We start from the raw sequence: 69,081 nt of genomic DNA on the forward strand, positions 1-69,081 counted from the left end.
ATCACAAAACAACACCAATCCTTGGAGGTAATTCCTCCACACAAAGTTAGGAAAGACACTTACCTCATAACACGCTAACTCAATCCACTAGTAGGCCTTTCCCTCGATTATCCAACTCCTAATGGCTCGAATCTAGCGAAAACAACTTCATACCATAAATATAAACTATAGGAAGCTAATTAGAATAATAAAGTTACGATATTTGCAATGAAATAAAAAGTCAACCCAGGCCCATGCCTCGGAACCTGACCAAAATTACAAAATCCGAACACCCAATCGATAACGAGTCCAGCCATAAAAGAATTACTCAAATTCGACCTCAAATCGCCTTTCAAAACCCCCAAAATTTAGTCTAGGAAATTTTCACCATCCCCCCCCCCCAAATTTCCAACTCAATCCACTAATTTGATGATGAAAACAACAATAGATTCATGAAATATAGTACAATTCGAGTTAGAATCACTTATCCCAACGATTTTCTTGAAAACCCGTAGAATATTTGCCTCACACCGAGCTCTGTAGGTCCAAATTATAAAAAATGAGATGAAACCACGTTTTGAACTTTAAATTTTGCTGCCTACGTGCTCTTCTTCGCGAATGCGGAAAGTGCCTCGTATTCGCGAAGCACAAAATATGTTGCTGCCAAAATTCGTCTTACGCGAACGCGAGAACCCCCTCGTGAACGCGATGACCAAACGATCCCAAGCTTCGCGAACGCGAAGCCTTATTTGCGAATGCGTAGACAAAACGCGTGAGGTCCCCTAGCCTGCCTTTCTTATTCTCGAATGCGATCTAACCCACACGTTCATGATGAACAAACTCCGCACACTTCGCGATCGCAGCCTCAACCACGCTATCGGATAGAACAAAAATCCACCAGTGCCAAACAAATCTTCGCGATCACAATAACCCACTTGCGATAGCGTATAAGAAAATCAGTAACAGCAGATCAGCAGTTCTTCAAGGTTCCGAAATGCGCCGAACATGGTACAAATTATACCTGAGGCCCTGGGACTTCAACCAAACATACCAATAAGTCCTAAAACATCATACAGACATGTTCAAAGTGTCAAAGCACATCAAACAATACTAGAACCACGAATCATGCATCGATTCAAGACAAATGAACTTATGAAAATCTGAATTTCAAAACTCATGCCGATTCATATCAAAACAACTCTGATTGACTTCAAATTTTGCACACAAGTCATAAATTACATGACGGACCCCAATATCTATGAAGTCAACTCCCGATAAAATTTTCCAATCTTCCAAACCATCAGTTTTCTTACTTTCGCCAATTCACGCCGAAGCGACCTACGGACCTCCAAATCGACATCCGAACATGCTCCTAAGTTCAAAATCACCATATGGAGCTATTAGAACTGTCAAAACTCCATTTCTGAGTCGTCTACAAAAAAGTCAAACTACGGTCAACTCTTTCAACTTAAACCTCAACTTAGGGACTATGTGTCCCATTTCACTCTGAAACTCACCCGAAACAAAAACCAAACACCCCAGCAAGTCACATAATCACAATATAACATAGAAGAGGCAATAAATAGGGGATCGGGGCTAAAATACTCAAAACGATCGGTCTGGTCGTTACAATATCAGTCAAGGCATCAACTTTATCACAAAATCACTTAGACAGGGATTTATCAAGATACAATGTGATTTAAATCTCTAAACATCAAGTAGAGATATTAAATACCAATTAGCATGAGGAAAATACAACTCTCATGTATATCAAATATCTATGCCAAAATCAATGTCCCAGTTTAATCATCAAGTATACACAATCTCAGCACGCTCATGGTTCCTGGTATAAGTATCCCTCAATCATGCTCTCAACACTCTCGCGATGGCAAGTACAATACCCCTGAATCCTCACAAACACACACTTAACACTGTACGCGTTCCTTACTAAGCACATATTGTGTGCCTGCACTCACATTGCCTAGAGTAACATGGGTAATCACATGACTCTGCAATGACGGTACCAATCAAAGAGCCGTTGCAGTGTGCAACCCGATCCGCCAATAAATATAATAATATTTCAGCATGTAACTGGATTCACTTATATTCCTGTGGCGGTGTGCCACCCAATCCACACATGCACCAGTAGCGGCATGCTACCCGATCTTAACATAATACAGTTAAAGCGCACAACCCGATCCACAAATATTACCGTGACAGCATGCCACTCGATCCACACAACATCAAAATATCCAATAGCTTCTCATAATATCCGTGGTACAAAAATTTTCATCTTTTCGCAATAGTTAACTCTCAAATTATAGATATATGTATGAGGCAAAATAATTAAAGGCACTGAATCATAATAATAGAGATGTGGATAAAAGCACATAGGGCTGAAAGATGGCTATGGATAATCATGTAATCCATTTCATCTCAACAATTCAATAAGTAATTTCATCATTCAAAAGTCTTATCATAATATTTAGAATGAATGAGATAAGTCATTTAACCATCAAATCATGAATCAATAAGATAATTATATGGCTACGGCTTGAAAAGAAGCTCGATATGGAAAACAAATCATATATTCCCAATTCAACTAGTCATAAACCTAAGCATGCTTCTAGCAATAACTACAAGTCATTATGTAGTCATAGAATCAACGAATCAAGAATAACAAGTTCACACATAGTCCAAACATGGCATAATCATAAGCCAAAAATTTAACGGATATGGTCATAACCTGTAAGGCCCCGTAAACGTTTACCTAAGATCCGGGTTTTTGTGGTGCCAAAGTTGGCTTATGCATTGGAAATACAAGGCATTTTCTGCGGTCCATTCTGTGATAGCAGAACTGATCTGCGGACCACATATCTACCGCAGACCGAGGCAAAATTTGAACAAAATTATTGGACCATTATGCGGTTCATTATGCGGCCGCATGATCATTTTGCGGGCCGCATAACCTCTCATAGATCTAATACAGAACATTTTCGGACGGACGTTCTATGATGTATTATGCGACCGCAGACCGGTCGCAGAGTGAGGCAAGGGTGCCCAGTTCTGGAGGGGCATTATATGGTCCATTTTGTGGACCGCAGAAGTGTTATGTGGTCATATATGCGACCGCAAACCTGCATCGGGGCTTCATTTTTTCTAATTTTTGAACCCGGCCCCATTCTTATAAAACTGCCTTGGGGATCATTTTGAAAGGGAAAAACATATATTTCTAGAGAGAGGAAGTGACATAGAGTGAGAGGGGGAGTTACTAAGCTCATCATCCATCAATTCTTGGTCAAAGTTGAAGAATTTGCAAGAAGAATTCACTAGGTCTTCATCCTAGAGGTAAGGTTCTACTCCATAGCTCTCAATTTTGTGATTTTAATTGAAAATAGGTAATAAGTCAAGCAATTCTTGGGGGTGGGAGTTGTTTATTTTACATGCATGTACCATCAAGGGTAGTGGGAAGATTGTTGAGCTCTTTTGGGTGAACTTTGGGTAGTGGGGTGAAAGAATCCACCATAGGACGACCTTGAAACCTTAATGCTCACCTAGTGTTTGATAAAATGCTCAAGTGAGCTGGAACTATGAACTCCTTCCTAATTTGTGTTCAATTTTACTATATCTCTAAATAAATTGAAGTGGCTAAGAATTTCGAAATATTGTAGTAATTTAAAAAGCTCGAGGCAAGGTATTTAGGCTAAACGTTTCTCTTAGAATTGAATTCCTACGATGTTCTTGTAAGTCCCGAGTTGTCCATTATGAATTGACTTTTATGAATAAGTTTGGTGTCGAAAGATGTATTTATATGAATGTGTTCAAAATGTATTCCGGAATATTCTTATCATGTTATGTTATTCTTCGGGAGCGTGTTCAAAGTATGAGTATGTATTAAAATGTTGTGACTTCAAGTCAAGCCCAAATGAAAGTGATCATATCAAATTGTGTAAGAAATCACATGTGCCTAAGACCCTAAATTGCTCAAATGTGTGCTTAAAGTCTTGAATAGAAATGTTTGTTGTTGACAATCCGTGTTAATGTTTGAAAGTGGAATACTGAGCATGAATTATGACGTACGGCCAATGTGCCAAGAATGATATTGTGTTATGGCCAATGATGCCAATAAAATGAATGACATGTAAAAGAATATGAATTGAGTGGTAAATACTTATAATAATAAATGCCTTAGGAGTATCGTTTAGCCACCGAGCAAGGGTAGATCGGAACAACCTAACCCCAAAATTACACATGCCGGTGTAGGAGTGATTGAGGGGTAAATCCCCATGTTAATGTGATGAGATTGTTTCCCCTTATATGGGATGAGATTGGTATGTTGAGATATTTCCCCTTAAATGGGATGAGATTATTGCTAGCAAGATGTTAAGTGATGTCGACCCACACGACATTGTGGTGAGACGGCTTAGCCGATCGGGCTGAGATCGGATGCCATGCCGCGCACATGGTGGTACTGTGAGTGTATGTCTCGGGTGAGATAGCTTAGCCGGTCGGGCTGAGATCAGAATCCGTGCTAAGATATAGTGGCGTATCGGTGCTAAAGATCTCTCAACTTAAATTACTGAAACTTACTTGAAATTTACCTTTCCCCTAACTTGACACATTGATATTGTTTGAGTCTCTTATTGATTTCGTGTTTTATTCTCCGTTTACTATTGCTCGTTTATTGAGAGGGTGTTTAGTTTTACATACTAGTACTATTCCATATGTACTAATGTCCATTTTTGCCGGGGATGCTGCATCTTTAATGGATGCAGGTGGTATTGATCAGTGATGGCAGCATACCCTCTCCTCAGCTGACTTGGTGAGCCCCACTTTATTTCGGGGTCCTGTATCTCTTATCCTTTGTACGTAGCATTTTGAGGTATAGCCGGGGCCTTGTTTCCGGCCCTATCATAGCACTCTTTTATTCCTGTTAGAGGCTCTGTAGCCACAGTGTGGGTTGTATCTATTCTTGGGAAGGTTAAACTAAAATGATGCAATTATATCATCTGTTCCACTATAATAATGATTGTACAAGGTACTATTTTGGAGACTTGTTAGTGACGTATCTAATAGAAATGAACTGGAGACTTGTTAGTGACGTATCTAATAGAAATGAACTAGTGTTTTCACATGACCTCTTACTGTGTAATTAATGAAATGTATTCTTCTTTTTATTCATGGGTGAGTTGGTAAGGCGGCACTGTGTAGGCTTGCTCGACCAGGGGTAACTCTGTTGAGCGCCGGTCGTGCTCCTCGAGGTCGGGCATGACATAACCTAGCAAAAAATATATGCTCATCACCCTACATATATGTGGCTCCTAAATCAAGTAACAAGTAGCAAATAGATCACCTATGGAGAGAATTTCTTCTTACAAGGATATACAAGAGACTTACCACCACCTAGAAAGCTTTAATCAACAACAAACCATGTTTCCTTTCAAATCCAACTCCAAGAAAACTCGAATCTAGTCAAATACAGTTCAATATCATCAAACAAAACCATAGGAATCAATTCCAAGCAATAAAGCTTCAATCTTTAATCAAATCCCCAAAAGTCAACCCCCGGCCCACGCAGCCGGATTCCGAAATTGAAAATAATATTTTTACCCATAACTTATATAGTCTTTATCCATAAAATCATCCAATTTCTTCCATGAATTGACCCTCAAATCAAGGATTTACCATTTCCCTATCTTGGGGATCAGAACCCCAATTTCTACAACCCAGACATGGATAAAAAATAATAATCAGAAATAATTATGGGCAAACATAAAGGTAAAGGTTATATAACTACTCCCTTTCTAAAACGAGAAAAACGCCGGAAAAATTACCTCAAACCGAGCTCTAGAACTCAAAATACTAAAATGTTCAATCTGCCAATTAAAAACAATGTCCATGTGATTTTTATTTATCATCTTCGTGGGACACCTTCGCAAAGAGCAATTTTTCCCGTTGACTGTTCAACCTAGAATTCCTTCTTCACGTTCGCGAAGAACAAAAGTTCACACCAGAAACAAATAATCTTTCCCAATACTGAAATGGGAATAACTCTCTCATACAACCTCAAAATTTAAAGATTCGTGTTGCTATGGTTCCAAAATCATGATAAGGATCTAATGGTTCAATCAAAGCACAATTTAGAGTCCATTTAATTGATATGGTACCCTTTATATCCAAAGAAACAATGTCAAAACATGAAATAAGAGTGTGATACAACCCAAACCCATCTGAAACTCATCGAAATCTAACAAAAACTTGCGGACAAGTCCAAAATAATCATACAGACATGTTCAAACTTTTAAATCATGAATCCAAGATCGTTAAGTCCACTATTTTACCGTGGTCAACTCAAATCTTAAACTTAACTAGTATGCAACTTAAGTGTCCGAATCACTCTTAAACACCTCGGAATAGAACCAAATTTCACACATAAGTACAATATGACAACACAAACGTTCCCTAAGGCTCGGAATACCAAACACGTTCTAATACCACCAAAGTCCACTATAAGTAAAACTTAGCCAATTCTAACACCTTCAAAATATCAACTTTCAGTAATTATCTTCATAATCACCTAGGAACCTTAGCAACCAAATAAGGGCATACGCCCAGTCCAAAATCACCATTAGGATCTATTGAAACCATCAAAACTCTGATCCAAGGTCATTTACTCAGAAGTCAAACCTTAGTCATCTCTTCCAACTTAAAGCTTCCAAATTGAGAATCACTCTTCCAAATCAATCCCGAACCTCTCTAACATCGAAACCAACCATACACACAAGTCACAGTGCATCATATGAAGCTTCTCAAAGTCTCAAACCGTCGAACGACAATGCTGAAGCTCAAAATAATCAGCCGGGTTGTTGCATTCTCCCCCTGTTAAACATATGTTCATCCTCAAACGTGCCAAGAGTCTTTCTAATGCCGTCAAATAACTGTATAAGATGCTCATACCCATGCAACCTCCATCCATGTAAGTCCATTCACATAATCTCGACTGTATATTCTTCCTTCGACCTTAGCCCACAAGCCTTGGAACCAAACTCCAACATCCGAAATTCCTTATAAGGTCCGATTTTGTTATGTATTCACTATATCAATACCTACAAGCTGCATCAAGTCATAAATGTACTCCCAAGATGTAGCAACACGATGTGCCGCATAACTCTTATGACCATAACAATATCTTCTGCCTGCAATAACTGCTCATTAATGAACTCGATATCGATAACACACCTCATATTACATAGAACCATGTGCCAAGCCTTTGCAACATTGATAATGATGAATGAAACATGTATAAACTCATATCACCCGTCAGAATCACAAGTCATAGAATTATCTCGACCGACAAGAACCATTACCAAATTTTGAGTTAACTAATGGTATCCTTGTTCCAAACATACCTTATCCAAATATGATTGCATTAATTCTAGGTCCAATAACCTCATCTCACCCAGTACAAGCCGCTCGACCGGTAGGCCACATCAAATACCATCTAGAATCCCATATGATGTGATCTGTGTGCCAAACAAGCAATAGCTTTAATATGACCAATAATGGAAAGGGAACCCGAGTACGAGAACTATCCAGCACATGTAACAAATATAACAACAAAAGCATAATGCCATGAACTCATCCCACAAAGGGAAAACAAAACACACAAAATAAACACAAGGAATGGTATCCCACATAACTCCGTTACGGCGCATAACCCAATCCAAACATTTCATTCTGCATGGGGATGCCCATCGAGCCACAATGCTCGTACTCTTTAAGCACATGTGTATCAACAACAAGCACATAAAGTGCATGAACAAAACCATGGGGAGACAGATAGCCTAATGCGCAATAGTAAAAATCCAGACATGACTAAGGTGCAATGCGAAAATCAATATCTCAAGAGTCATCTCACTCATATAACACCACAAGGCCTAAATAGGACAACAACACATGCGGTACCCTCTTCGCATTCATGAACAATAAAAGTTCACATCAGAAACCAGCAATCTTTCTCGATACTAAAATGGGCATAACTCTCTCATACGACCTCAGAATTAGACGATTCTTGATGCTATGATTCAAAATTCATGATACGGGTATAGTGGTGAAATCAAAACACAATTTATAGATTATTTGCTCAATATGGTACCCGTTATGCCTAAAGAAACAATGCCAAAACATAGTATAAGAGCGCAACACAACCCAAATTCATTTGTAACTCATAGGAATCTATCCAAAACTTGAGAAAAAGTCCAAAATAATCATACAAACCTGTTAAAACTTTTAAATAATGAATATAAGCTCTTTAAGTCCATTATATTACCGTGGTCAACTAAAGTTCTTAAACTTAACTAGTATACAACTCAAGTGTTTGAATCACTCTTTAACACATCGAAATTCGAACCAAATTTCATATGTAGGTCCAATAAGACAACACGAACCTGCCCAAGACTCGGATATCCAAACGAGATCCAATACCACCAAAGTCCACTCTAAGTCAAACTTAGCCAATTCCAATACATTCAAAATGCTAACTTTCGACAATTATCCTCAAAATGACCTAGGAACCTCATAAATCAAATTTGGACATACACCTAAGTCCAAAATAACCATCCGGATCTATCGAAACCATCACAACTACAATCTGAGATCATTTACTCAAAAGTCAAACCTTAGTCAACTCTACCTACTTAATTCTTTCAAATTAGAATCGCTCTTCCAAATCAATACTGAACCTCTCAAACATCAAAATCAACCATACAAATAAATCATAATGCATCATATGAAGTTACTAAAATTCTCAAACCTCCAAATGGCAATGATAAAGCTCAAAATGGATGGTCGGTTCGTTACAATACTGAAGTCCGAAATTAATTTTTGGGATACCCCAAACAGAGATGCATTCATAAACTTCAAAGGAAAATTTATCGCTTATGATTGAATAGTCAATCTGGATGACATGGATAACCTCAATTACAAGGCAAAGGATTTTTTTGAATTCCAATGCTGGAAAAATTTCCTCTCTTTAGCCCCTCCAAAAGTTTATGAAGATCTTGTTCGCATGTTTTATGCAAATCTTCGTTTCCAAAGTCTGACGAAATTAAATCCCCAGTCCTTGGTTAGTGTTTCATTCTTGAGTGTGAAACTTTTGATTTCATCTTTTAATGTAAGTGCTCTGGTTACTCTGTTCTAATAAAAATTTCTTGGTCTGGTAACTTTGAAGTTTTTTTTGACCAAGTAAAGAAGTGTATAGATGAGTATCCTTATGACTCCCTCCCAAAGCAATTAGGACCCAGTGATGTAAACTTTGAAACCAGATTCCTTGCTCATGCAGTTTCTACCACCATTCTCCCTAGGACAGGATCCTTCTCTACACTGTCTCAAAGAGACACTTTTCTAGTCTATTATCTTCTTACCAATCATAGAGTAAAATTATCCTCCTGGGTAATCCATTTCATGATTGAGAGTGCCGATGACTCTACAACTATTCCTTATGGTATGGTAATCACCCATCTTCCTGAAGCACATAAAATCTCTCTCATAAACTTTCCCTTCCTCACCATCACAAGTGTTAGAATTCTAGAGCCTTCACAAGTATGGGTTATGTTGTTGTGGATGGTTCCTAGGTGAAGAAATAGGAATACAAACCAAAGGTTATCCCATCCAGTTCCAAGGTTAATGTCTATCCCTCTAAGTCAAGTGCATCTGACCTAGACCTCTTCGAGAAGCAGTCTAGAATTCATGAGAAATTTTCTATCATCTTGGAATTTCTCACCTCCACTCAGACTACTATTGGCGAAATTCAATAAATTTCAAAGAAGACATGCTCTGGCATGTCAAAGGATCGTGTCAATCTTCAGAAGATTGCAGAAGATGCAATGAGAGATTTTAGGGAGGTTCATGATCGAATCAATGGAATTTATTTTCACCATGAATGCGACCTTTGACTATCTCCAGGACTCTATATACAATATTCTTACCTATTCTCTTTGTCGCTAGTGTATTTGATTAGATGTTTAAGATAATTTTTGTGGACTGGTAATTCAGTCAACTAGTTGTAATCTCTAGGAATTATTTTTTCTATTGGAACTAGTTATCTAGGACAATTATCTTTGTTGTTGCTAATTCATTATTTTATCTGTACTTCTTTTTAATTGATGCCAAAAGGGGGAGAAAAGAAAAGGTAATATGCAAGAATAGCTGTCTAATTCTGGTGGAGCTGACTAATTCAGTGAGTGGGCTGATGGCTCAGTGAGTGACAAGATAGCTATGTGATGAGAACTATGTGACAAAGGTCTATACTTAGATGGTTTGGATATGAAGAGCAGGATTTTCTTGGAACACGAAGGGCTATGGATTCTTGATTATTGTCTCGGTGTGTTGTATAGTCTTAAGATGTAGCTGTGTTGGTGGACCTTTCAGTTGTTCATTTGTAGAATGAAATGGATTCTTATATCTGGTTGACGAGTGTATACTCGGAAAGACTAATTGATTGCATAATGGTTATAACCAAGATAATATGAAGATATCGAGTTGGAGTTAAGCAGGTGGGTTATCTCCTACGAGAAGGTTTGAGGTTGTATGAATCTTATGAGGCTTCTATGAAGATTTTTCCTTCTATCCAGTGGAATGTATGTACTAGGATGAGAGTTCGGGTTGCTCGAGGAAGTTTGCACAACCGCCACCTGGATGAGTAACACCGACAGATAATTTGGAGTGTGTTTTGACTAGCTCTGTAAGGAATTCAGCTGAATAATAGTACGGGACCATGGAAGTCAAGAGGAAAGAGTGTTGTGGGTTATTGGATGATGTGTTTTGTGGCTTTGAGCCAAGTGTGGAAGTCTACCATCGATGATCGGGTCATATGGGCATGTGTTACTATAGTTCTAGGACTTCGATACACTTGTGGATTGATATGGTTTAAGAAGGGTGTCATAGAGGATGATTTGGGCAAGGAATTTGCTAGATGCATTGATGTAATATACTTTATCTATATATGAAGGTTGTGGAATGACTCATGTTTGATATTCATTGTGGATATGGTGTGCAAGGAGAAAGGATTCACTTGGTTGCCTAAGGAAGACGTTTCTTTTTAGAGTATTTATGTGCTAATGTAGCACAAGTTGTTCGACATGTATTGGTTGTGCAACACAGATTAGAGAAGAGTGGGTGACTCTCGAGAAAGGTTGTATTAGGTTTAAGTTTCGGGATGTGGTACTTAAAAACTTGCCGAATTTCGTAGTATGCTAAAGATTTGAGATTTTCCTTGGAGAGTGCCGATACTTGTGGTATTTCTATAACATTATTGATTCTACATTGCAACATTAGAGAGATGAAAAAAAATAACTTCGGATTCATAGAAGGTCTCTTCAGAGCAGGCATTTTAGTTTGAGGTTCTATTGGGTGCATGAGAGTGAATAAAGTGGCGTATGGGTCTTAGGACGACCTGTTTTAGTGTTACGATCACTTGGTATGAGTTTTCATTGAGGTCCATAGTGTACTAACAAAGAGAAGTATTATCTTGAAGGCAAGTCGAGGAACCTAAAAATGTTGGGTCAGCTTAGTAGTGGTTTGGATCAGCATAGTAATAGAAATTATCGGTTACTTTGTTATGATAGATCTTTATAGGCATTTTATGGTAATAGTTTTGGGTTTGGAAATCTACGTGACTTGGTTGATTTATAGGGATTCAGTTTTGATGGCTTAGTTATATGCAAATGGATTCGGAAGTGTTTATGATGGTCTTGACCACAACTTGAGGTTGATATCTTCTATGGGTATGGAAAGTTTGTTATGCATGTGATGTTCTCCTTAATTGATTTAGGTGGAAGGGTTTCAACCGATGGAGTGCTTATTCTACTTGTGATTCGAAATAGATAATGGGATTCTTATATTATCATATCATAGCATGATAGAGGTAGTGAGTTGTGAGGCATTGGGATTGAAAGGACAAGGTTACAATTTATTTTTGAAAGGAAGGTCATGAGGTCTAGACAACATGAGATGTTTCATATGTTTAAGAGAATGCTAGTACTTTGTTGTATCGCCTAAGAAGGGTGTGTGCTGTGGAAGACGCATTGTGTATTAAGTTGTGAATGCTTGACTAGTACTATCGAGACCACGTGGTTTGTAACCGTTGATGTTCATATTTTTCTACTTGACACAAAAGGTTTATGGGAGTCTTTCTCATAAGGTGGTTATGTATGCATGACGTATTAGCCATTTAAGTGGGAGAGTTGGATATTAAGTATGGAGACTCCTGTATTCATGAGATTTAGAGACTGTGTTTTCTTAGAGTCAATCTCTTGGTTGCGGTCTACGAAAGTGTATTGAGGGTTAGACAGTTGATTATATGTGTCATGGTTATGGTCAGTGTTGATTTTTGGAAGGCTATCTTCCTACTTCATGATGGTTTGAATCGATTTGGAGGCCAATTCGTAGACCTAATGCGAATGTGTAATCTATACTAGAATGGAGTTGCTTACTCAGCGCAGCTTTTGCTATGGTGTGTCACTAGGTGGAACTGATCTTATTCACACAGTGATCTATGTCATGCGTTACTCTCTTATGCTATGATGGGTTGTGAGACTACTTAATTATTCACACACATGTTTTGGTCATGTTTAGGCCTTGTGAAAATATATGAGCTAGATGGCTCTTGAGGTATTGATTTGCTTATTGCACCTCAATCATGCTTACTATTTCCGTGGCGTATTATGCTATTCGTATGTCCATTGTTATGTTTATTCACTGTACATACTTGTTGAGATACACATGTGTTTAGTGAATATGAGAATATTTGCTCGATGAGTATTTCCATGTGGATTGGTATGATATTGGATCGGGTTGCACACCGCAACAGAGTTATGTTGGGATATGATTCCTTGTGCGTATTCCATGTGTTTTGTTTCTCCCTTGTGAGATAGATTCATAGCATTGTGCTTTTGTGGTTGTATCTATTGGACTTGCTGGATAGTTTTGTTATTTGGTTCTCTTTCCATTATTGGTCACATTTGAGTTGTTGCTTGTGTGGTGCACAGATTGTGCTCTATGTGATTCTAGGTGGCATTTGGTGTGGCCTGTCGGTTGAGTAGATTGTATTTGGTGAGATAAGATTATTGGATCAAGGATTAGTATAATCAGATTTGGATAAGGTATGCTTGGAAGAAGAATGTCATTAGTCAGGTCAGAATATGGCAATGGTTCTTCCCAATAAATAAAACTCCATGGCTTGTTGATCTGATAGGTGGTTATGAGTATCTTCATGTTTTTTTATCATTAGCAGTGTTGCAAAGGTTTGGAATAAGGTTTTATTTGATATGAAGTATATTATCGGTACCGAGTTTGGTAATAAGCAGCTATTGCAGTCTGAAGATATTGCTTTGAGTGTATGAGCTATGTGGTACATCGCGTGGTTACATCCTGGAAGTATATTTATGGCTTGATGCAGCTTATGGAGATTGATACAGTGTATATATATGAGAATCGAACCTTAGAGGGATTCGGATATTGAGATTTGGTTTGAAGGCTTATGGGTTAATGTTGAAGCTAGAGTCTTCAGGCAGGTTTGTGCAAATGGGCTTATATGGATTGACGTGATGTGAGGTCAACCATGAGTATGTTTATGATAAGTTTATACAGTGATTTGGCAGCTTTGGAACAACTCTTGGCACGTTCGAGGATAAAAGTATATTCAAGTGTGGGAGAATATAACGACCCGACCACTCATTTTGAGCTATAGCATTTTTATTCAGTGCTTTGAGACCTTGTGTGGCTTCATATGATGTATTACGACTTGTATGTATGGTTGGTTTTGATGTTCAAGAGGAGATTGATTTGTAAGAGTGATCCTCAATTTGGAAGCTTTAAGTTGGAAGAGTTGACTAATTTTTGACTTTTGAGAAAACGACCTCAGAATTTGGATTTGATGGTTTCAATAGGTTCATATGGTGATTTTGGACTAGGGCGTATGTTCGGATTTGAATGTTCATAGAAGATTTTGGCTCTATTCGTCGAAAGTTGGCAATTTGAAGAATTGGAGAGTTCATAAGTTTGACTCGAGGTTAACTTTGATGTTATAGGATTTCTTTTGGTGTTTCGGAACCTTAGATATGTTCATTTAGTTTATTGAAACTTGTGAGAAAAGTTTGGTTGTGATCCGAAATGTCTAAATGTGATTCGGACGCGTTCGACGAAGTTGGTATGTTTGAAGTAAAGAGAATAATTTGATCTTTGATTCTTGGTTTTGATGTAGCCTTTGCATAAGTTTGAATTAGATATATGGACTTGTTGGTATGATTGTCGGTGTCCCGAGGGGCTCGAGTGAGTTTTAGGATGGTTTCGAACCATTTCTAGGTAGTTGCTGATTTTTTGCTATAGGAGTATATATTGCAATTGTAACACCCCGGAAAATTTCGAAGTTCTTAAGTGTAAAGCCCGGTAAAATATGCAAGAAAAATAATGTTTCCTGGTTGAACAATGCACCGGAAAGTAAAGGAAAATTTTTGGCGGAAAAGAACTTTTTTGCAGTCCATTATGCGACCGCAGAACCACTCTGCGGACCACATAATGGCTGGAGAGTGACGTAATTGATTGGGTCTAAGAATTTCGGAACGTTTTAGAGTTTAAGGAAGCTCAAGCGAGATATGTTAGCTAAACTCTTCTCTTAGAATTGAATCCCATGATATTCATGTAAATTATGTAAGTCCCGAGTGATTCATTATAAAACTGGCTATTCCGAGTAAGATTGGGTTGAAAGATATATGTTCAACAAGCATCCCAAATGATTTATTCATGTTATGTTACCAATTGAGGATGTGTTAAAATATGGGTTGCGCATTAATAATGTTTCGACTTTAAGTCAAGTTCAAATGAAGGCTATTATGCCAAATTTTGTGAAATATCTCTATGTGCCTTAGATTCTAAATTGCTCATGTGTGTACTACACACCTTGATTTGAATTGTATTTGTTGTTGACGATGATAATGATATTTGAAATTGATAAGTTGAGCATGAAATACTGAATATGGCCAACGTGCCAAGAATGATCTTATAATAATTGCCATTAGTGCCAATGAAATGAAAAGATGTGAAAGTGATACGAAATACAATGATTGATATAAAAAGGTTGATGTCTCAAATAAGACAGCCTAGCCGGTCGGGTCGTGATCGGATACCATGCCGCACACATGGTGGTGATTGTGCTGGAAATTGTAATTGAAATGGTAATTGTGGTTGATGTCCCTAAAGGATAGCCTAGCCGATCGGGTCGTGATCGGACTCCCTGTTAAAGACAGTGGATTGATATTGAGAGAAATTGTGGTTGATGTCTCTAATGAGATGGCCTAGCCGATCGGGTCGTGATCGAACTCCGTGCAAAGAGTACGGTGGTACTGGTTTTGTGAATAATGATTTGTGAATAATGGTATTGTGGACAATGGTATATCGATACTAAAAATCTCCCAATGTGAGATATGGAAATTAATTTGAACACTGTCTTGATCCTAAATTGAGGTTTGATGTTAATTAAGGCTTTCATTGATATTATGATAATCTTGCTTGTATTATTTGTCATTCTATTGAGAGGCGGTTTAGTTATACATACTAGTGCTATTCGACGGTACTAACGTCCCTTTTTCCGGGGGCGCTGCATCTTTAAATGGATGCAGGTGGTTCCACAGCAGGAGATATTGATTAGTGATAGCAGTATACCTTCTTCCCAGCTGACTTGGTGTGCCCCGCTTCATTCCGGGGTCATGTATCTTTTGTACTTTCTGTATTCGGTTTGAGGTATAGACGGGGCCTTGTTGCTGGCGTTATCATTGTACTCTTCTTTATCTATAGAGGCTCTGTAGACATAGTGTGGGATGTGTATTGGTGCTGGGGAAAGACAAACTATGTTATGTTATTGTTGTATTATTTGTCCATTTGAGACTTTAAAAATGATAAAACTATTAGAAATGAATTGGTATTATAGACATGATCATATTTTCGTCTAATTAATGATAATATGTATTATCTCTATTCGTGGATGAGTTTGGGTATAATGAAATCTAACAGGCTTGCTCGGTCGGGTTCACTCGGTTGAGCGCCGGTCGCGCTCCTCAATTTTGGGGCGTGACAAACTTGGTATCAGAGCCTAAGGTTTTAAAGTGTCCTAGGATGTCTCGGAGCCGTGTCTAGTAGAATCCTTATTATCGGTGTGTTGTCGACCATATCTATAATTAGGATGCTACATGGGCATTTAGGAATAATACCCTTCTTTCATGTTCTTGATCGTGCGATAAAGCTTGTTGTAAGATTGTTCCTCCTTTAACTCCTGGATTGCTCTAATTTTCAGTACATGGCGCCTAAGAAGAAGGCAAGAACTGGCCAAAGAGCCAATATCACCCCAGGAGTGACAGTTGATCGTATAATTGATGATGCGGGTGAGCACCCGACGAGTGAGAATATTCCTCCAGTTACTACACTGCCTGACTCTACTACAACTGATCAGACCGCACCTGTCGCTACACCTACTGAAGGTGCAACAGTTCCTCCAACTAATATACCAGTTCCACCTCCAGTTCTAGCTTCCGATTCTGGTGTTTCTGATATTGATCTTAGGGGATCCATACAGATGTTGGCTCAAATAGTGGCTTCCCAGACCCAGAGGTCAAATGTTGCACCCACTTCTTCCAGTTAGCCAGGGGATTCTACTAGTTCGAGGGTGAACAGGTTTCTCCAGTTGGATCCTCCAGTGTTCACGGGTACTAACCCAGAGGAAGATCTCCAGGATTTCATTGATGAGATGCACAAGACTCTCAGAGTTATGTGTGCTACTGAAATAGAGGCAGTGGAATTGGCCTCCTACCACCTGAAAGAGGTGGCATATTCTTGGTTTGAACTATGGGAGGAGTCCCATGAAGAAGGGAGTTCTCCGGCGAGGTGGGGTGAGTTTACCGATGCCTTCATTGATCATTTCTTACCTGCCGAGACTAAGGCAGCCCGTGTTGCTAAGTTTGAGAACTTAAGGCAAGGTAGCCTGAGTGTGTGGGATTACCATATGAGATTCGCGTACCTATCTAAATATGCTATTTACATATTACCTACTATGGAGGCTAGAGTGCGCCGCTTTGTGCAGGGCCTTAGTCCCTTGGTAATTAATGAGGATGCTACAACTACCTTGAATTCTGAAATGAACTATGGAAAGATGGTGGCATTCGCTGAAGCCACAGAGACCCGCAAATTAAGGAACAGAATGGAGAGAGAGGGTAATAAGGCCCGGTCTACGGGCAACTTTGGTGGTTCTTCAGGTGGTGGCAAGTCAACATTCAGAGGAGGGTCGTCAGGGCCATCATAGTCCTTTGCTCAGTCTTCGGCTAGTGCACTGCCATCAGGGCCTAGTCAGCAGCAGCAGTGGAGCCGCTTCAGGCCCAGTCAGGGCAACAGGGGCTCATATCAGCAGGGTCGTCATGGTGGTAGATTCCAGCAGTAGAGGAGGCCCCCATGTCCTCATTGTGGAAAGATGCACCAAGGAATATTCTACATGGACCTACCCATATGCTACGGATACGGATTGAGGGGTCACATTCAGAGGGATTATCGTTCGTCTCGCTAGGGTGCGGGCAGGGGCATGGCACAACCAGCCAATTCTGCAGCTACTACATCCGCAGCACCTCCTCCAGCTCGAGGCACTCCAACACCCGTAGGGCGTGGTGCAGCTAGGGGTGGAGCACAGAGTTCGGAAGGATCCAGCCGTTTCATTGCTATGAGGGGTCGCCAGAATTCAGAGGCTTCTCCAGATATTGTCACAGGTATATTAACCGTCTAATCTCATGATGTATATGCTCTTATTGATCCCGATTCCACTTTGTCATATGTCACACCTTATGTTGCTATGGAATTTGGGATAGAACCAGAACAGCTTTATGAGCTGTTCTCTGTATCTACTCCGGTTGGTGAGTCTATTTTAGCCACGCGGGTTTATAGGGATTGTGTTATTACGTTGCATGGTCGGGACACCGTGGCAGATATTATTGAATTGAGAATGGTCGATTTTGATGTGATAATGGGGATGGATTGTCTTTATTCATGTTTTTCCAAGCTTGATTGCCGAACTAGAACAGTTAGGTTCAAATTTCCAAATGAGCCAGTTATTGAGTAGAAGGGTGATGATGTAGTGCCAAAGGGTAGATTTATTTCTTACCTTAAGGCCACAAAAATGATCAACAAGGGATGTATTTACCATTTGGTTTGGGTTACGGACACCGATGCTGAAGCACCTACACTTGAGTCTGTGCCTGTAGTAAATGAATTTCTGGGAGTCTTTCCGAATGAACTCCCTGAAATCCCACCAGATAGGGAGATTGATTTTGGGATTGATGTGATGCCAGACACACATCCTATATCTATTCCACCCTACAGAATGGCACCGACAGAATTGAAGGAACTAAAGGAACAATTGAGAGATTTGTTAGAAAATGGTTTCATCCGGCCGAGTGTGTCGCCTTGGGGCACACCGGTCCTTTTTGTAAGAAAGAAAGATGGGTCACTGAGAATGTGTATTGACTATCGGCATCTTAATAAGGTAACAGTCAAAAATAAGCACCCACTGCCAAGGATAGATGACTTGTTTGACCAATTGCAAGGTGGTAGGTACTTCTCCAAAATTTATTTACGATCCGGGTATCACCAATTGAAGATCAGGGAGCGGGATATTCCAAAAATAGCTTTTAGGACCCGGTATGGGCATTTTGAGTTTCTGGTGATGTCTTTTGGGCTAACAAATGCCCCAGCATCCTTCATGGATCTTATGAATCGAGTTTTTAAGCCATTTCTCGACTCCTTTGTGATAGTATTCATTGACGATATTCTTGTATATTCACAAAGTCAGGAGGACCATGTTGATCATCTCAGGGTAGTTCTGCAAATCCTGCAGTAGCACCATTTATATGCAAAGTTTTCAAAGTGTGAATTTTGGCTTGAATCGGTTATATTCTTGGGTCATGTAGTCTCTAGTGAGGGAATTAAGGTTGATCCTCAGAAAATGTCAGCTGTGAAAAATTGGCCGAGGCCTACAACTCCAACAGAGATTCGCAGTTTCTTAGGCTTAGCTGGGTATTACCGAAAGTTTGTGGATGGGTTTTCTACTCTTGCCTCTCCATTGACTAAATTGACGCAGAAGGCAATTAAGTTCCAATGGTCAGATGCTTGTGAAAAGAGTTTCCAAGAATTGAAAGCAAGACTGACTACAACACCCGTGTTGACTCTACCAGAGGGTATAGATGGATTTGTAGTATATTGTGATGCTTCAAGAATCGGTCTTGGGTGTGTATTAATGCAACATGGAAAGGTGATAGCTTATGCTTCTAGGCAATTAAAGAATCATTAAAAGAACTATCCAACACATGATTTAGAACTTGCGGCGGTGGTATTTGCATTGAACATTTGGCGTCATTATTTATATGTGGTCCATGTGGATATATTCACGGACCATAAATATATTTTCAAACAGAATGAATTGAATCTGAGGCAGAGAAGATGGCTTGAATTACTCAAGGATTATGACATTAATATTTTATACCATCCAGGGAAGGCTAATGTTGTGGCGGATGCTCTTAGCCAAAAATCTATGGGTAGATTAGCACACTTGGAGGCATATCAAAGGCCATTGACCAAAGAAATTCACCGATTGGCTAATTTGGGAGTTCGTCTTACGGACTCTAGTGAAGGAGGGGTAATTGTGCAAAATAGGGTTGAATCATCACTTGTAGTGGAAGTCAAAGAAAAACAATAGAACGACTCATTGTTGGTACAATTGAAAGAGGGGATTCATAAATATAAGACCATGGCATTTTCTCTTGGCATGGATGATGGTACACTAAGGTACCAAGGGCGACTATGTGTTCCAAATATTGATGGTCTCCGTGAAAGAATTTTGACTGAAGCTCACATTTCTAGATATTTCGTACACCCAGGTTCTACAAAAATGTATCATGATCTTAATGAAGTCTATTGGTGGAATAATATGAAGAGGAATGTGGCGGACTTTGTGGCAAGATGTCCGAATTGTCGGCAAGTGAAGGTCGAACACCAAAAGCCCGGTGGGTTGGCACAGAACATAGAAATTCCAATGTAGAAATAGGAAATGATTAATATGGACTTTGTGGTAGGATTACCACGCACTCCGCTCAAGTTTGACTCAATTTGGGCAATTGTGAATCGACTCACGAAGTCAACACACTTTTTGCCGGTTAAGTCTACCAACACAGCAGAGCAGTATGCTCAGTTGTATATCAAAGAAATAGTCAGGTTGCATGGCACCCCAGTTTCCATCATTTCTGATTGGGGAGAACAATTCATTGCTAATTGTTTGAAGAAATGTTAGCAAGTTTTGGGTACTCAGGTGAATCTTAGTATAGCCTTTCACCCGCAGACTGACGGGCAGGCAGAGCGGACTATTCAGACGCTTGAGGATATGTTGTGCGCTTATGTTCTAGACTTCAAAGGTAATTGAGATGATCATTTACCACTCATAGAATTTGCATATAACAATAGCTATCATGCTAGATTTCAAATGGCATTGTTCGAGGCTTTATATGGTAGGCGATGTAGATCTCTCATTTGGTGGTTTGAAATTGGGGAAGCAGATTTGATAGGGCTATACCTTGTGCATCAGGCTATGGAAAAAGTTAAAATCATTAAGGAGCTGTTGAATACTGCTCAGAGTCATCAAAAATCCTATTCGGATGTTCGTCGTAGGGATTTGGAGTTCAAAGAAGATGATTGGGTATTCTTGAAACTTTCCCCCATTAAAGGGGTAATGCGATTTGGTAAGAAAGGGAAATTGAGTCTGAGGTATGTCAGACCATACAAAATCATTCAGAGGATCGGTGAGGTAGCGTACAAGGTTAAGTTACCACCTGAGATGTCATTAGTACACCCGGTGTTTCATGTGTCTATGTTGAAGAAAGTAGTTGGAGATCCGACACTCATTGTTCTGGTTGAGACCATCGAGGTAAATGAGAAATTGACTTACGAAGAGATTTCGATTTCTATTATTGATCGGCAAGTCCGAAAATTGAGAAATAAAGAAATTGCCTCCGTGAAAGTGTTGTGGCGAAACCAACAGGTTGAAGAGGCTACTTGGGAGGTCGAGGAAGAAATGAAGAGAAAATATCCTTATTTGTTTGAATGACCATGTATTTAAAGTTGTGATCAAAAAAAAATTATAAGACTTACTTTTTATTAATTTTGTATCACGTGAACAATTGGCATTAAGGGTGTTCCTTTCTGGATATATATATTGCTTATGAGACCACATTTGGTGTTGTTTTGTATTATGTTACATCATTGGAATAAGTATATGTTGTTAGGATATGTTTCTGGGGCTCTCTGACAGGTGGATAGGCCTAGTTACAAGGGAAACTCTAGCGAAAGTTTTGAAAAATTTGGGAGTTAGTCAAATATGGGGCTGCTCGAATATGGTATAAACAAACTGAGTTGCATAAGATGCTAATGACGGATATTTACCCTCATTCGAGGACGAATAATCCTAAGCGGGGGAGAATGTAATACCCCGAAAAATTTTGAAGTACTTAAGTGTAAAGTCCGGTAAAATATGCAAGAAAAATAATGTTTCATGGTGCCGGACTAGTTTTAGAGTTTAAGGAAGCTCAAGCGAGGTATGTTGGCTAAACTCTTCTCTTAGAATTGAATCCCACGATATTCATGTAAATTATGTAAGTCCCGAGTGATTCGTTATGAAACTGGCTATTCCGAGTAACATTGGGTTGAAAGATATATGTTCAACAAGCATCCCAAAGGCTTTATTCATGTTATGTTACCAATTGAGGATGTGTTAAAATATGGGCTGAAAATTATAATTGAAATGGTAATTGTGGTTGATGTCCCTAAAGGATAGCCTAGCCGATCGGGTCGTGATCGGACTCCGTGTTAAAGACGGTGGCAGTGATATGGAGAGAAATTGTGGTTGATGTCTCTAATGAGATGGCCTAGCCGATCGGGTCATGATCGGACTCCGGACTAAGAGTGCGGTGGTACTGGTTTTGTGAATAATGATTTGTGAATAATGGTATTGTGGAGAATGGTATATCGATACTAAAAATCTCCCAATGTGAGATATGAAAATTAATTTGAACACTGTCTTGATCCTAAATTGAGGTTTGATGTTAATTAAGGCTTTCATTGATATTATGATAATCTTGCTTGTATTATTTGTCATTCTATTGAGAGGCTGTTTAGTTATACATACTAGTGCTATTCGACGGTACTAACGTCCCTTTTTTTCCGGGGGCACTGCATCTTTAAATGGATGCAGGTGATCCACAGCAGGAGATATTGATCAGTGATAGTAGTACACCTTCTTCCCAGCTGACTTGGTGAGCCCCACTTCATTCTGGGGTCATGTATCTTTTGTACTTTCTGTATTCGGTTTGAGGTATAGACGAGGCCTTGTTGCTGGCGTTATCATTGTACTCTTCTTTATCTATAGAGGCTCCTTAGACATAGTGTGGGTTGTGTATTGGTGCTGGGGAAAGACAAACTATGTTATGTTGTGGTTGTATTATTTGTCCATTTGAGACTTTAAAAATGATGAAACTATTGGAAATAAATTGGTATTGTAGACATGATCACATTTTCGTCTAATTAATGATAATATGTATTATCTCTATTCGTGGATGAGTTTGGGTAGAATAAAATCTAATAGGCTTGCTCGGTCGGGTTCACTCGGTTGAGCGCCGGTCGTGCTCCTCGGTTTTGGGGCATGACAGCAATCACGGAGCTTTGGGCCACATTTGTGAATAGTAAAGTGCATGTTTGGTCTTGTGAATCGCGATCGCGGAGGTTATGATCGCGATCACACAGAAGAAATTTCTACTGTCACTAAGCTAACTTCAAGAGCTTATATAATGCAAGCTATAAGGAATTTCGAGATGATCCAAAAATGAAAGTTGTAGCCCTTTATATTTGGTATTCATAAAATCAAACAGTTTGTCATTTGGAACTTGGTACAAGAGGTTATGGCTATTATACTAGAGGCTATCTGGAAAGAGTTGAGCATGTTTGTTCAAGTGTGTTCGCAGAGCTTCTAAGCCGCGATCACGAAGGGTAAAATCATGATGGGTATTTTGTGAACTTCCTTCGCGAGGTTGGTGACCGCAATCATGAAGAAGGAGCCCTGACGTGGGTATTTAATGCTTAATTTTGAGATTTTGAGCTCATTTTCACAAATTTTGATGCTTGGAGAGCAGACCAAGGCAAGTTTGGAGATGGATTTCACCCAAATCATGAGGGTAAGTGTTTCGAACTTGATTTTGATTATATATCATGAATTCCTATGGATTTCGACACTAAAATATAGAATTTAAAAGTGAAATTTGGGGGTTTTGACTACACTTTAAGAGAGTGTATTTTAAGGATTTGACCACCAATTTGAAAACTAATTATATATTTGGACTCGACAGGCTATGGTTCATCAAGATTTGATATTAGGTTCAATTTTCGGATACGCGAGCCCAGTGTGGCTTTTTGGAAATTCATCAAAGATCTAAATTTTATTGATTGGGATTGCTTCCTAATGCATTGTTTGACTTTCTTGGATAATGTGTAGCTTGTGTTGCGTGGTTGGAGGGCTAGAACAAGGTCTTGAAGCGATTTGAGGTTGAAGACTATCCCGAATGAGGTAAGTGTCTTGCCTAGCTTTTGTTTGAGAAAATTATTCCTAATAAATGAGATTATTTGCTAAATGCGGACGCGATGTATATGCGAAATGACTAGAGTATATGCATGTGACATGGTTATCCATGCTCGGGGTAGTATTTATCCTATATCATATCTTTTTTTGGATACGGTGTTTTATGTTAACATGCTTTATGTATTTGTATGACTATGTGAATTTCTTGAATCATGCAAGAGATCATGTGTAGGTTTTGATTTCCTGTTTGAACATGATACTCATTATTATATGGCATACCCACCTAATTTGAGTTGTAGTCGTACACTTCGCACATGCATACACTTTAGCATGCTATTTTTCTCCGTCAATGAGTATGTGATTTGATATCCATTGTTCATATATATGTGTTCTTGCGTATGCTTTTTATAAGATGGGCTGGATTAACAAACAAGTGAGTGGTCTGTGTGGCTTGAGTTATTATGGCACGTGAGTTGTCCGTGCGATTGTTATGAATATAGCATGTGAGTTATCCATGAAATTGTTGTGATTTTGGCACATGAGTTGTTCGTGCAGCGTGTGGATAAGTATCCACCCCCCTAGGGTCGTCCTCTCATGTTTCTTCTTGATGACGTACACATGTATTATGGAAAACTGATCAGTTGTTGGATTTTGCATGTTTTCTCTATATGCAAACTCATTCGATGTATACATGATTTTATGTATACATGATTTTTACCGCATAGTTTCTCTATATGCTAGCTCCGGAATATGTATATATATATATATATATATATATATATATATATATATATATATATATATATATATATATGCCTTTTAATGCATATCTTCGCAATATGCTACTTTGTTTGATGAAATGATTCACGGTACATGTCTTCTCTATATGTCAACCTGTGTAACATGAATTGTTTATTCATACGTATCTTCTCTATATGCAATTGTTGACGGGTTATTTGATATCGGATGCATATCTTCTCTATATGCTGAATGGTTAGTTTGTTCACAATGCTTGTGCATATCTTCTCTATGTGTACATATGGCCTTACATGTACCTCTTGCATAGATTTTGGTACTATTTTTGTGTATATGTATATGTTATTAAGCCGCACAAGTTAAGTAAAGTGAGTATCTTTTGACTCAAATACCTCGTCACTACTTCACTAAGGTTAGTAAAGATACTTACTGAGTACATATAGTATGTTGTACTCATACTACACTTCCGCACCTTGCGTGCAGATATTGAAGCTGAGATCTTATAGATAACAAAGTTTAGCATTGAAGATGCACCAGCATTCCAAATACAAGTGTGACAGCCCGGCCAGTTAGTTTGTGTATGTTAGCCCCATTCTCCCATTTATCGCTTCTTCTATATTCACTTGTGGTTATGTGACTTGCCGGGGTGGTTGGGTTGGTTTTGGAGAGGTTTCAGAGTGAATTGTGATACTTAGTCCCAAGGTTGGAAGCTTAAGTCGGAAGAGTTAACCGGAGTTTGACCTTTGTGTAGACGACTCCGGAATGGGGTTTTGACATTTTGATAGCTTCGTATGGTAATTTTGGACTTAGGAGTATGTTAAGATATTGATTTGAAGGTCCGTATCTTGTTTTAGCTTGAATTGGCGAAAGTTGGTATGTTGAAAGGTTTGACCAAGAGTTAACTTTGTTGATATCGAGTTCGAATTTTGATTCCGGGAGTTGAAATAGGTCCATTGTGTCATTTATGACTTGAGTGCAAAATTTGAGGTCAATCGGAGTTGGTTTGATATGTTTCGGCATTAGTTTTAAAAGTTGGGAGTTCATTAGTTTCAATAGGCTTGAATTGGGGTGCGTTTCGTGAATTTGATATTGTTTGATGTGATTTGAGGCTTCGACTAAGTTTGTATTGTATTTAAGGATGTGTTGGTATGTTTAGATGGGGTCCCGGGGGCCTCTGGGTGATTCAAATTTAAATTGATTTGGGAATTTGACTTTTGGAATTGTTGTTGGCTACAGCTTTGGTGTAACCGCACCTGCGAGGTTTTGGCCGCATGTGCGGAGCCGCAGAAGCACCCATAAAGGTTCATATGCAAGAAATGGGAAGGCATCATGGGAGCGCAGGTGCGGAGGATAATCCGCAGAAGCGGATTTTTACTGAAGGATGAGGGATCGCAGAAGCGGGAGGACCCCGCAAGTGCGGTAGCGCGAAAGCGATGGAGAGACCGCAGAAGCAGTCCCGCAGGTGCGAGGATGGGACCGCAGGTGCACTAGGTCGGGAACTTAAGTAGACTTCACAGAAGAGATGACTTCTCCGCAAAAGCGGAAGTGCAGGTGCGGCTGCTGAGTCCGCAAATGCAAGATGCTTGGGCAAAAGGATTAGCGAAGGGTTTCATGATTTCTCTCATTTTGGACTTTGGGGGCTCGACTAGAGGTGATTTTTGATAGGGGTTTGGCTATAATTCAAGAGGTAAGTTAGTTTTATATTGAATACCCATTGATTTTCACATCTAGATTATGTGTGTTTGAGGTGAAATTTGGGGATTTTTGGACTATGTATTGGAGAGTACGATTTGGGGATTTGAGGGTCGATTTGTGGTTGACATTGGACGATATGGTATGGTTGGACTCGTAATTGAATAGGTGTTCGGATTTTATGAGTTTTGTCGGGTTTCGAGATGCGAGCCCGGGTTTGAGTTTTTGATTTTGGTTAAAGGTCTTAGCTTTATCACATGGAATTAATTCCTATAGCTCGTATAGATTATATTAAGTTGTTTGTGACAAGATTCGAGTCGTTCGGAGGCCGATTCATGAGGCAAGGTTAGTTGGAGCATTGAGTTGCACACTTTGAGGTAAGTAACACTTCTAAACTTGGAACTGAGGGTATAAATCCTTGGAAAACGTATTATATGGTTTGTGTTAGGGTGACGCACATGCTAGGTGGCGGGCGTGTAGGCGTGCACTATGGTAATCATGATCCGGTTAATTCTTTTATACTGTGTTGATATCAAGTCTTGTTTTATCCGTGTAATTCCTACGTGTTAGGGTAATTGATATATGATTCATGTTAGAAATCATGTTTAGGTTATATGCTTATTTGATTGAGACACACTAAGGCTATATTTGTTGTTTTAAGTTATATGCTTTAAATGCAATTATGTACTCAGTCATGATCCTTCGTTTGCATGTCATATATCACTCTCTGTTATCATTTACTGTTACATCACATGTTATTATTGTTGGTCTAAGTAGTACGAGATTGTGAGCCCTCGAGACTTGAGAGATTGATAATTGAGGTAGGCATGAGAGCCGGGTTGTAAGTGTTATTGTGGATCGGGCTGCACAGTGTAATAGGTCTTTTAGGCTTTATATTAGCGCTTGGGCAGGATCTGCCCCTCCGTAGTCTGACACACCAGCAGTGAGCGCAGGCACAGTGATATCTACACGTACTTTTGTGAGGGGCATTGATGCCAGGCACTCGTACAGTGCTGAGTAATTATGTGTGTGATGAGTTGGCATCGAGATAGACAGATTGAGTACTCTGAGAGTGTGAGTACTTATGAATATTATTGTGATACCTTACATTGACATGCATATTTGAAATGTAGGCATAGAGATGTACCATTCCTCATGCTACCTATACTTGACATGTTATTATTAATATTGGTCTTAAATTGTGAACTTGAAAGCATGTCTAAATCTCTGTACCATGAACGAGCTAAATATGGAAGTTTTTCTGAGTTATTTACTGCCATTGTCCACTACTAGAAACACAGTCTTTTCCCGCGGACATATCGGTGGGAAATCCGTGTGAAATTTATATATTTCCAAGACATTCCCAGGGGAGACGCTCAGTGGGAAAAGGGCTGGTGGGAAAATAGTTTCCCAGGACCGTCGTGGGTAATTCCCAGAGAATTTTCCAGGAAGCGTTTCACGTGAACTTGGTGGGGTCACATAGTGAAATTTCCCAAAACAATACTGGGAAAAGTAAGAAAATATAATAATTTAATTTTCTTAAATTTTTCACTATCTCTGTGGGAAGTATTAAAATTAATTTAGCAATTTTTTAAATTTACCCATGATAGTAGTGGAAAATATGCATAACCTGGAAATAAGTATATGAACATTCCCACGAGAATCAATGGGAAATATTAAAATTCTGGGAAAAAGGAACAAAAATTTCCACATCGTCGGTGGGGAATCCGTGGGAAATCTGAAAAATATTTTCATGGCCAATTCTATTTTTAGAGCTACACCACCTGCCAAACTGAATGTACAACCAACAATACAAGACTAAATACAATTAAGCATTTAAATACCAAAACTCAACACTCCAATTCATTTCAAAAATAACATCTGATTCAATCCATTTCATAAACAATATCCAACTAAACAGAGTAGAACAAAACTCAAAAAATCCAACATTCAACATTCAACATCCAAAGTATCATCCAAGACAAATTAATACAAGAAACTACTCCTTAATTATCATCAGATGGTGCCGGAGAATGGGGCAGAGGAAATACACCAGATGCTAAGAGAGTTTATCTGAGACTTGAGGCTTTCAACATCACTAGTGACAAGTCTTAATGCGTCGTCCTTTCGCCTCATTTCTTCCTCCCTTAGCAATGTGAGGAAGAATAAGAACAACACAATCCAGAAGTATGACGACTGAGACTAAACTCTGATCCAAGGTCTAGACTCTCCCCTTATGCACGCCACCAACTGCCTTAATCCACATGTCCATGAGCTCATCTTGGGTTGGTTGGATTGGCCTACCTTGATCATCAATCGACTGACTTTGAATGAACTCCTCCAAGATTTGTTTGAAATTATTCTGTAAAATTATTTCAATTATTATAAAAGTAAATTTTATTAAAGAAAATTATGCAAGTAATTATCTTTATTTCTCAAACTTTAAAGTAAACATGAGAATAAGTGTTATGCTATATTTAAATAAGTAAGAAATATTTAATGCACATAACAACTTTCGCCTTTTGTTTTCCCATGTATTTTTCTTTTTCTTCATCATACACTCATTCCATCAAAGTACAATAATACAGTCATTCCATCAGATCCAAAATCTTATACACCGGACTGTAAATGCAGTTCCATTAATAAACTGAAGCAAATTGAAGTGATAGGTTGAAATTGATCTCACTTAAACATACGGAGGTGCCAAGGCAATAAGTGGCCTTTATATAAGGCTAGCACTATGGCTTTGCCTAATTAAGCACACAAAATTGACACTTCAAGGAGCTTCACGAAAACAGTTCAGCACAGATTTCCCTATTGTAGAAGAAAGGCCCAGTAGGTCCCCTTATACAAGAGCCAAGCAACTGCTTTGCCTAATTAGAATACAAGGAGCTTTACCAGCAACATTTTAAAGCATAAATTTTCTCTTTGAACACCAAGAAACATTCTATGCTTTGTGTAGTTGCCATCCTCCAAATGTCACTGGAAACTTTTCTTAGAAGCACCTTAGATATACTGTTAACTTTACTTATTAATAGCATGTCATAATACCCACACAAAAACTTGGGCAATCATTCTAGCTTCTTAGTGGATTGAGTAAAGTTTATATATGGAGGTTTAGGATCTCTTTCCGCAGATTATGATAAGCAAACACCTGATCTTTGGAATTCTTTGATGTACTAACTTACAAATTTGACTAATTACAGAAATCCTATTATGAGGTATCCCTTGGAGAAAAAACTTATATGGCAAAAATATGTGAAGTATTTAAAACACATCTAGTTATGGGTTTGGATTCAATAACTAGCAAACAAGCAAGAGATTTGTTTTTAAGAAAAGCAGAGAAGGAAAATGTCAGGTGGAGTGTGATATTTTTATGTCACTTCTTTTATATTTTAAAATTTCTGTTGTACATATAAAGTTTGTTCATTGTCATTGCCAAAAATATTGCAGTGTTCAGGATAAGTCACAAAAGCTACAGGAACAACATGATACAATGACATCACTAGTTCAGATATTTGCTTACTAAAGGTTTACATTATTACAGCACTAGTACTGGAGTCAGAGAACTGAAATGGTGGAAACTTTTCAAGGAGTTAAATTTATTTGTTCATACATCAAAGTAATTGTAGCACAATTCAAGTGTTTGTATTTTGCATACCATCTAATCAAATTGGCATGTTTTTGTGATTTTGTAGGAGCACTTCGTGGTGGAGAAAGAGTAGCAAGCGGTGCAATATTCTTGTTTGTGATGTTTGTGAAGAGCAAGTTTGTGTTCTCTTTTCTCAAATGCCCTTCCTTTCCTCAAAATATTGGAATGTGTCACCTGATGCTTCTACTATGTTTGATTACTGCCTTTAACAAATTTGCTCGGTGTGGCTAAGGTGTACCTACTGGGGCCAGATTTTCTGTAAGAAGCATACATCTGATGGAACTCCTCAGTGCTGTAGCTGTTCTAGATTTAAGGTTTTTAATCACCCTTCTATATTATTAAACAGAAGATGTTCCTCATTGAATCTATATTCATTCAAATGAAGTAAGGTCAATATGAGCAGAGCTCTGTTAAGCCTCATGAGGGCACTAAACTAACTAGGCAATCGTGTTTTCATATATGTTATCTTCTGACTTAACATTTCAGATTTTAATATCAAATAATGCATATATATAGGAGTGTGACGATCCACAGACAGGGAATCAGTTGATAATTAGTACTAGTAATTAGTTTACTATAGCCCTTAGCATGTTTGAAAAACTGGATGAATACTAACCTCTCGATTAGTTTGAGAATGATCAAGAAAAAATGCTAAGTAATCTTTTTAATAAATCAATCACTAGCAATTACATGATGATTCCTGAGTAGCTAACATACACAATAACCTTTCTAGCTGCAACACTGGCTTTACTTTCAATAATATTAGATGTTAAGCTAAATATATCAACAACTACTCAGGTTATAACATGTTAACTGAGAACTTACTCACATATTTGTAGATAGGAGATATGAATTATATCACTCTGAATGATGGTCGAAAACTTTGCCCTGACTGTCGTAACACAACAGTGCTGGATCCTGAAGACCGTAAGCCCCTTCTAGATCGGTTGATGTCTTCTGTTATAATGATTAATGTTCAGTAAAGTATATATCGAGGTTTGAAACAGTATAAAATCAAGAGAACAACATTAATTTTTTTAAACCTACGGTTTGAAACAGTATAAAATCCCTAAAATTCGAAGTTTTTTGGGAAAAATCAAAAAGGAAAAAAGGAGTGAGGGAGAGAGAGAGAGAGAGAGAGGGGTCGACTTACCTGGGAATGGAGTGAAAACTCGTCTGTGCGTGGAGAGACAGAGGGGAAAAACACTAAAATGTTATGTGAATGAATAGACTAAGAGAAAACTTATAAAATTTTAATAATAATAAGTTTCCCACTACTACCGTGGGAATGTTCTGTGGGAAATATTTTTCATAATTATAAAAAAAAATTAAAAATTCAAAAAAATTCGTACACACTGAGCCTCAGGGAATATTTAAAAACTTTTAAAATACTATGTTTTTAGTAGTGGTGATTATCTTACCTGTGTTGCCATTATATTGGTTCTGAGTGTATCCTTTTGAGCTCCTCACTGCTTTCAGCCCAAGGTTAGTCCTGTTACTTATTATGTACATTGGGTCGATTGTACTCATACTACACTTTGTAATTCGTGTACAGATCCAGATACATTTGGATACGGTGATTGCTAGATCGTTGCCACTACACTCTTGGAGACTTCAAGATAGTTGTTATGACGTCCGCAGACCTTGACTTTCTTCCTTTTATTTTCTTCAGTACTGTTCTATTATTCAAACAGTTGTACTAGAGTTTTGGTTATGTTGATACTTAGTAGTGCTCAAGTACTCGTTGACGCCAGGTTTTGGGGTGGTTGTAGTAGTATTTCAGTTACTTTTATCAAATATTTATGAGATTTTCCGTTGTTGAGTTTATTAAATCATGTGTTTTTCAAATGCTTAGATGTTATATGATTGTCGGCTTGCCTAGTAAGTTTGTTAGGCGCCATCACGACAGGTTGGGATTTTGGGTCGTGACAAGTTGGTATCATAGCACTAGGTTACTTTGGTCTCGCGAATCATGAGCAAATTTAGTAGAGTCTCGAATCGGTATGGAGACGTCTGTACTTATCTTCGAGAGGCTACCGAACGGTTAGAAAACTTCACTTTCTTGTATTCTTGTCGTGCGAATTTATTAATTCCGGAATCTGAACTTCTATTCTTCTATACTATAACATCGTTAAACCCAAAAATATAATCTTGAAAGGAAAGAAAAACATGACGAACAATTTCTTACTCTCCTCAAAGATTGTAATAAAAGAAACAAAATTGCTGACATAATATCAAAAACTAAAAGACTGTCGAAGTATATATATATATATATATATATATATATATATATATATATATATATATATATTCTGTTTTTCTTCCCTTCTACACTTTAGACGTAGCATCATCATGACTTTCCTTTGTTTGTTTACTATCCTTTGCCTCATCACTATCCTTTGGCTCAGTATTTTTGGAGAATTTTTTGCTTTTGATCATCTCCATTATACACAATAGCAGGCCTAGCACAACGAAAGCTACAACAGCCCAAAGGGCTTAATTTGGGACATGCCAACCATCAAAGTTCATTTTTTTCTGATTTCCACCTCCATAAACAGTATTATTTGCAGGAATAATATTCTCCAACCCAGTTGTTTGAAAAGACATTTTGAATTCTAACTGGCTAGAGAGGAGAATGTAAGAAGAGAAAATTTATATATATTGTGAAGTGGTACATAGAGGAGGGTAGAAGATATCTATTTATAATTTTATAGGTAACGTGTATTGAATTCTTGGAAAGAAACAAAAGAGGAAAAAGAGGAAAGATGAAGTAGGAAAAACTAAGTAATTTTCCTTATTAATACAAAAATCCACCTCTTTGGGGTTCGTGAAAAAAATAAAAAAAAAAAGAGAGCGAGAGAGTAAACTTTCCTTATTCATATACTTGCCTTAAGATTTATGGAAATAGGGCAAAGAAACTTTCAAATCAAGAAACAATCCCGTACCAGTACTTACTGGAAAAAGAGAACCAAAAAAAAGGGAAGGAATTATACATAAAGTAAGAAAGAAAAAATGATAATGTACAAATGATAATTTTATTGGAAGTTGGTCAATATTAGGATGACCTTCTAAAGAATACTTTAAGTGCTCCTCCATTAGTTCAGTGAATTAAATTTGTCGCAAAAAAATAATAATTTATTCAATTACTTTTTAAAGCAAATTTAGTCCAGCTCGCTAACAAAAGAAAGAATTTAAAAAGTAGCCTCAAAACAGGCTATACGATGCAATAACCCATGGTCCATGCCATTTCCGGTGGGACCCGCTCAAGCACTAGCTGTGCCCATTATGATCCCAGACCTTCAAGAGGCCTTAGCCCAGATTTTGACTGTGTGCACGAGCCTAGCTCAGGCAGTCTCAGTTACAGCTGCACCAACCACTTCTCAGATCGGGGGAGGTGCTCAAACTCCCGCCACCCGCACTCCAGAGCAGGTAGCTCAGGGACTCTAGACATTGAGGGTTCTACCAGCCCAGCCGGTTGTAGCTGCTTGGGCCCAAGTTAGCCCACCTATGAGTGATGAGGAGAAAAAGAGACTAGATCGGTTTGGGAGGCCTAAGCCTCCAGATTTTAGTGGGGCCGAGTTAGAGGATGCTCAGTATTTTATAGATAGGTGCCAGCGGATCCTTAGCACAACGGGTATTTTGGAGACCAATGGAGTTTCATTTAGTAATTTTAAGCTGCCAGGGGAAGCCTACAGATGGTTGGAGGCCTGTGAGTGGGACATGCCAGACGATGCGGCACCACTTACATGGCATGAGTTCTCGGTTCTGTTCTTAGAGAAGTTTGTTCCATAGACTCGCAAGGAGGAGTTGCGTAGGCAGCTTGAGCAGCTATGCTAGGAAGGTATGACAGTGACTCAGTATGATATAAGGTTTGCAGAGTTGGCTCGTCACACGATATTGTTGGTTCCCACTAAGAGGGAGAAGATTAGGAGGTTCATTAAGGCTTCAACTATGGATTACACTTCATTATGGCTCGGGAGGTAACGCCGGGTGCGAGGTTCGACTAGGCTGTCGATATTGGTAGATGCTTAGAGCTGGTTTGCAGTCAAGAGCATGAGGAGAGGGAGTCCAAGAGGCCTCGTAGTTCAGGTGTTTTCAGCAGTCCCTCATTTGGAGGACAGTCCCATCACAGCAGGGGTCGTCCTTATAAGTCCGCTAAGATGGCTCGTCTGGTTCATCATGGTGCATCAGCTAGTCATGGTTCATAAAGTGCTCGTCCGGGTCAGCCATCTTTCAGTGCTCTCCTAGCTCAGAGTTTATCCCTTGCTCCATCAGTTCAGGGGTCGTTAGTACCTGGTTCTTCTAGTGGTTATTCTGGTTCTCGGGGTCTGGCTCAGTCCCCGCTGCCATTTGTAGATCAAGGTTGCTATGAGTGTGGAGAGTTGGGGCATGTGAGGAGGTATTTCCCCTGCCTTATGGGAGGTCCAATTCAGTAGCGAGGTTAGCTATGACTTCTGCAGCAGTTACTTCACCACCCGCTCAGCCAGCTCGGGGTAGGACTCAGGCATCTCGAGGTCTCCCTAGAGTGGGAGGTCGATCAGGTGGTGGTCAAGCTCGATGCTATGCTTTTCCCGCCAGGCCAGAGGCAGTTGCTTCAGACGCAGTGATCATATGTATTGTTTCAGTGCGCCACAGGGATGCTTCCATATTATTTGACCCTGGTTCCACTTATTCAAATGTATCACCATACTTTGCTAGCTATTTGGATATGCCTCGTGAATCTATAGTTATTCCTGTTCATGTATCTACACTGGCGGGTGATTCTATTATTGTGGACCGTGTGTATCAGTCATGTTATGGTGACTCTTGGGAGATTAGAGATGAGAGTTGATCTTTTACTGTTTAGTATGGTTGATTTTGACGAGATTTTGGGCATGGATTGGTTGTCACCATGTCACACTATTACGGATTGGCATGCTAAGACGGTGACGTTGGCGATGTCGGGATTGCCTAGGATTGAGTGGAGAGGTTCCCTGGATTATGTTCCCAGTAGAGTGATTTCATATTTGAAGGCTCAATGGATGGTTGAGAAGGGATGTTTGGCATATTTGGCCTTTGTGAGGGAAGTTGGTGCTGATACTCCTATCATTGATTCCGTTCAGATAGTACGGGACTTTCCAGATGTGTTTCCTGCAGACCTGCTGGGTATGCCACCCGACAGGGACATTGATTTTGGTATTGACTTGGTGCCGGGCACTTAGCCCATGTCTATTCCTCTGTGTCATATGTCACTAGCAGAGTTGAAGGAATTGAAAGAACAACTTCAGCAGCTACTTGATAAGGGATTCATTAGGCCTAGTGTGTCGACTTCGGGTGCGCCGGTTCTATTTGTGAAGAAGAAGGATGGTACTATGCGGATGTGCATTGATTATAGGTATTTGAACAAAGTTATAATTAAGAACAAGTACCCACTACCGCGCATTAATGACTTATTTGACCAGCTTCAGGGTGCTAGAGTGTTCTCTAAGATTGATTTGAGGTCTGGGCATTATCAACTGAAGATTCAGGATTCGGATATTCTGAAGATGGCATCAGGACCCGCTATGGTCAGTACGAGTTTCTTGTGATATCTTTTGGGTTGACCAATTCCCCAATAGCATTTATGCATATGATAAATAGTGTATTCCAGTCATATTTTGATTCTTTTGTCATAGTATTCATTGATGATATACTAGTGTACTTATACAGCCAAGAGGGTCATGATCAGCATCTGAGAATTGTACTCCAGACATTGAGGGAGAAGAAGCTTTATGCTTAATTTTCTAAGTGTGAGTTTTGACTTGATTCTGTGGTGTTCTTGGGGCACGTGATGTCTAGTGATGGGATCAAGGTAGATCCGAAGAAGATTGAAGAAGTTCAGAGTTGGCCTAGACCGTCTTCAGCTGCTGAGATCCGGAGTTTTCTTGGCTTGGCCGGATATTATCGTCATTTTGTGGAGGGTTTCTCGTCCATTGCTGCACCTTTGACTAGATTGACCTAGAAGGGTGTCCCCATTCAGGTGGTCTGATGAGTATGAGGAGAGCTTTCAGAAACTCAAGACTTCCTTGACCACAGCTCCAATTCTAGTTTTGCCTCCAGCATCGAGTTCATATACGGTCTATTGTGATGATTCTCGGATTGGTATTGGGTGTGTCTTGATGCATGATGATATGGTGATTGCTTATGCTTCACGCTAGTTGAATACCCATGAGAAGAACTACCCAATTCATGATTTAGAGTTGGCAGCCAATGTTCATGCATTGAAGATCCGGAGGCATTATCTCTACGGCATGTCTTGTGAGGTATTTACAGAACATCGGATCCTACAACACTTGTTTAAGCTGAAGAATCTAAATTTGAGGTAGAAGAGATGGTAAGAGTTGTTAAAAGACTACGATATCACCATTTTGTATCATCGGGGGAAAGCCAACGTGGTGGCCGATGCCTTGAATAGAAAGGCTGTGAGTATGGGTAGCCTTCCATATATTCCAGTTGGTGAGAGACCGCTAGCATCATATGTTCAAGCCCTGGCCAATCAGTTCGTGAGGTTAGATATTTTGGAGCCTAGTCGGGTTCTAGCTTTCGTGGTTTCTCGGTCTTCTTTGTATAATCGCATCATAGAGCGTCAGTATGATGACCCCCATTTGCTTGCCTTTAAGAACATGATGTAGCACGGTGATGCCAAGGAGGTTTCTATTGGAGATTATGGGGGGTTGAGGATGCAGGGTCGGATTTGTGTGCCCAATGTTGATGGGCTATGTGAGTTGATTCTTGAGGAGGCCAATAGTCCACATAATTCCATTAATCCCCGTGCCCCGAAGATCAGCACTTGAGGCAGATATAGTGAAGTATGTGGCTCGGTGCTTGAACTATCAGCAGGTGAAGTACGAGAATCAAAGAGCGGGTGGTTTGCTTTAGAGACTTGAGACTCCTGAGTGAAAATGGGAGCGTGTTACCATGGACTTCGTTGATGGGCTCCTATGGACTTTGAAAATATTTGATGAAGTTTGGGTGATTAAGGACCGGTTGACTAAGTTCGTACATTTCATTCCAGCCGTGACTACCTATTCTTCATAGCAGTTGACTGAGATCTATATCCGCGAGATTTTTTGTCTTCACGGTATGTCGGTGTCCATTATTTCTAATCGGGGCACACAGGTTGAGTTGAGTATAGAATTCCACACTCAGATGGACGGTCAGTCCGAGCGCACCATTTAGATCTTAGAGGATATATTACGCACTTGTGTAATGGATTTTGGGGGTTCTTGTGATTAGTTTCTCTCACTTACAAAGTTTGCCTACAATAACAGCTACCAATCGAGTATTCAAATGGCTCTTTATGAGGCCTTATATGGGAAGCGGTATCGTTCTCCAGTTGGTTGGTTTGTGCCGGGTGAGGCTAGGTTTTTGGGAACTGATTTAGTTAAGGATGCCTCGGAGAAAGCCAAATTGATTCAGGATCGACTTCGTACAACACAGTCTAGACAGAAGAGTTACGCTAATCAGAAGGTTCACGATGTTGCGTATATGGTAGGGGAGAAGGTATTGCTTAGAGTTTCGCCCATGAAGGGTGTGATGAGGTTCAGGAAGAAGGGCTATTTGAGCCCTTGGTATATTGGCCCTTTTGAGTTGCTCGAGAGGATTGGAGATGTGGCCTACAAGCTTGCATTACCACCTAGTCTGTCGGGTGTTCACCCAGTGTTTCATATTTCTATACTCCGAAAGTATTATGGTCATCCGTCTAGTGTTTTGGACTTCAGCACAGTACAGTTAGATGGGGATGTGACTTATGACATGGAGTCGGTGGCCATTTTTTATCCACAGGTTCAAAAGTTAAGATCAAAGAATATAGCTTTAGTGAAAGTCCAGTGGAGAGGCCAGCCAGTCGAGGAGGCTACTTGGGAGACCGAGCGGGAGATGCGAAGTAACTATCCACACCTATTTGAAACTCCAAGTATGATTTTAGACCCAATCGAGGATGAACGTTTGTTTAAGAGGGGGAGAATATGACGATCCAGCCAGTCATTTTGTGTATTTTAGCCCCGTTCCCTCATTTATTGCTTCTTCTATGTTCATTTATGGTTATGTGACTTGTCGAGGTGGTTATTTTGGTTTCAGGGAAGATGCAGAGTGAATTGGGACAATTAGTCCCAAGGTTGGAAGCTTACGTTGGGATAGTTGACCGGAGTTTGACTTTTGGGTAGACGACTCCTGAATGGAGTTTTGATGGTTATGATAGCTTCTTATGGTGATTTTGGACTTAGGAGTATGTCCGGATTTTGATTTTGAGTTCCATAGGTCATTTTGGCTTGAATTGGCGAAAGTTGGAAAGTTGAAGGTTTGGAAGGTTGAGAGGTTTACACGAGAGTTGACTTTGGTTATATCGGGCTCAGATTTTGGTTCCCGAAGTTGGAATAGGTCTGTTGTGTCATTTATGACTTGTGTGCAAAATTTGAGGTCAATCGGAGTTGGTTTGATATGTTCCGGCATTGGTTTTAGAAGTTGGAAGTTCATTAGATTCAATAGGCTTGAATTGGGGTACGATTCGTGAATTTGATGTTGTTTGATGTGATTTGAGGTTTCGATTAAGTTCGTATTGTGTTTTAGGATGTGTTGGTATATTTGGATGGGGTCCCGGGGCATCGGGGTGATTCGTATTTAAATCAGATTGGGAATTTGACTTATGGGATCGTTGTTGGCTACAGCTCTTGTGTAACAGCACCTGCGAGGTTTTGGCTGCATGTGCGGTGCAGAAGCGGCCATGAAGGCATAGATGAGAGAAATGGGAAGGCAATCTGAGAGCACAGTGGGGAGGATAATCCGCAGAAGCGAACGCCCACATGCGCAAGAAGTTTCACAAAAGCGGATTTTGATTGAAGGACTGGGGATCGCAGAAGCGGAAGGACTCCATAGGTGTGGTAGCACAGAAGTGATTGGGAGACTGCAAAAATGGTCCCGCAGGTGTAAGGAGGGGACCGCAGGTGCGCTAGGTTGGGAACTTAAGTGGACGAGCTAAAAATACAACACAAAATTATGCTCGCCAGTCGAATATAGTATAGAAAATATTGTATCCACAGGGATTGGATTTAAATAGTATTTTTGTAGCTTCTAGTTTTAATTGCTATCCAAGATGATCAACAATTTAGAGCTGTGTGATTTAAAACTAAAATTTACTAGAAGTCGAACTATTGGCTAATGACAATTGCAACAAGAGTAAAAAAGAAGATATCAAAGGGAGAAAATAGGGGTTGATTGGATAGGTATAAGATACTTGTTTGGGAATTAACTCTAGTTACTTCACTTCTATGGTTCAAGTGAGTCTCTCGAATTCACTCTATTATGTTAAAACATTCAGTAGAAACTCCTTTCTCGATTAAGTATCAACCTTACGATATGAACTAAGTTAAGCTTGGTGAAGATATGCAAGAATTCGTAATGGATTGATCCTTAGGAGAACCTCTTTCGATTATCCTCCTAACTAGGTCTAAACATTAATTCAACTAACCTCTTTCGATTACTAACCAGAATCAATGAATTCAACCAATAAGATAACGCAAAAGATCACAAATTATGCCTCTTTCAATTACATAAACAAGTGAATATATATGCAACAATAAAAATACCCAAAACGCTTCAATACATAAAACTAGCGTTAATATCTACAAACAATTCTCAAAACACCAAATCCATCAATCCCTAAGGAAGAATTACTCCATGGATATGGAGAAATTCATCACAATTAAGTTTAAGTCAAAGGAAAACATAAAACATCTAATCCCTTGTCTTGAGTGAGGATGAATGGTGAAATCCTTTTGCTCTTGTATCTCCCTCTTCTCCTTAGCTTCCTTAGGTCTAAATTATGTCAAAAGTCCTCAAAATACCATTTTTTTCATGTATATATACTATGTAGGGTCGGGTCCAAACAAATACAACTTCTCCTACGCGAAATAGGACACTTTTCCGGAGTTGGACGTGCACGGCCGCACACCTGGAAGTGTGCTCGCGCACTTGGCCGCGCACTTTTCACCCTGGTCTGCCTCATATGCGCGCCCAATGCGCGCCCGGTGCGCGGCTACGCACTTGGGTGGCGTTCTGTTGGGAATTTGGGAAAACGTAAAACATAAAAGTTGTATCCCTTTTATAAGTCTTTCCAACGATATATTGTGGAGCCCAAACAGAGTTCCGAGCGAAACGTTATGTGCATTTTATTAGACACTGCGCAATGTGCTTGCTCGATTCTTTGTTTCGTTCCACTATCATCCGTTGATTCTCGAACACGATCCTGACTTAATCCTTGGGCTTTTACACAGACTTCAAAGCTCCCGACTAGCTTGAATTCATTCCATAATATCTACATAGATCGGAATCACTCCTACAAGGCTTAAAACACACAATTAGTGCAAAACACAAGCGATTAAAGCTCCAACTCAATTAAAGTACAGTAAATTAGAGTGCAATAATTGACTAAAACATGAGATTATAGCCTACCATCAACACCCCACACTTAAACCATTGTTCTTCCTCGAGCAATCAAACTACACTTCATAATGACGACTTTTTTAAACAACTCTCATAACTCACCATACCAAGAATATTTAAAATAGACTAAGCACAATAGTGTAACATTTTCACCTCAAGAATTTGACTCACAAACACCACGCATTATTCACAACTTATACACATAATCTAACATAGAGGTCAATGACATTACCTTTCCTTCATGAATCAAGTGTCCTCGCACAACAAAAGAGAGTAGTTCCACACACCATAAACATTTAGAACAATCAGGAACTCATGATAGAATGAATTCACTCACTCTTAGAAACGACATTCATATGCCACAAAAGATGAACCATAAACTTGCCCGTAATGTACTACTCTACTAATTTAGCTCATTCAATCAAGGATCAAGTAGGACTTTAATTGGTTGTAATGTAGGCTGCGGGACGGGTAGGATATATTTGGATATAAGAGTGACTACACCTCCCTAAGCACTTTAATACATACAATTTCATTCAAAACCCCACACTTATGTCAAACCAATACTTTACCTTCACATCAATATATATTAACTCCCAACTTCTTTAAGCACAATTACATCAAGAGTTACCACTTATCAAAGATCATTTTTCACAATCATACAATTACATAAAATTTAATTCTTATTTTTCAATTCAAGTGGCTCTTACTTTTTCAATTCAGTGTACCTTCTTTCTTATTTCAGTACTTCCACACAAAAGCCAAACCAACCACCCCACGCTTCAACTTTTACAAAGTTCATACAATTTCAAGTGCTCAAGAGAGGTATATGGTTCAAATAAATGGTCAATTCAAACAAATGGGTAAGGCTTGTAATGTGGTTGCCAAAAAATAGGATTACAGGCTCAACAGGATTAACTACGATACATAAAACGTTGGTGGGTAACTATATAGTTGGCTCAACAAAGAAACGCCTATATCACTTCCAAGACTGAATAAAACTACTATTTCGCTTTGCAAACACACGGGGCAAGTTCTATACATCAAATACAATGCACAGAATACACCAAACCTCACACGCACATGGTGCATAACTCACTTAAGATTGGATCATCAAGACACCCTAGTCAAAGCAGTTAAGCAAAGTTGAGATCATACGATTTAAGGCACTCATACAAGAGTCAAAAACTGAGCCTAAGCGTCACAATCAAAGTACTCACTATTCTCAAGGCATGATCAAGTCAAGAAATATTGCTTCCATTTCAAATCATAGCATAAGGTTTTCCTACTTCTAAAAATAAAAACTAACTACACCTGGTTCAAACAAAACCTTTAAAAAAGAACCACGGCACAAAGAAAAATCAAGGGGGAATTATTACACTAACTACAAAAGAAAATCTTTTTGTATTTTTCTTTCGACTTTAATCCCTCAAGAAACCCGTCGAATGATATCCATCATCGGGAAAAGTCCAAAATTTTAAAATTTTATGTTTTTTTTTCCAATTATTTTCTCTATCTCTACTACTCAAACTAACAAAAGAAAACTAAAACTAATATACATACATACATACATACATACATACATACATACATACATACGTACATACATACATACATACATACATACATATATACATACATACATACATACATACATACATACATACATACATACATACATATATACATACATACATACATACATACATACATACATACATACATACATACATACATACATACATACATACATACATACATACATACATACATACATACTTACTTACTTACATACATATATACATACATACATACAGACATACATACATACATACATACATATATATATATACATATATACAAACATACATACAACATATCCCCTACCCCACACTTTAAGTTGTGGCATATCCCCATGACACATAATTAAAAAGCATAAGGTAAAGAAAACTTCCCTAAATTTTCATCTTTTCCGAGAACTTATGAACTCCACCCCTAATTCTGAATTCATTCCTCATTTTCACTTCTTGGGAATCTTTATGGAGCTCATTAAGCCCAATTCTTCAAAGGATAGCTGCAAGACCCGCTCTTTTCTTTCTTTCTTGTCCTCATCTTGAGCGGTGAATTGCTCGTTCATGATAATCCTTAACTTGTTTCTGCATTCTTTCACAGGATCACTCTATACATAATCCTATAAATTCCCAAAAATAAAATCAACACGATCAAGGTTAGAATAAGAAAACAAAGAAGAAAGGTCAAGTGAATATTCCTCTGGTTTGTCCAAGACTATTTGTTTCTCATTCTCTTCTACCAAATGTTGCAAATGTGGAAAGGTGGATGGGAATTTGAACTCTTCTTTCGTTGTTTCACACTCAACCACAACCTTATTTTCAATCATCTCAGTTGAATCAGAGTCATCTTGAACATGAAAAGCTCTCTCTGTGGATGCTCATCCTCTTGGGTAGGATCATTCTCACAGGGTATCTCCTCCATATATTCAACATCGCAACACAATGAGCTTTCTGAAGGTGTACTTATTATTTGACTTTCTTGCATTGTTAGGTTATTCATGGCTTCATCATCTTGTGTAAATCTCTCTATTGGCTTATTTATGAACTTATATACAAGCTCTTCCAAACTACCATTTTTCCCTTGAGGTAGTTTTCTCACTTCGCTTCCATTCCAGTTATAATAATGGTATTCATCCCAACTAGAGTCAAGATTGTACCCATATGAATCCTCATACCTGTACGGATTAGAAACAGAGTGAGACTATTCAAAATATGAACCATAAGAGGAATACACCTCCTGCTTGACTGTCAACCCATAGATAATTTCCACCGCATTTAAAACACATAGCAGACTGCTGATAATATTCAGCTGCTAACTCTTCAACCATTTTCTTAGGCAGGTTGCACTCCATCTTCACAGCATTTGGTGTTCAATATCTATAGTATCTTCTCCAACTTATTAGGAACTACAAAACAAATCTTGAAAAGAAGTTAACTAATAAAGAAAATAAAATAGAAAAGGAAAAAGAAAAAAAAACTAAAACCTAATTCCTGAATTAGCATTACAAACTATTTCAAACACTATTAATTGCCATTCTCCGGCAACGGCGCCAAAATTTGACGAGCTAAAAACACAACACAAAATTATGCTCGCTGGTTGAATATAGTATAGGAAACATCGTATCCACAGGGATTGGATTTAAACAGTGTTTTCGTAGCTTTTAGTTTTAATTTCTATCCAAGATGATTAACAATTTAGAGCTGTGTGATTTAAAACTAAAATTTACTAGAAGTCGAACTATTGGCTAATGACAATTACAACAAGAGTAACCAAGAAGATATCAAAGGGAGAAAATAGAGGTTGATTGGATAGGTGTAAGATACTTATTTGGGAATTAACTCTAGTTACTTCACTTCTATGGTTCAAGTGAGTCTCTCGAATTCACTCTATTATGTTCAAACATTCAGTAGAAACTCCTCTCTCGATTAAGTCTCAACCATACAATATGAACTAAGTTAAGCTTGGTGAAGATATGCAAGAATTCGTAGTGGATTGATCCTTAGGAGAACTCTTTTGATTATCCTCCTAACTAGGTCTAAACATTAATTCAACTAGCCTCTTTTGATTACTAACAAGAATCAATGAATTCAACCAATAAGATAATACAAAACATCACAAATTATGCCGATTTTGATTACATAAACAAGTAAATATATATGCAACAATAAAAATACCCAAAATGCTTCAATACATAAAACTAGCATTAATATCCACAAACAATTCTCAAAACACCGAATCCATCAATCCCTAAGGAAGAATTACTCCATGGATATGGATAAATTCATCACAATTAAGTTTAAGTCAAAGTAAAACATAAAACATCCAAACCCTTGTCTTGAGTGAGGATGAATTGTGAAATCCTTGTGCTCTTGCTTCTCCCTCTTCTCCTTAGCTTCCTTAGGTCTAAATTATGTCAAAAGTCCTCAAAATACCATTTTTACATGTATATATACCAAGTAGGGTCGGGCCCAAATAAATACACCTTCTCCTACGCGAAATAGGACACTTTTCCGGAGTTGGACGTGCGCGGCCGCGCACCTGGAAGTGTGCTCGCGTACTTTTCACCCTGTTCCGCCTCATGTGCACGCCCAATGCACTCCAAAGTGCGCAGCCGTGCACTTGGGTGGCTTTATGTTGGGAATTTGGGAAAACATAAATTATGAAAGTTGTCTTTTAAATAGTTTTCCAACGATATATTTTGGAGCCAAAACAGAGTTTCGAGCGAAAAGTTATGTGCATTTTACTGGACACTGCGCAATATGCCTGCTCGATTCTTCGCTTCGTTCTACTATCATCTGTTGATCCTGGAACACGATCCCGACTTAATTCTTGGGCTTTTACTCAGGCTTTAAAGCTCCCGACTAGCTTCAATTCATTCCATAATATCTACATAGATCGGAATCACTCTTACAAGGCATAAAACACATAATTAATGCAAAACACTAGCGATTAAAGCTCCAACTCAATTAAAGTGTAGTAAATTAGAGTGCAATAATCGACTAAAATATGAGATTATTGCCTACTATCAACTATGCAAAAGCTAAGATTTCTCCGCAAAAGCGGAAGCACAGGTGCGGCTGCTGAGACCGCAGATGCGAGATGCCTAGGCAGAAAGTTTTTTTTTTTTTTTTTTAAAGTAACAATGCGATACAATACAATGGGTAACAACCATCCAAAAAATTTGTAAGGGGATAGATTCCAACAATCTTACGTTCCTAAAACTCGCATGCAATACCTTTTTTTTTTTTTGAAAAGCTATAATCTAATGAACTAACTATTACAACATGATAAGTTGAATGCTTCCTTCTTCTATTAGTGTATGTGAATCCAATTGTCATTGGCAAATATCAAGCAACACCTATCAAGCTCTCACCAGGCGCCAGGGTATATTACCCATAGGCTAAAATGAATTCCAAACATCTCCACCGTAGAGTTGAAGTCCGCATCGTCCTACAAGTGTCGCTACTATATGATCTCCATATGCAGTGAACTAATTTTGTTCAAGTATTAATCATGTGCTCACTCATCAAGATTAATGTGTAGAAGAGGAGCCTGGCTTTAGGCAGGCTTTTCAAGGCAAAAGCCAGGCTTGAGCTGGCTTTAGGCAGGCTTTACAAGGCAAAGGCCAGGCATGCGCTGGCTTTAGGCAGGCTTTGTAAGGCAAAAGCCAGGCTTGAGCTGGCTTTAGACAGGCTTTGCAGGACAAAGGCCAGGCGTGAGCTAGCTTTAGGCAGGCTTTACAAGGCAAAAGCCAGGCATGAGCTGGCTTTAGCCAGGCTTTACAAGGCAAAAGCCAGGCATGAGCTGGCTTTACAAGGCAAAAGCCAGGAATGATCTGGCTTTAAGAAGACTTTGCAAGGCAAAGGCCAGCCTTTGAGAATGTGCCTTTTTGTGATCTTGTAAGCTCAGATCCTTCCCTACTAGAACCTTTAATGTAGTCATCATTCAAAACATTGCTAAACCATCCTCAGATTGAGCTTGAAAGCATGCTAATACCACTGAGAAATGATTCAACAATCTCCAAAAATACCATATGATGGGTTCAGCATTCTCCTTAGCATTTGGACATATCAGTTTGTGCAGAGTCCAATCTTGTGAAGCCATCAGTCTGGGGTTTTTCTCTTTGCTATCCTAATCCTAAGGTTAGGTGATTGAGATTTATCTAGATTGATCAACCTCCTTCCTGCACTAGGCAGTTCAGAGAATGAATGAAACTCAGATGTACCTGCAAAAGAGAACGCAATGTTAGCTATAAAATCCGCCACTGAGTTGCCTACTCTGAACACATGTTAAAAGATCACATTGAAGTTGTCCTTCATCTATATAATTTTCTTCACATCCTCTGCAATTACCCAAAGAGGATCCCATTCCCCTTCTATCGCCTTCTTCATCACCAATGAATCAGTCTTCAGTATGAGGGGGTGAAAATCATGCTCCACACAATATTCCAACCCTTGAAGAATAGCCTTAGCTTCAGCCACCACATTAGTTGTCACTCCCAGGTCTACTGCCCTAGCATACGCCACATCAACTTCATCATCCCTCACATAAAAGCCTAGGGAGCTAGGTCTAAGATTGCCTTTTGAAGCTCCATCAGTATTACATTTGTACCAACCATGACAAGGAAGCTTCCATGTTACTCTTGTAGTGATCAATATAGGTTTATATCCTTCAAAGTATTGAATCATGTCTGGCCATAACAATGGAATATTAGGGATTCAATCATACCTCACCCTTGCCAGTTGATGCAATGTCATATTTATCTCATGAATCACCCTATTTGTGGACATTGAACCACCATGTTTACCTGCATTTCTTCTCTTCCAAAGCTCCCAAGTGATAATAGCTGATACTGCTTGAAATAGTGGCTTTAATTTCGGACAACACTGAGCATACCTCCAATGCCTTATAATCTGCTTCAATTGAATCAATTGCACAGAAATTCCAGCAGCCCCCATGAATAAGTTCCATACCTTAGAGGCAGTAGGACTTATGACAAATATATGCTCAATGGATTCCTCTTGGGGCTACTGATAACACCAACACCTAGACATCACCATTTGCCCTTGCCTCCTCCACATGTCATCGGTGGCTATTTTCTGCCTCCACATTCTCCATAAGAAGAAGGATATCTTGAATGGCAGACCTTTAATCCACATTAACTTGAATTCTTGATTAGGATCTGCCCTATGCCTTAATATATGCCAAGCACTGCTAACACTGAACTTGCCTGAAGGAGTTGGCATCCAGTATGGCTTATCCTAATATCCCTCACTGCCTTCATAGTTCACATTTAGCCTTATATGTTCTGCAATTTCCTCATTGAAAGTTTGATCTAGCAGCTGATCATCCTATGTTTCCCCTTGCCGCAGTTCTGCCACCTCCTAAAGACCTTCATTGATTGGAAAGTCTTCAGGTAATACATGATAAATTACACCCAATCCAGTCTAATTTTCATGCCAAATATTAGTTGTTCCACTCTTCAATTCCCATATGATCTCATGTTCTACTTCTTCCCTAGCATTCAGCATTTGTCTCCAAACATGAGACCCTCCCCTAAAACGCACCACAGTTGGTGGCTCCTTCTTGCAATACTTATTCCACATGAAATTAGACCACAAAGATTTTGTGGTACTAAACCTCCACCATAGTTTAGCAAACAGTGCCCTTGAGACATCATTTAAGGACCTAAAACCTAGCTCCCCTTCCTCTTTAGGAAGGCAAAGATTTTGCCATGAAGCTCAGTGTCTGCTTCTCCCTTCTTCCTTTGTGTTCCAAAAGAACCTAGCAAAAGTCTTATGTAGATGCCCCAGGATGTTGTTTGATGGATCAAGGACTGATAACATGTGAACTGGTATACTTTGCAACACACTAGAGATGAGTGTTGCCTTTCCTCCAAATGACAGCAGTTTTCCTTTCCATGAATGCAATTTAGCCTTCACCTTCTTGATAAGATCCTCATAATAGTCCTTCCTCTTTCTAGTGTAAAAAATAGGACACCCTAGATATGTGAAGGGGAATTTACCTCTTGCAAATCCTGTAATAGCTCCAACTGCCTGAAACAATCCATTAGCGACCTTTGAATACATGTAGTATGAACTCTTATCTTTGTTGATCATCTGACCTGATATCTTCTCATAGTTCCCCAACACTGCCATAATCTTGCTCAAAGAGGGAGGATGAGCAGATGCAAAGATTATTGTATCATCAGCATACACCAAGTGGTTTAAAGAATCAAACCACCTAGGCATTCCAAATCCCACAAATGACTTGTATTCAAAAAGCTTATTCAAAGACCTGGAAAGTACCTCAGCTGAGAGGATGAACAATGCTGGAGACAGGGGATCCCCTTGTTTCACACCCCTTGTCGACATAAAGAACCCTGAGGACTGCCAATTCACCAATACTGAATACCAGTTATTTGACATCAAGTTCCACACCATGTTGATGAAGTGTTCAGAAAATCCTATCTTCCTTAGCACATGCAATAAGTACTTCCATGAGACCCTATCATAGGCCTTAGCCATATCAAGCTTGATCACCACATTAGCTGGTTTTCCCCTTAACCTTATGTCAGTGACAATTTCTTGAGTCAATAAGATGTTCTCAAATATACTCCTACCCTTTACAAATCCGGATTGATTAGGAGCTATTAGAGATGGCAAAAAACTCTCCAATCTGTCATGTAACACCCTAGATAAAACCTTCTTAATGAAGTTGCTCAAACTAATAGGTTTTAAGTAAGAGAAGATCTCAACTCTAGGTTTCTTGGGCAGCAACACTAGATTGGTGTGAGTGATGGATTTAGGCAATGCAGCTCCTCCATAGAAGTGTAGCACCATGTTGTGTATATCAGCACCAATAACATCCCAGCATGTTTGATAAAACAAGCCAGTGAATCCATCAGGGCCACTAGCACTCTCCCCACTAAGCTCAAAAACTCCTGCCCTTACTTCTTCAATTGTTGGCAATCTGCTATTGAAGGTACATTATTGAGCAAGGGAAATTCAGAAGCACCACCTTCATTTGTGAACTGTTTTTGATAGAAGTCCACTGCAGCTGTAGCCAATTGCTCCTGGTCTTCAATCCATACCCCACTGCCACTTTTGATCCTCTTCAGTTGCAATTTCTTTCTTTTGCCATTGACATGGTTGTGAAAGAAACTTGTATTCCTATCTCCTTCAGCAAACCAAGTCATCCCAGCTTTTTGCTTCCAATACTGCTCCTCAATATTCAAGTATTTCTTTAATTCAGATTGAGCCTTTTAAAGCACAATCCTATTCTCAGTTGTAGGCTCTTCTTCAAACAACATCTCCTTCACCCTAACAATGTCCTCCAAAATAGCCAATTGCTTGAAGATATCACCAAATGTTTCCCTATTCCATTTTGAGAGTGATGCCTTCACCCTCTTGATATTCTGCTTGAACATCAAAAACTGATCCCCTATGAAATCTGCTTCCCAATAAACGAAGGGTTTTGTGATTTTTCTCATTTTGGACTTTGGGGGCTCAACTAGCGGCGATTGTTAATAAGGTTTTGACTATAACTCAAGGGGTAAGTGAATTTTGATCACTTTGTTCATAAATATTGAATGCACATTGATTTTTACACCTAGATTATGTGTGTTTGAGGTACAATTTGGGGAATTTTGGACTATGTATTGGAGAGTAAGATTTGGAGATTTGAGGGTTGATTTGTGTTGGAAGTTGATATTTTTTGTATGGTTGGACTCATAATTGAATGGGTGAACAGATTTTGTGAGTTTTGTTGGGTTCCAAGGTGTGAGCCCGAGGTTGACGTTTTGGGTTGATATTTTGATTTTAGTTAAAGATCTTAGCTTTATTATATGGAATTGATTCCTATAGCTCGTATTGATTATATTATGTTGTTTGTGACTATATTCGAGTCATTCGGAGGCCGATTCGCGAGGCAAGGGTTTGTTGGAGGATTGAGTTGTGCACTTTGAGGTAAGTAACACTTCTAAACTTGGAACTGAGGATATAAATCCCTACAAAAAGTATTATATGGTTTGTGTTGGGGTGACGCACATGCTAGGTAACGGGCGTGTGGGTGTGCACCGTAGTAATCATGATCCAGTTGATTTGTTTATGCTGTGTTGATATCAAGTTTTATTTTATCTGTGTAATTTAAAAGTGTTAGAGTAATTGAGTTGTGATTCATGTTACAAAATCATGTTTAGGCTATATGCTTATTTGACTGAGACCCACTAAGGTTATATTTGCTATTTTGAGTTATCTACTTTAACTGAAATTATGTACTCAGTCATTATCCTTCATTTTTATGTCATATCTCAGTCTCTGTTGTCATTTACGGTTACATTAAATGTTTTTATTGTTTGGGTGAGTAGTACGAGATTGTGAGCCCTCAAGAGTTGAGACATTGATGATTGAGGTGGGCCTAAGAGTCAGATTGTGAGTGTTATTGTGGATCGGGCTGCACGCCGCAGCAGGCCTTATTGGCTTATTTATTATTGTGGATCGGGTTGCACGCCGCAGCAGGCCTTATAGGCTTTATATTAGCGCTTAGGCAGGATCCTCTCCTCCAGAGTCTGACACACCAGTAGTGAGCGCAGGCATAGTGATATCTACACGTGCTTTTGTGAGGGGCATTAATGCCAGGCACCCATAGAGTGCTGAGTGATTTTGTGTGTGATGAGTGGGCATTGAGATAGACAAATTGAGTACTCTGAGAGTGTGAGTGCCTAGGAATATCATTATGATACCTTACATTGGCATGCATATTTGACATGTAGACATAGAGATGTACTATTCCTCATACTAGCTATACTTGAAATGTTAATATTAGTGTTGGTCTTAAATTGTGAACTTGAAAGCATGTCTAAATCTCTGTACCATGAACGAGCTGAATATAGAAGTTCTTTTGAGTTATTTATTGTCATTGCCATTGTCTTACATGTGTTGTCATTATATTGGTTCTGACTGTATCCTTCTGAGCTCGTTATTGTTTTCAGCCCAAAGTTTGTCCTGTTACTTATTAAGTACATTGGGTTGGTTATACCCATACTACACTCTGCACTTCGTGTGCAGATCCAGGTATATCTTGACGCGATGATTGCTAGATCATTGCTAGCACTTGCTTGGAGACTTCAAAGTAGCTGCTATAACGTCCGCAGACCTTGACTCTCTTCCTTTTATTTTCTTCAGTACTGTTCTATTATTCAAAAATTTGTACTAAAGTTTTGTTTATATTGATACTTAGTAGTACTCATGTACTCGTTGACACTAGGTGTTGGGGTGGTTGTAGTAGTATTTCAGTTAATTTTATCAGATATTTATGAGAGTTTCCGCTATTGAGTTTATTAAATCATGTTTTATTTCAAATGCTTAGTTGTTATGTTATTGTCGGCTTGCCTAGTAAGTGTGTTAGGCGCCATCACGACATGTTGGGATTTTGGGTCTTGACAACAAGCTACCACTTTTTCATGGTAGTTTAGGACTTATGTTCCTGTTTATTTAAATTTCAAACAGATGATGTAAATGTTTTTCCATATCAGAGTTGTATTCCTAATCTTAGTCGCTCATGACTGTACTACTAGTCCTTGGGATAGTTGTATTGATTTTCGCATTCTTATATTATTACTTATTGGATGATTCCTATTTTGGATTGTGGCATATGTTAGTTCGCTTACCAGGCAGGATGGGTTAGGTGTCATCACGACATGGTAGAATTTAGTATCATGACAATTAGACCTTGCCTCCAACTCTCTAGTGAAGATTAAACATGCTCAATTCTAAACAACGGGGAGGAGTCAATAGGATATACTAGTAACAATGCTGCTATGATAGGAGAACTTACCTTATTTAAATTTGCTCTTATCCAATAGAGAGTTATTAGTTTTATTCTTTTGAGTCATTACTGTCTATCTCGGTTGACTATTTCATTGCATTACTGTAAGATTCCTACCACTTTGGTTTTAGTATTTTCACTTTATTTCATATTTTAAGATATTGGATAGGTCCATATAATGTTTTGGTACTTAGTTGGATTATTTGGAGGGATCTTGGGGTCCACGGGTGAGTTTTGACACATTCGGAGAGAGTTGGACAAAAGGTGAAAACCTTGTTGGTGCACTGATCTGGTGTGCGTCGTGCCTGAGGAGGCACCCACCCCAAGTGCATTATCAAGTGTCCTGCACTTGGGGTTGACATGACAAAAGTACAGTATGGTGTGCGGTATGCCTCCCTCCTCCCCGGACAATTTTCATACTGAATATAAATATTCTCATATCGTGATTTTGGTCTATTTTCTACTATTTTGGAGACTTGAGAGCTCGGTAGTGGATGATTTTTACCAAGAATAATAGCGACGACATTGTGAGTAAATGATTCTAACTCTAGTCTACGCTTTTGTTATGAATCTATCTTTGGATTTACCCTATAAACATGCATGGAAGGTGAAATTATGTGAAACTTTGGAAAAAATAAAGAATTACCTAATGTTAATTTAAATGTCTATATGGCCTTAGAGTGAAAATATGAGCATAGGTACGGATTTATAAGATTATGAACCATCGGGTTTTAACTTTTATTTTGGAATTTGACCATATAGTCTCGGGTTTGATGTTTGAGTCAACTTTGACCTAGACCTAGAGTTTAATCAAATTTATGATTCCAATAGTGTTATTTGGCATTATTAATTAGTCTTATAGCTAGATCGAGGTTAATTAGTTGATCGGGAAAGAGGAAGGAGCATCCTCAAAGGAAGCTTCCTTGAATCAAGGTAAGTTAAGGCATTGACTTTAATGAGAGATTTTTCTCAAATTGACTTGTTTGATATATATTGTATATATGTGGATATCATATATATGAGGTAATGAGTATATATGCAGTTTTCGTGTTCATATATGCTTATAAGGGTAAGATATCGATGTTGCTATCCATGCTTAGCTTGATTTTCTTTATGTTATGATTATTTGTGCATTATCCCATGCTAGTATGATTGTCATGATCCAAAATCCCAATCAGGTCATGATGGTGCCTAACATCGCTTTCGAGGAAAACAATAATTAGCAACAATAAACGAAGTAGTTTAATAGTTAAAAACATCATAATAAGGGTAGAGAGTGATATCTCATAACTTCATAATAAGACTGCAACCAAACACTGTCTAAAACTACTCCCAAGATCTGCTCTCATGGGAACATGAGCCACTAGGAGTGCTAAATACAAGACTACAAAGATAAATACAATATTGTCTAGTATAATAAATAGTTAACAAAGGTAGGAAGGGAACTCAAGGGTCTGCGAACCCCAAGCAGCACTACCTCAAGTCTATTGGGAAAAGGGTCCGAGACAATCACCTCTGAACGCCGTAGAAACCAACACCGGAATCTATGCAAGAAGTGTAGTATGAGTACAACCGACCCCATGTACTAAGTAAGTATCGAGCCTAACGTCGACGAGGTAGTGATAAGTCTAAGACAAGACACTTATTGTAAACCTATATGAGTAATAAGCAGAAAGCAATAGAAATATAGAGAAACGAGTAAAACATAATGAATGAAATAAGAGAATAGATAGCAGAGGGACCCAAAATATCATCACATTACATCCTTATAACACAACATGGTAGCGGAGCATAAAAACCAAGAATAATTGCAAGACATCTTTTTCGTTGCGGCGCACAACCCGATCCCAATATCAATACCAATAAGTGTCCATACCGTTGTTATGCGCAAACTTATCCTAATATCAATAATAATAGCGTTGCGGCATGCAACCTGATCGCAGTAAACCAATTCATTTGAAAAAGCTCGGTAACAATCAACACAGCAAGCCTCGCGACATAATATTAAAGGGAACTAGAATGGATAACATCACCAGTGAAGTACGAGCACGAAATAGGAAGGTCAAACAGTGCAATATCCAAGAGCTAGCCTCACAACATATACCAACAATACTTAAACAAGTTGTAACACGAGAACAATCTAAGGTCACACTATACAACATTACATAATATAGTAAAACCAGGAACAGGTAAAGACAATAAGGCAAATAATGACATGAAGCAGCTAAAAAAATCTATTTAATAACAGGAAAGGGCATGTAACAAGTGAAGGCATAAATTTAATTAAAGCATACAGAAAATAGAAGCATGTAACAATTGAAAGTAGTTAACAAGTGAAGGCATATATGTGTCAAGAAAACATGTATCAGATAAGGGCACATAATAAATGAATGCACGAAATAAGGAAAAACATGGCATAACTTAACGTATAATGTAAGCTAGAATACCCTACATGCTTATACCCATGACAACGCATATGCATTCGTCACCTTGCATATACGACGTCTTCAAATAGAAATCACGTATAAATTAGATCAGTCATATCCTAGTTCCCTCAAATCAAGGTTAAACATGATACTTACCTCTTTCTGGAACAAGATCAACAATCCAACACGGCTTTCCTTTAGAAAAAGCCTCCAATCCACCCAAATATAGTCAAATATCACTCAAATAAGTCAAAACAAGTTTTAGAAACTACCCTGGCATAAAAAACGTTTGATCTTCAATACATTTGAAAAAGTCAACCCGAGCTCACATGGTCGAAATCCTTAATTAAGACATAATCTCGATCGCCCATTCACCTCTGGTCTAAATATATGATATTGTTTTGAGATACGACCTCGATTTGAGGTCTAAATCTCAATTTATAAAATCCTAATTTTTTTCCCAAAACCCCTATTCTACTCTATGAAATCTTAGATTTAAGAGTGAAAATCCATGAAAATGTAATGAAAATTGAACAAAAAGAAGTTAAAGTTACTAGCCTATGAAGTGGGGAAGAAATTGCTCTCCAAAATCGCCTCTATATAGAGTCTAGGTCTCAAAGAAGGAACAAAATGAGCTAAATCTCGAAATCCCAATCTTTTACCCAGCTGTAGGTATCGCAATTGCTAACTCTTGTTCGCAATTGCGATATCTGCAAAAGCGAAAAACTAGTCGGAAATGAAAACCAGTCGATGAGCATTTGATTTCGCAAATGCGAGAATGTCATCGTGAATGCGAAGTCTGGGATCTTAGCAAATGCGAACTCAGCTTCGCTTTTGTGAAGCTATCCCTTCTCCCCCCCCCCCCCAGAGTCGCAAATGCGACATTCATCTCGCAATTGTGAAGGCCTACCCCCTCGTAAAAGCGAGCAAAGCTTTGGCATGCGAGGCTGCCCAGCCCCTGTCCAACGTCGTAAATAGGAGGTCTGCAGCACCAGCAATCCCATATCCTAACCAAACAGTTCAAAACTCACCTAAAACTCACACGATCCCCAGGGGCTCCACTCCGAACACACACATGAAGAATAACATTGTATGAACTCACTAGCAAACTCAAATCATATAAATAACATCTAAAATCAAGAATCAAATACCAAAACTCAATGAACTTTAAAGTTCATACTTCAAATTTCCAACTTTCCACATTAAGAGCCGAATTGGCCTCAGGTCACCCGGGACCCCAACCAAATATGTGTACAAGTCCAAAATTATCATACAAACCTATCGAAATTGCCAAAACACTGATCTAAGGTCGTTTACCAAAAATATTGACTGTCGTCAACTTTAATCATTTTCAAGTTCAAAATCAAAATTTCTTTAAAAATTCACATTAAAGCTTTCCAAAAATTAACACGGACAATTCATGCAAGTCGTAAATCACCAAATAGCGCTATGAAAGGTCTAAATCAAAAATGCGGAGCTATTACTCAAAATAACCTATCGGGTAGTTACATTCTCCACCTCTAAAAGAAATATTCATCCTCGAACAGACGTAGAAATGTACCTAGTTTGGTAAAAAGGTGCAAGTATCTACTCCTCATGTCGGACTTGGAATCCCAAGTAGCCTCCTCGGCCGGCTAACCTCTCCAATACACTTTCACAGAAGAAATATCCTTAGACCTCAACTTTCGAACCTACCGATCTAGAATAGCTACCGGCTCCTCTTCATAAGTCAAATTCTCATCAAGTTGCATCGTGTTCAAGTCCAAAACATGCGACTTATCTTCATCGTACTTCCAAAGCATGGAAACATAAAATACCGGATGTACCCCTACTAGGCTAAGAGGCAAGCAAGCCTATAAGAACCCTCCCCAACTCTCTCCAAGATCTCAAATGGACCAATGAACCTCGACCTCAACTTGCTTTTCTTCCCAAATTGTATCACGCTCCTCATAGGCGAAACTCGGTGAAGAATATTCTCGCCCTCCATGTAAGCCACATCACGAACCTTCCTATCAGCATAACTCTTTTGCCTGGACTGTGTTGTTCAAAGCCGCTCCTGAATTAATTTTACCTTCTCCAAAGCATCACGAACTAAATCTGTGCCAAACAATCTAACCTCACCAAGATCAAACCAACCAACCGGAAAACAACATCACCTCCCATATAAGGCCTCGTATGGAGCCATCTGAATGCTTGACTGGAAGTTGTTGTTGTAGGCAAACTCCGCTAGAGGTAGTAACTGGTCCCACTGACATCTAAAACCAATGATGCATACCCTTAACATATTCCTCAAAATCTGAATGGTCTGCTCGGACTGCCCATCCATCTGAGGGTAAAATGTGATACTCAACTCAACCTGTGTTCCCATCTCATGCTACATAGCTCTCCAAAAGTGTGAAGTGAATTGCGTGCCACAGTCTGAAATAATAGAAATGGGCACACTGTGCACTTGTCATGACCCAAAATCCCAACCATGGGGTGGTGATGGCACCTAACATCGCTTGATAGGAAAGCCAATATTAGCTACAATAAACGAAGCAGTTTAATAGTTAAAAATATCATATTAAGGTTAGAAAGTGATATCTCATATTATCATAATAAGACTACTACCAAACACTGTCTAAAACTACTCCCAAGATCTAGTGTCACGAGTACATAAGCCACTAGGAGTGCTAAATACAAGCCTAGAAAGATAAATACAATATTGTCTGGTACAATAAATAGTACACAAAGGTAGGAAGGGAACTTCAGGATCTGTGAACACCAAGCCGCATTACCTCAAGTCTCCTGGGAAAAGGGCCCGAGAAAATAACCTCTGAATGCTGCTAGGACCAACATTGGAATCTGTAAATAAAAGTGCAGAAATATAGTATGAGTACAATCGACACCATGTACTTAGTAAGTATCAAGCCTAACCTTGATGAGGTAGTGACGAGGCTATGGCAAAATACTCAGTGTAAACTTGTATGAGTAATAAGTATAAAGCAATAGCAATATAGAGAAACGAGTAAAACATAACAAACCGAATAAGAGAATAGATAACAGAGGGACCTAGAATATCATCACATCATAGCCTCATAACAAACACGGTAGCAGAGCATAACAACCAAGAATAACTGCAAGACATCCTTTCCGTTACGGTGCACAACCCGATCCCAATATCAATACCAACAAGTGTCCATACTGTTGCGGTGCGCAACCCGATCCCAATATCAATAACAATGCCATTGTGGCATGCAACCCGATCCCAATATATAAGTTCATTTGAAAATGCTCAGTAAAAATCAACACGACAAGCCTCACATCATGATATTAACGTGAACTAGAATGCATAAGTTCACCAAGGAAGTATGAGCACAAACAAGAAAGGTCAAACAATGCAATATCCAAGAGCTAGCCTCGCAACATATACCAACAAGACTTAAACATGTTGTAACACGAGAACAATCTAAGGTCACACCATACAACATTACATAATGGAGTAAAACCAGGAACAGGTAAAGACAATAAGGCAAATAAGGACATGAAGCAGGTAAAAATATCTATCTAACAACAGGAAAAGGCATGTAACAAGTGAAGGCATACATTGAATTAAAACATAAAAAAAAAAAGTAGAAGCAGGTAACAATTGAAGGTAGTTAACAAGCGAAGGCATATATGTATCAAGAAAACATGTGTCAGATAAAGGCACATAATAAAGTAAAGCACGAAATAAGGAAAGATATGGCATAACTTAAGGTATAAAGTAAGCTAGAATACCCCGCATGCTTATACCCATGACAACGCATATGCACTCGTCATCTTGTATATACGTCGTCCCCACATATAAATCACGTAGAAAATAGATCAATCAAATTATAATTCTGTCAAATCAAATTTAACCACGATACTTACCTCTCCGGAACAAGATCAACAAGCCAACATGGCTTTTCCTTTAGAACAAGCCTCCAAATCACCTAAATCTAGTTAAATATTACTCAAATAAGTCAAAACAAGCTTTAGAAATGACCCTAATATAAAAAAAAGGTTTGATCTTTAACATATTTGGAAAAGTCAACAAAAGTCAACTCAGGCCCACGTGGTCAAAATCCAAAATTAAGTCCAAATTCCCAGTACCCATTCACCCCTGAGTCCAAATACGTGATTCGTTTTTTGATTCGACATCAATTTGAGGTCTAAATCTTTTCGACATCAATTTGAGGTCTAAGTCTCAGATTTAGAAAATCCTAAATTTCTACCCAATCCCCCTATTTTTACTCTATGAAATCTTAAATTTAATAGTTAAAATACATGAAATATTATTGGAAATTAAACAAAAAATAAGTTAAAGTTAATAACCTATGAAGTTGGGAAGAAATTTCTCTCCAAAATCACCTCTATGTAGAGTCTAGGTCTCAAAGATGGAGCAAAATGAGCTAACCCCGCAATCACAACCTTTACCCAGCAGCAGGTATCGTAATAGCTAACTCTTGTTCGCAATTGCGATGTCCGCAAAAGCGAACAACTAGCCGTAAATGCCATCCAGTCCCTGAGCCTCTCTTGAGCCTCTAATTTCACAAATGTGACAATGTCATAGCAAATGCGAAGTCCGGGATCTTAGCGAATGCAAACTCAGCTTCGCAAAAGCAAAGATGTCCCTTCTCCCCTTAGAATCGCAAATGCGACAATTCATTCTGAGGCAAATATAGTATAAGTCTCAAGATTTGCTCATGAAATTCAAAAGATGGTACCAATAACCTCAATATCCTCTACCCTCATTTGTTGAGCTCATGTAATCAATTAATGGAACAATACATAGAATCAAGTAGAACACACAGTTAAATAAAGCATAAAGTAAGATAGAATCAATCCTGAGCATGAATACCCATGGAACATGTATATATACTCGTCACCTCATATATACATCACCCCCGCATATAGCAAACAATATCAATTAGTAGGAAAAATTCCCTCAACCAAATCTAGGCAAGACACTTACCTCAAGCAAGCAAAACCAATACTCTAAAATAGCCTTCACGCGTGAACCGACCTCCGAACGGCTCAAATCCAGCCAAAAGCAACTCAAAAAATATCAAATAATGCCATAGAAATCAAATCCAAACGATAAAGATCAAATCTTTAATCAAATACTCAAAGTCAACAAAACAGTCAACCTAGGCTCGCACCTTGAAACCCAACAAAACTCACAAATTCCAACAACCCATTCGAATACGAGTCCAACCATACTTATTTCATCCAATTCCGACTCTGAATCGATGTTCAAAACTCAATTATTCATTTTAGAAAAGTTTAGACAAAAACCCCCAATTTCTCTTTTTGATTCATCACTAAAATGCCAACATCAAAGATGGAATCATGTAAAATAATCAAATCCGAGTCAAAAATACTTACCCCCAATCCAAATTATGAAAATCGCCTCAAGAATCGCCAAAATCCGAGCTCCCAATCTCAAAATGTGATAAAATAATTAAAATCCTCAAAATATAATAAGCTGCCAGTTATTTCCGTATTTGGACAAATGGCCGCATCTACTGCACTGCTTCTACAGGTCGTTGACTGCATTTGCGACAAGACAGCCGCATCTGCGGCTCCGCGGGTGTGGTTCCTGTCACGCCCCCAACCTCGGGGAGCGCGACCGGCGCTCAACCGAGTGGACCCGGTCGAGCAAGCTTGTTAGACACTTTCTACCCGACGCGCTTATGATCATGAGAAAGCATGTTTTTACTAATTAAATAGTAGAGAGATCATATATATATATACACATTACTAAGTCATTTCATTTTGTTACATCATTGTTAAGTTTCAAAATACATACATCCTTATGGCTGAGTGGAACAGGAGTCGAAAACACAACATGATCCGTTGACCTTTCTAACACCCATATACAACCCACATAGTGTCTACGGAGCCTCTAAAGATACAAAAGAGAGTAAAGATGGTGCCGGCAATAAGGCCCCGGCTATACCTCAAAAAATGACAACAATATAAACATAAGGTACAATACATGACCCCGGAATGAAATGGGGCTCACCGAGTCAGCTGAGAAGAGGATGCAGCACTATCTATGATCAACATTGTCAGCTATGGAACCACCTGCAACCATTTAAGATGCAGCGCCCCTGGCAAAAGGGACGTTAGTACTGTCGAATAGTATTAGTATGTAAAACTAAACACCATCTCAATAGAATGAATAATGATACAAGGGGGAACAGTCAAGAATTCAATAAAAGCTTCAAATAATACTAAAACATCAAGTTAAGAATCACATAAGTTTTCAAGTCAATTTCTATGTTATTAGGTTGGGTGATCTTTAGTGCCGGTATTCCACAATTCACAATACCACCGTATTCTTACAAGGAGTCTGATCACGACTAGATTGGCTAGGTCGTCTCATTTGAGACATCAACTATAACCACAATTTCAATTATCATTTTCAGCACAGTCACTACCATGTGTGCGGCATGGCATCCAATCACAGCCCGATCGGCTAGGCCGTCTCACCCAAGATGTTACCTTTTTCAGTAAATCATCTCACATCATACTTCTTTTATATTCTTTCGATTCATTGGCACTAGTGATCACGAATACAAAGTCATTCTTGGCACTTGGCCGTATTTCATAGTTCCAATTCCCTTATCCACATTCAAATATCATTATCATTATCAACAACAATAGGGCTTCCCATCCAAGACATTAAATTCACATATGAACAATTGGGGAAATCTTAGGCACCTAGAGGATTTTCATACAATTTGGCATAACAACCTTTATTTCAATCTTGACATGAAGTCTTAGCATTTCTAACACATATTCCACATTTTGAACACATTCTTAAATGGCAAGATGACATGATGAAGCATTTAGAATAAATATTGAACATACATCCCTCAACACAACCACATTAGGAATAGCCAATTCAATAATGATCAAGGACTTACTCCAATTACATGAACACCATGGGATTCGATTCTAAGAAGAAGGGGGTTTAGACAACATACCTCAATTGAGATTCTCAAACTCTAAAATGATCCGGAATTCTTAGCAACTTCAATCTATTTTAGAAATATAACAAGTTGAACCAAAATTAGGAAGATGATCATGGTTTTAGCTCATTTAAGCATATTATCAAACACTAGGTGTGCATCAATGTTTTAAGGCCCTTTCTTGTGGAAGCTTCCACCATTCCCCAACCCATTCTCTACCATTTTTAGCTCACAACCTTCTCACATACTTCAAAGATATATGCATGCAAGACAACAACCCCCACACCCAATATTTGGCTCTCTATTTAACCCATTTTTGTAAAATTTTGAAATTGAGAGCTAGGACATAGATTCTTACCTTTAGGGTGAAGACTTCCTTTGTTAATCCTCAATGGTCGAGCAATAATTGATGGATAATAGGTTGAAGGTTTCTCCCTCACTCTAAGAACTCTCTCTCTCACTCTAGAATATCAAAAATGTGCTCAAAATGAGCTATGGTACATGTTTTAACAAAATAGGGTCGGGTTTAAAACCCCAAAAATGAAGCTCCGAAATAGGGTATACGGTCTCATATGCGACCGCAGAATGGATATGCAGTCTGCATATCGGCCGCATAAATTGGGTGCCAAAACTGGAAAGGGACTGACCGGGTCTGCGGTCGCTATGCAGCCCACAGACCTGTTCTGCAGTCGCATAATGCGCCGCAGAACCTCCCTCCACAAAACTCCAAGGCTGATTATGTGATAAGAGTGCAGCCCGCAAAATGGTTACGCGGTCGCATAATGGATTGCGGAGTGGTTCTGCGGTCGCAGAATAGGCTACAGAAATGCCTACTTCTACCCAATATTTTGTTCAACTCCCCAGCGCACTGTTCAATCCAAAAAGTTCGAACGCCTGCCCCGACGTCATAGAATATCGGCTTTTAGGAAAATATTTCACGGGGCCTTACATCCTCCCCCACTTAAGATCATTCATCCTCGAATGAGGGTCAAGGTTCACTGTTAGCATCCTATGCAACTCACTTTTTCATACCCCACACGAGTAGCCCCAAATTTAACTAACTCCCCAAATTTCCAAACATTTCGCCAGAGTTTCCTTTGTAACTAGGGATATCCACCTATCAGAGAGCCCCAGAATCGCATCCTAAAAACATGTGCAAAAACCAACGATGTAACATAACTCATAACAATACCAACAGTGGCCTTATGTAAACAACATATAATCAAAAGGAACACCTTTACATTAACTGAACAAGTGATACAAAACTCATAGGCGATAAGTTCATAAAAAGGATTATACAACTATTCAAACAAGTAAGGATACTTCTTCTTCATCTCTTCCTCGGCCTCCCAAGTGGCCTCTTCAACCTGCTGGTTTCTCCATAACACTTTCACAGAGGCAATTTCTTTATTTCTCAACTTTCGGACTTGTCTTTCAAGAATGGCAACTGGAATTTCTTCATATGACAGTTCTTCATTAACCTCAATGGCTTCAACCGGCATAATAGTTGACGGATCTCCAACTACCTTCTTCAACATAGACACATGGAATACCGGGTGCACTAATGACATCTCAGGTGGTAGCTCAAGCTTGTACGCCACCTCACCGATCCTCTGAATGATTCTGTACGATCTGACATACCTCGGACTCAATTTACCTTTCTTACCAAATCGCATTACACCTTTCATGGGGCAAATTTTCAAGAATACCCAATCATCTTCTTTGAACTCCAAATCCCTACGATGAACATCCGAATAGGACTTATGACGACTCTGAGTAGTCTTCAACCGCTCCTTAATGATCATAAACTTTTCCATAGCCTAAAGCACGAGGTCTGGTCCTATCAACTCAGCTTTCCCAATTTTGAACCACCCAATGGGAGATCTATATCTCCTACCATACAATGACTCAAATGGTGCTATTTGGATACTAGCATGAAAGTTGTTGTTATAAGCAAACTCTATGAGTGGCAAATGATCATCCCAATTACCCTTGAAGTCAAGAACATAAGCATGCAACATGTCCTCAAGCATCTAAATAGTCCGCTCTGCTTGCCCGTTGGTCTGTGGATGGAAGACTGTACTAAGATTCACCTGAGTACCCAAACCTTGCTGAAATTTCATCCAAACATTTGCCGTGAACTGAGCCCCTCAATCGAAAATGATAGAAACTGGAGTACCATGTAGCCTGATTATTTCCTTGTTATACAAATGGGCATACTGTTCCGCTGTGTCGGTATATTTAACTGGCAAAAAATGTGTTGATTTTGTGAGCCGATCCACAATCACCCAAATTGAGCCAAACTTGCGCAGAGTGCGAGGTAATCGTACCACAAAGTCCATATTAATCATCTCCCACTTCCACATTGGAATTTCTATGTTTTGTGCCAACCCACCAGGCCGTTGGTGTTCGGCCTTCAATTGCTGACAATTCGGACACCTTGCCACAAAGTCTGCCACATTCCTTTTCATATCATTCCACCAATAGACTTCCTTGAGATCATGATACATCTTCGTAGAACCTGGGTACATGAAATACCTAGAAGTGTGAGCCTCGGTCATGATTCTTTCCCGGAGACCATCTATATTTGGAACACATAGCCGCCCTTGGTACCTTAGTGTACCATCATCCATGCCAAAAGTAAAAGCTATAGTTTTATGTTTATGAATCCCCTCCTTCAGTTGTACCAACAATGGATCGTCGTATTGCTTCTCTTTGACTTTCACAACGAGCAATGATTCAGCCCTATTTTGCACAATTACCCCTCTTTCACTGGAGTCCGCAAGACGAACTCCCAAACTAGCTAACTAGTGAACCTCCCTCGCCAACGACCTCTGACATACCTCTAAGTGAGCCAAACTTCCCATAGATTTCCGGCTAAGAGCATCCGCCACCACATTGGCTTTCCCCGGGTGATATAGGATATCGATGTCGTAATCCTTGAGTAACTCAAGCCATCTTCTTTGCCTCAGATTCAGCTCCTTTTGCTTGAAAATATATTGGAGACTCTTTTGGTCCGTGAATACATCCACATGGACCCCATACAAATAATGACGTCAAATCTTCAATGCCAAAACCACCGCCGCAAGTTCTAAGTCATGTGTTGGATAGTTCTTTTCATGATTCTTGAGTTGCCTAGAAGCATAAGTTATAACCTTGCCGTGTTGCATTAATACACACCCAAGACCAATTCTTGAAGCAGCACAATATACCGTAAATCCATCTATACCGTCTGGCAGAGTCAACACTGGTGTTGTAGTCAATCTCAATTTCAACTCCTGGAAGCTCCTTTCACAAGCATCTGAGCATTGGAACTTAATTGCCTTCTGCGTACAATTGGTGCTGATGAAGAGTCTGCAAAACTGCCCTGAGATGATCGGCATGGTCCTCCCGACCTCATGAATACATAAGAATATTGTCAATGAACACTATGACAAAGGAATCGAGAAAAGACTTGAAAACCCGATTCATAAGATCCATGAAAGCCGCCGGGGCATTTGTCACCCCAAAAGACATTACTAGAAATTCAAAATGCCCATACCGGGTCCTGAAAGCTGTTTTCGAAATATCCTGCTCCCTGATCTTCAATTGGTGGTACCCGTACCGTAAATCAATTTTGGAGAAGTACCTAGCGCCCTGTAATTGATCAAACAAATCATCTATTCTTGGTAATGGGTACTTATTTTTGATTGTGACTTTATTGAGCTGCCGGTAGTCAATACACATCCTTAGTGATCCATCTTTCTTCCTCACAAAGAGAACCGATGTTCCCCATGGTAACACACTCGGTCAGATGAAACCCTTTCTCTAACAAATCCTTCAATTGTTCCTTTAGCTCCTTTAATTCTGTTGGTGCCATTCTGTAGGGTGGAATAGATATAGGATGCATGTCTGGCATCACATCAATCCCAAAATCAATCTCCCTGTCTGGTGGGATTCCAGGGAGTTCATCAGGAAAGACCTCTGGAAATTCATTCACAACAGGCACGGACACAAGTGTAGGCGCCTCAGCATCGGTGTCCGTAACCTGGACCAAATGATAGATACACCCCTTATTAATCATCTTCGTGGCCTTAAGGTAAGATATAAACCTACCCTTCGGCATCACATATCCCCCTTCCACTCAACAACTGGCTCATTTGGAAATTCAAACCTCACAGTCCTTGTTCGGCAATCGAGCTTGGAAAAATATGAATAAAGCCAATCCATTCCCATAATTACATCAAAATCAACCATCCCCAATTCAATGAGATCGGCTACGGTGTCCCGACCACATATCATGACAACACAACCCCTATAAACCCGTGCAGCCATAATAGACTCGCCAACCGGAGTAACATAAGGGGTAACATAGGACAAGGTGGAATCGGGATCAATAAGAGCATATACATCATGAGTTTGGACAGTCAATACACCTGTGACAACATCTGGAGAAGCCTCTACACTCTGGCAACCACTCATAGCATAGAAACGGTTGGGTCCTCCTGATCTTTGCGCACCACCCCTAGCTACACCACGCCCTGCTAGTGCTGGAGCACCTCGAGCTGGAGGGGGTGCTAAAAATGTAGCAACTGCAGAACTAGATGGTTGTGTTGTGCCCCTTCCCGTACCCTAGAGGGATGAACGACTCTCCCTCTGAATATGACTCCTCAATCTGCACTCGTAACATATAGGTAAGTCCATGTAGCAGATCTTCAAGTGCATCTTCCCACACCTGGGGCATGGGGGCCTCCGCTACTGCTGGAATCTCCCTCCTGATCGGCCCTGCTGGTGGGGTCCCCTGCTGCCCTGATTAGGCCTGAAACGACTCCCCTGTTGCTGACTGGGCCCTGCTGGCAGGGCACTGGCTGAATACTAAGCAACAGACTGGGATGGCCCTGATGACCCTCCCCTAAAAGCTGACCTTCCCCCACTAAATGACTCCCCAAAGTTGCCCGCGGACCGGGCCTTGCTGGTACCCTCTCGCTCTATTTTGTTCTTCAACTTACGGTTCTCTGTAGCTTGAGCAAATGCTACTATCTTCCCATAGTTCATATCTGAATTCAAGGCAGCTATAGCGGCCTCATTGATAACCAAGGGGCTAAGTCCCTGCACGAACCGACGCACTCTAGCCTCCATAGTAGCCAACATGAGAATGGTATATTTAGACAGACGTGCGAACTCCATATGACACTCCCACACACTCTTACTTCCTTGCTTAAGGTTCTCAAACTCTGAGGCACGAGCTGCCTTAGTCTCGGCCGGCAAGAAATGGTCCATGAAAGCGTCAGCAAACTCACTCCACCTCGCTGGAGGGCTCCCCTCTTCCCGAGAGTCCTCCCACAGCTCAAAACAAGAATAGGCCACCCTTTTTAGGCGGTAGGCGGCCAACTCCACTCTCTCCGTCTCAGTAGCACGCATCACCCGGAGAGTCTTATGCATCTCATCAATGAAGTCCTGTGGGTCCTTCTCAGGATTAGCACTAATGAACACCAGAGGATCCAAATGAAGAAACTTGTTCACCCTGGAACCACTAGAATCCCCTTATTGGCTAGAAGAAATAGGTGCAGCATTTGATCTCTGGGCTTGAGAAGCCACTATCTGTGTCAACATCTGGATAGCTCCCCTAAGATCCATATCAGAAACACCAAGATCGGAAGCTGGAGCTGGTGGTGGAACCGGAATATCAGTTGGAGGAACCGCTGCACCCTCAGTAGGTGCAGTAACTGGTGTGGCCTCGTCAGGTGTAGTGGAATGAGTCAATGTAGCAGTCGGGGGATTATCCTCACCCCTCGGGTGTTAACCCGCCTCACCAAATAAAGGGACAACTGCCCCTCCTAAGGCGGCATTGGTTCCTTGGCCAGTTCTTGCTCTCTTCTTAGGTGCCATGTACTGAAAGTTAAAGGAATGCACGAGTTAGAGGAGGAACAGTTTCATAGTCGGTTTCATCGCACGATCGAGAATATCAAAGAAGGGTATTATTCCTAAATGTCCAAGTAGCCTCTAACTTATAGATGTGGTCGACAACATACCGATAAGAAGGACTCTACTAGACACGGCTCCGAGACATCCTAGGACACTTTAAAACTTAGGCTCTGATACCAAGGTTGTCACGCCCCAACCTCGGGGAGCGCGACCGACGCTCAACCGAGTGGACCCGGTCGAGCAAGCCTGTTAGACACTTTCTACCCGACGTGCTTATGATCATGAGAAGGCATGTTTTCACTGGTTAAACAGTAGAGAGATCATATATATATACACATCACTAAGTCATTTCATTTTGTTACATCATTGTTAAGTTTCAAAATACATACATCCTTATGGCTGAGTGGAACAGGAGTCCAAAACACAACATGATCCGTTGACCTTTCTAACACCCATATACAACTCACACAGTGTCTATGGAGCTCATAAAGATACAAAAGAGAGTAAAAATGGTGCCGACAACAAGGCCCTGGCTATACCTCAAAAGATGACCACAATATAAAGATAAGGTACAATACATGACCCCGGAATGAAATGGGGCTCACCGAGTCCGCTAAGAAGAGGATGCAGCACTATCTGTGATCAACACTGTCTGCTATGGAACCACCTGCATCCGTTTAAAAATACAGCGCCCTCGGCAAAAGAGACGTTAGTACTGTCGAATAGTACTAGTATGTAAAACTAAACACCATCTCAATAGAATGAATAATCATACAAGGGGAACAGTCAAGAATTCAATAAGAGCTTCAAATAATAAACATCAAGTTAAGGATCACATAAGTTTTTAAGTCAATTTCCATGTTATTAGGTTGGGTGATCTTTAGTATTCCACAATTCACAATACCACCGTATTCTTACAAGGAGTCTGATCATAACCCGATCGGCTAGGTCGTCTCATTTGAGACATCAACCATAACCACAATTTCAATTATCATTTTCAGCATAGTCACCACCATGTGTGCGGCATGGCGTCCAATCACGGCCCGATCGGCTAGGCCGTCTCACCCAAGACGTTACCTTTTTCAGTCAATCATCTCACATCATACTTCTTTCATATTCTTTCAATTCACTGGCACTAGTGATCACGAATACAAAGTCATTCTTGGCACTTGGCCGTATTTCATAGTTCCAATTCCCTTTTCCACATTCAAATATCATTTTTATTATCAACAACAATAGGGCTTCCCATCCAAGACATTAAATTCACATATGAGCAATTTGAAAAATCTTAGGGACATAGAGGCTTTTCATACAATTTGGCATAATAACCTTTATTTCGATCTTGACATGAAGTCTTAACATTTCTAACACATATTCCATATTTTGAACACATCCTCAAATGGTAAGATGACATGAAGAAGCATTTAGAATAAATATTGAACATACATCATTCAACACAACCACATTAGGAATAGCTAATTCAATAATGATCAATAACTAACTCCAATTACATGAACACCGTGGGATTCGATTCTAAGAAGAAGGGGGTTTAGCCAACATACCTCAATTGAGCTTCTCAAACTCTAAAACGATCTGGAATTCTTAGCAACTTCAATCTATTTTAGAAATATAACAAGTTGAACCAAAATTAGGAAGATGATCATGGTTTTAGCTCATTTGAGCATATTATCAAACACTAGGTGTGTATCAATGTTTTAAGGCCCTTTCTTGTGGAAGCTTCCACCATTCCCCAACCCATTCTCTACCATTTTTAGCTCACAACCTTCTCACATACTTCAAGGATACATGCATGCAAGACAACAACCCCCACACCCAATATTTGACTCTCTATTTAACCCATTTTTGTAAAATTTTGAAATTGAGCTAGGACATAGATTCTTACCTTTAGGGTGAAGACTTCCTTTGTTAATCCTCAATGGTTGAGCAATAATTGATGGATAATAGGTTGAAGGTTGCTCCCTCACTCTAAGAACTCTCTCTCTCTCACTCTAGAATATCAAAAAATGTGCTCAAAATGAGCTATGGTACATGTTTTAACGAAATAGGGTCGGGTTTAAAAACCCCAAAAATGAAGCTTCGGAACAGGGTATACGGTCTCATATGCGA

The 69,081-nt window shown here is 39.4% G+C and overlaps 1 protein-coding gene and 2 long non-coding RNA genes across 3 annotated transcripts; 1 reads left to right on the top strand and 2 right to left on the bottom strand.

Annotated features, from left to right (window-relative positions):
- Positions 1-27,993: 27,993 nt before the first annotated feature.
- LOC117273337 (uncharacterized) lies at positions 27,994-30,889 on the bottom strand. The gene is made up of 2 exons (XR_004503348.2): positions 30,613-30,889; positions 27,994-28,493 (listed from the first exon to the last, which is right to left on the bottom strand). It is a non-coding gene; the product is annotated as an uncharacterized lncRNA (long non-coding RNA).
- Positions 29,644-30,727, top strand: LOC138900490 (uncharacterized). The gene is made up of 3 exons (XR_011411542.1): positions 29,644-29,753; positions 29,830-30,097; positions 30,623-30,727. It is a non-coding gene; the product is annotated as an uncharacterized lncRNA (long non-coding RNA).
- Positions 30,890-45,623: 14,734 nt separating the features above from the next.
- Positions 45,624-48,064, bottom strand: LOC138900045 (uncharacterized). Its single transcript, XM_070186749.1, has 5 exons — positions 47,839-48,064; positions 46,871-47,043; positions 46,621-46,726; positions 46,166-46,503; positions 45,624-45,740 (listed from the first exon to the last, which is right to left on the bottom strand). Exons 1-5 carry the CDS (start codon positions 48,062-48,064, stop codon positions 45,624-45,626), a joined length of 960 nt encoding a protein of 319 aa, XP_070042850.1.
- Between the last annotated feature and the right edge of the window lie 21,017 nt (positions 48,065-69,081).

The sequence above is a fragment of the Nicotiana tomentosiformis genome, chromosome 10 (assembly GCF_000390325.3).
Source record: "Nicotiana tomentosiformis chromosome 10, ASM39032v3, whole genome shotgun sequence".
Lineage (NCBI taxonomy): Eukaryota > Viridiplantae > Streptophyta > Magnoliopsida > Solanales > Solanaceae > Nicotiana > Nicotiana tomentosiformis.

Coding starts and splice junctions, on each gene's coding strand:
- LOC138900045 (XM_070186749.1), bottom strand. CDS start 48,064: ATGCCTAGGTGGTTTGATTCTTTAAACCACTTGGTGTATGCTGATGAT. Junction 46,727..46,870: donor GGAGGAGGCAAGGGCAAATG/GTGATGTCTAGG, acceptor CAATTGAAGCAG/ATTATAAGGCATTGGAGGTA. Junction 45,741..46,165: donor GGGAATGGGATCCTCTTTGG/GTAATTGCAGAG, acceptor ACTACATTAAAG/GTTCTAGTAGGGAAGGATCT.